This window comes from Leucoraja erinacea, chromosome 24 (assembly GCF_028641065.1).
Source record: "Leucoraja erinacea ecotype New England chromosome 24, Leri_hhj_1, whole genome shotgun sequence".
Lineage (NCBI taxonomy): Eukaryota > Metazoa > Chordata > Chondrichthyes > Rajiformes > Rajidae > Leucoraja > Leucoraja erinaceus.
This window is the reverse complement of record NC_073400.1, coordinates 20094599-20157792: the sequence shown is the minus strand read 5'-3', so window position 1 is coordinate 20157792 and position 63194 is coordinate 20094599. Positions and strand designations below refer to the sequence as shown.

The following is a 63194-nucleotide window of genomic DNA, read 5'->3' as shown; positions in this document are numbered from 1 at the left end:
CCACCACTGACCTATAATTACTTGGATTCTTTCTACTTTCTTTCTTAAATAAAGGAACGACATTAGTTACTTTCTCGCCCACCCGCCTTGGACAGACTGGAGAAAATGTAAATATTTCATCAAGGTTCTTGCAATCTCTTCTGCCTATTTCAATAAAACGTGATAGATTCCGTTAGGTCCTGGGTAACGAACCATCCTATTGCTGTTCAAGAGACGCAGAACTACCTTCATCTTAATCTCAAACTGCCCTTTCATATTATTATTCTCCACAATAATATAGCAGTCTGCCATGTACTTCTTCCTGGTGAATACAGATACCTCCATCTTTTGACTCTACGCACAAATTCCAAAAATGGTCCTCGAGTGGCCCGCTCGTCTCCGTTATTAAGCTCTTGTTTTTTTATGTTGGTATAAAAGGATTTTCTTGAATCCGGGTTCCACAACCTTGACATCCTTAACCGCCTGTTTCAAGCTACTTTGAGCACACGAACTCATTCACGCATGTTTATGCATACCCTTATAAAGTTTCCAAGTGAACGACTCAGGAAATATATTAAATTCAGGCAGAAGTCAATGTTGCATTCTGTATGCAGGCAAGTTAAGGAACGTTATTTATACAATTAATTTGGGAGAAGACTAATGTAGAGAGGAATAGGAAGTACGTTAAGGTGGAAGAGATACTGGAACTGTTTGTCTTTATGTCAGCCGTTCCTCGAGATCCCTGGTATGTGGCCATGTCACTACAGGTACAAGTAACGCTATAGGTAATATAATGGATGTGTTGTTGTTGAGTCTGCCCGCAGGGGCGGAAATCGCTGTCAAAACATCGGAGGGACACAATTTTCGGTTGCCATACGCACACACATACACACACGGTAGGCTTCTGAGGCTTCGGCGGTGGGACCTGTGGAAGGTAACATCGGGAGCTGACCTCGGTTGGTGACCGACTACCAACTCCAGCAACAGCAATAGGGGCTTGAATCGGCCTGTTCGCGGGGCCTTTCATCGCCAGGCGCGGCTTAAAATCGGGTGGTGAGGGCTTCAACATCGGGAGCCTCGACCGCCTCGAGTCAGCAGATTCATTTTAAGCCGCGCCGGGCGATGAATCGCGAACGGGCCGATTCAGCCCTTAGCAATCTTTCAAAAGTTACAATGTATCACAATGTGATAAATAACACTTAAACAAATAAAACTACAGCAAATAAAGGCAAACAGAAGAACCAACCTTGGAGAGAGAGAGAGATGGGAAAAACATACTAAATAACGTGAGTGGTCGTGAATGAGGGACTTACCTGCCAGTCTGGAAACCCGTTCGACAGGAGCCCTTAAGGACCTGACCATTTAAATCCGATACCCATTTATATCTTCGCCATCCACCAATACATTCAATTAGTTCAAATGGTAATTATCCCCGCATCAGACAGCTTTAAGAAATTCTCCGTGAATACCTTCAGTCATACTTGAAGGTCAAAACACAATTGGTGACACATCGTGTTAATACGATATTAATTGAGACATTTAACAAGCGCTTAACGGTGACACCTCCACTGTCTCGCGGAAAGCGGCGTTTTTTTTAATACTTTTTTTTCACCGAATGTCAAAATCCAGATTGCAAGACATGTTGGGGGGGGGGGGGGGGGGGAGGGGTTGCTTGGGAAGGGCGCGACCCCCCCGTCCCCTCCCCCCCCGTCCCCTCCAGGATTTCCCCAGGCCCAGACCCAGGTGAGTTTCCCCGCATAAGGACCTCGCAAGCGGGTATCTCACGCTCACCGTTTAAACAGCTAATACATTCTAACCTTGCACCCACCACAGGATGTTGTGTTGATGGTTGGCCGTCAACATATTCTGATAGTTCATGCTGTACTGTTTTATTCATAACATTTTGTCATTTAAAAAAATACAACAAACTATTTTGTAAAATAATGTAATACTGTGTTGATCTGTGCTCCTTGGCTGATTTCTCCACCCAAACGATTTCATGCCAAACTTAAATAACAGATGGAATAAAATGTTGCGAGAGGGAAAGGGTTGTGGTGCGGCTGAGTGTTGTTCCGTCACATTTGCTGACTATTCCCTGTCCCTATTATTTCATTGTTAAGTTATAAAATGGTTGACTGAACTTGTTTGTTCATTGGGTGTAATTAACGCCAGTCTCCATAGACTATGATTTTGTCACCAGATTTCCATGTGCTCTAAATAAAGGGCTCATATGAACGTGTTATCCCAGTGTCAGTGAGAGCGGCGCCTCGTTGAGCTCCGCGGTTCTATAGAGGGGGAGCAGAGGGAGAAATCTGAAAGGGGTACCGTGTAATTCTGCAGGAATGGAGCGGAATTCGCAAACAGTAGAGTATAATGTTACAGACATAGACCGGGATCTGGTGTCCGAGGGATGGTTTGTTACCGGTACAATTAGCAATTTTGGAACGGGAAAGTGGAATGTGACAAGAATGGTCAGAAACGTCTTCTGGATGTCCCAACATATATTTGCAGATTACGATGGTCTGACATTAAACCTACGCATCGCTTATGCACTAGCGACCATGAAACTGATTTACTACCCTCTACTCGCTATTGTTGCTGTTCCGGGTATGTTTATGTCCAACTACTAATTCTGTGTGTCGTGTTCCATTCACCTATTAATTTCTTTGAATGATATTCACCATCTTCAGCCGACAGTGCACCTGCTAGCCAAACTCATTATTGTGTATCTCTCTGTACAGGAACATGTTTTTAAACTTGATGTCTTCCCGCGGTTAATCTGCCTATTTTCTTCCAAATCTCGTGTATGTAATTTATCCGTTTCTTTCACTTCCTGACAGTGAATATAGTGACGATTATGATCCTGTCCCGGGGAAAGTGTGGTCTTTCCAAAGGTGTCACTCGCTACCTGGTGGGCATGGCAGCGTCAGATCTACTGGTGCTTCTCTTCGATCTGATACTGAGGCAGATTCCGATTGCATATCGGGATTATTTCACATTCCTGCGCGCCATCCGCATCTGTAATCTCCACGCCATCGTTCTTCACACAGCTACCGATTGCTCAGTCTGGTTCACTGTCACGTTTACCTTTGATCGATTTGTGGCCATTTGTTGCCAGAAGCTGAAAACTAAATATTGTACCGAGAGAACGGCGGCTGTGGTTCTAGGGACAGTGAGTGTTTTGAGCTCTTTAAAGAACATTACATGGTATTTCATGCTCACCGCTGAATATTCACTCGCCTATGCCCGCTGGTTTTGTATGCCAAGAGTCCAACTTGTGGAATCACAGGTTTGGGGAGCGATCGAACTCCTTCATTACATCCTTACCCCTGTGGTCCCATTTATATTGGTTCTGTTACTTAATGCTTTAACCATCAGGCACGTTTTAGTGGCCAGCAGAGCCCGCAAGAGACTACGGGACACCAGCAATCGGGAGAATCCCAGGGACCCAGAGATGGAGAGTCGCAGGAAATCCCTCATATTACTGCTTGTCATTTCAGGCAATTTCATCCTGTTATGGGCTCTGTTTACAGTGTTCTATCTGTGGAACCGACTGCGGGTTTTGAATTCTGTGCCTACGTTTCCTCCTAGGTCGATGCAAGAACTTTGTTTCATGCTGCAGCTCCTGAGTTGCTGCACAAACACTGCCCTTTACGCTGTGACCCAGACTCCGTTTAGGGAACAACTGAAGGAAGTGATCAGATATCCTTTTACCATGCTTAGAAAATGCACCATGTGATCAGAGGAACTGCAAACTCCCAGTTACTAACCCACCCGATCGACTTCCCTTTCATCAATTCCATGAATAGTGTGGTTCTGCCTCTCTGTGATCCATTCCGTGCGAATCAGCCAGGTTTACAGACTCAGTTCACTCTCTCTAGCCAATTCAGTTTCCTTACGTCCTCGCCACCATTTTACGACATCATCCCCACCGGGTAATCTGATTGTATCACTAATTTTCCTTTTGGATTAGGATGCTTACCGCTGCTTGGTCATTTCAGTTTTAGCGTGGAAACTCCTCACGTATTTAAGAATATCTCAACCAATATCAATACGAATTTTAATAATCGCCAAAGTAGCGTTAACGTTCCTACATAATCAACATGTAGATTAGTTTTCCGACATTCCACTGTGTTAGTGTTTCTGCGAGCCTGTGATATTTTGACTCAAAATAAAGCACTTTTGTAAATCTGGCCGACTGCACAGTTTCTTTAGTCTTCACTTCGTTGTTTTTATTCCCTGGCGTTTTTTCCCGTTGTAATTCTGTGATTCTGTGTAATTCTGTGTCATGTAGCGGTTGCACATCCTGCAACACTGATTTTATGCTTACGTGCAAATCTTGATTAACCTGCAGCATGTTCCCCAAGGTACCAGTCCCCGATCCGAAACCTCTTGTTTCGACACTGGTCGTTACCCCATCACATTATTTGGAACATATGCCAATCTATAGCGTACGAAAGCGTGGTTAGAACATTGTAAAACCTGCCGTTCTTGTTGAGCAGCATTCCTGGTCCGGTTGGCAGGTACGTGTATCGGAATATACTGCATTGTAATCCCCTCTTGCTGTTGCACATGCAATCCACATTCTGTCGGCCTATCTCCGTGTTATACAGGAGGAACAATCAGAATGTATATCATAGTTTTGACAACAATCATTTAAAGATGCTGACTCTCCATAGGTGACATTCATTGCAATCACTCTGATAATATAAATTCACTGCTAAACATGTGGCGGACGTCTTTACTTTCAATGAAACACCATTATGCTGTGCAGACATCCTCCACCCGGCATTATGGTTCTGCCTGAAATCGCCATGTTTTATCCTAACACCAATTCTATTGATATATGTTGCATAGTCACTAATAACGGGCCAATAGTTTTCTAAGTTGCCTAAATTGTAACCAAAAGCCGCGTTTCACGCGCTCAAATGCGTGGGTTGGAGATTTTCCTTATTTTTTGTCTCGTGGCTCAATACCACAATGAAGGGTGTCACTTAATTGAATTATTGATAGTAGTTAGTCAGTCTCCAGAACTCGTTGCGTTTCTGGAAAAGATATAATGAGAGGGCGCCAAAAGTATTCCATCCCCTACTCCCAATACCTCCGTTTACGTCGCATCTGCTCCCAGGATGAGCTGTTCCACACCAGGGCATCGGAAATGTGCTAATTCTTCAGGGACCCCTACTATAGATGAGGCTCTCACCAGGGTCTCTTCAATACCCCGCAACACTGCTCTTTCTCCCCATGCCGTCGATTTTTGGTGGCAGTTGAGGACAAGGGGGGGGGGGGGGGGGGGCGACTCGTTAGACTGTCCTTGTTAGAGTGGGGGGGATGGAGAGTGAGAACGGAGCTACGGGATATAGAAGAGACCCTGGTGAGAGCATAATTTATAGTCGAAGAGTATAAGAACCTCCGTTCCATAAAGAATGAAGACATCTTCAATGCCCTGGTTTGGAACACCTCATATTGGGTGCAGATGCGGCGTAGACGGAGGAATTGGTAGTAGTGAATGCTTACAGGAAGCAGGGTGGGAAGACGTGTAGTCCAGATAGCCATGGGAGTCAGTGGGTTTGTAGTAGATGTTGGTCAGTAGTTACCTGCGATGGAGATAGTGGGGTCAAGAAACGGTAGGGAGTTGTCGGAAATGGTCCAGGTGCATTTGAGTGCTGGATGGAATGTAGTTGTGAAATGGATGAAGTCAATGAGTTCTGCGTGGGTGCAAGAGGTAGCACCAATGCAGTCGTCAATGTAGCGGAGGTAGAGTCCGGGGACAGGACCACGGTACGTCTCGAACAAAGATTTTTCGACGTACCCTACAAAGAGCCAGGCATAGCTGGGCCCCATGCTCGTGCCATAGTAACGCTTGGATTTGGAGGAAATGGGTGGAGTCAAAGGAAAAGTTGTTGAGGGTAAGGACCAGCTCCGCTAGGCGGAGGAGAGTATCGGTAGACGGGGATTGGTTGGTTCTGCGGTCGGAGAAGCATATATTGCCAATCATCTTGACTTTTTTCTGAAAATGATGTCCTTAAGAATATCACCCTCTTGTTCCAACCACTAAACAAGTGTACATTATAGTATGGCCTCCTGTTCCAAGAACAATTAATGCCGAACCACGGGGACCACAGGACTTAAGAAGATGATGATAAAGCCAGCGTTGACTCGGTTGTGTCGCGCTATCTACTTGACCTTGTAAAATAGTACATGCAAATGGTATCAACAAGTAGAATAATCTGTATAATATTAGAAGTCAGGAGGGTGATTTCAGATATAGAGAAAAGGCACTGACTGCACTCCTCAGCTTCTGTCCACGCGGGCGACCTGTCCTGCTTTACTGCTTTGTTAGGTGCAAGTATCTGCTTCTTGTTTGGGAGGGAGACCCACCGCTCCGATTAATGATTATTGTCAGCTAAATCCATTCCGAAAAAGGAAATAATACAGCAAGAAAATGAGTCTTTGAATGACAATGCGGTATAATCTCCCTACAGTAAACGAACGTAGATGCTTATAATAGATAGGCATTAAAGTGTTGATTTAGGCTTAGGCAACATCACGCATTATTCTTACATTTTCCTCCAATTCCTTAATACACGAAGTTATCGCTAACCTGGGGCGCTATTTCTCCAACTTGACATACACTAATGGAAATACCCGCCTATGCCGACCATCGGCCATCCACACAATTCTGGAGGATTCACTCCCACTGCTAGAGTCAGTCTCTCTTGAAGAATTCGCCAATCTATTCAATAACTTATTTAACATATATATTTCCCGGGAAATTGGACTGATTTACTCGGCGCAACACGATACATGGTTACTTCAGGGTCATCAATATATTCTATTTTTAAAGAAACATCACTGATAATGAGCAGATCTTAGTTATTCGCACTTTGAGTTGCGGAGACAGCTTCCAGTTTCCCATCTTCAGTGCTAACAATGACGGGGCCAGGGCCTGTATACTCATTTAGAAAGCTCTTTTTCAGCCATTTGTCTCCTTGCACAACAGTCCGCCTTGTGCTGCTCTGTACGATGATGTCGAGTCCATGGCGTGTAAACCATTATCGCCATTCAATGGTCTCAGACAATTCCAGCTCATCAACATTAAATATCGTAGCATAAATGCAAACACATATTTATAAATTAGTCGCCATCTGCGCTTGTCTCCATTGAACCATCTTTCAGATGGTCGTCAGGTTTGTAGAAATCTCAAAATAATACAACAGATTTAAGCTGGGCATCGCCTGAGACGATAGAAAACCTCTGGCCCACAACATTTTTTTTTCAAAATGCAAGGCTATTAATACTCATACATGTAAATATTACTCCACAATCAATCTACAGAGGACCACGAAATAACTCAAAAATATCATGATGATAAAAGAGCCCCAAACTGTGACCAACGTCTACGGCGGAGGTAGATATAATTACCATACCAGGCATGATGGACCGAAGGGCCTGTGGTCGCGGATAGACATGATGGACCGAAGGGTATATGCTGACCTTTTCTATGTTTTGCTTTCGAATATCTGACTCGTGGATTTTGTTCAAATAATCTGCGTTTCACAATAATGACTCTTTTAAATCATTAAAAACACAGTTTCAAGCCAGAAAAATAATAGCATCAATTCCCGCTAACCACGCAACAGATAATATATCCCGACAAAGCGACAAAGTTCCCTAAATTAATGCACGACCTCAGGCTCAATCGTTGTGGCAAATATCAGGACCTCAAATCTTTTAATCAACCAAGTCTAAGTACGGATCATAGAAACATAGAAACATAGAAAATAGGAGTAGGCCATTCGGCACTTCGAGCCTGCACCGCCATTCAATATGATCATGGCTGATCATCCAACTTAGAATCCCGTACCTGCCTTCTCTCCACACCCCCTGATCCCCTTCGCCACAAGGGCAACATCTAACCCCTTCTTAAATATAGCCAAAGTACTGGCCTCAACTACCTTCTGTGGCACAGAATTCCAGAGATTCGCCGCTCTCTGTGTAAAAAAATGTTTTTCTCATCTCGGTCCTAAAAGACTTTCTCCTTATCCTTAAACGGTGACCCCTTGTTCTGGACTTCCCCCAACATCGGAAACAATCTTCCTGCATCTAGCCTGTCCAACCCCTAAGAATTTTGTAAGTTTCTATAAGACCCCCCCCCCCCCCCCCCCCCCCCATCAATCTTCTACTTTCAAGCGAGTACAAGCCGTGTCTATCCAGTCTTTCTTCATATGAAAGTCCTGCCATCCCAGGAATCAGTCTGGTGAACATTCTATGGCAAGAATATCTTTCCCCAGATTAGGAGAACAAAACTGTACGCAATACCCCTGGTGTGGTCTCACCCAGACACTGTACAACTGCAGTAGAACCTCCTTGCTCCTATACCTTCACCGGTGATAGAAGCTCGGATATATACTTGACAGAAGTAAGTGAGAGGACCTGCCAAGATGTGAAGGAATTAGAAAGGCAAAGACGGGAATTGGGTTTTCTGAAATTGGAGATTTTAATGTTCGTGCTGTAAGCGACCCCGGCAAAATGTATTCGTGATTTGCATTTTGAAAACCTTAATAACCCTAGCAGGAATAGAACAATATTTTTTGAAAAATATACGTTTCACTAATGTGATAATGCGTTAACCATCGAACACTTTGGTTGTTTTGTCAAGACTTGGACCGTAAGTTACTACACCTCGGTAATTCAATGCTGATATTTACATCGATTACCCATACCGGCAGCGATTCGGACTACCCTGTGGCTGAACATATTCAATTTCAGGTCCGCTTTGAGCCACTTACCCCTTACGATAAACCTATGCCTTCCCGCGTTAGATAACTCTGCTTTGTGGAAATATTTGTTAATTTGGAGGTAGTGGGAAGTGGGAAATCTGGAGTTCCACGCTACCGGCTGGAAGTCGATGAATATATGTGAATAGAAGGTATTATAAATTAGGCGCACACACGTTATTCCCTCCACACATGGAATACAGTGGGAAGAACAATGTCAGGTGTTGGCATTAACTTTTTGCTTTATATTCCTTCCTGTATTTCTCTCCATTTTTTAAATTCTGTCCATGATGGGTCAAGATATCGATTTTGTTCTGAAGAAGGGTTTCGGCCCGAAACGTTGCCTATTTCCTGGGACAGTGAGCTCGCACCATATCTCTACTGATTTCCGTGAGTGTTTTCTACACTCTGTTGAGCAAATGTCTGGGATAAACCTGCATACTTGCATCGTTATCTTCGGATATTCAAAACTGTATGTATGCGAGGTCTGAGAAACTGTACATGCAGGAATCTTAAACGAAAGCAAAATACTGCAGGAACTCGGTGGGTCAGGCAGCATTTATGAAGGGAAATAGACAAACATTGTCTCGGGTCGGGATATTTCCTAATACTGATTGGGACATGGCGGAGGGGGGGGGGGGGGGGGGGGGGGGGGTAGGTGGGTAATGACAAAGCCGGACAACGTCATAGATTGATGCAGATGACGGAGGGAGGTGATTTGCAGATGGGTGGAGTAAATGGCAAAGACTTGTGGAGACGAGGAGAGAAAAGATGTTAGATGGGGAAAGAAAAGGAAGAGTGAAATGTATGCATTTACGAGGAGGGACTGCATTGGTTGGGTTTATTTTCGTTGCAGCGAAAGACGTCGAGGTTGATACCTAATTTAATACACACAATTCTAGCATTGGTAGTATGAGTGGTATAATAATATTTTCCACAGCAGAGGTATCTAAATCTAAAGGCAATAGGTTAACGGTAAATATTTAGTGTGTATCCGAGGGGGAACAATTTGACGCATGTGGCTATTGAATTTTGGAAAACATAGCCTGAGCGGGTAGGGGAGGCAGAAACTAGCAACAAACTGACCAGATATGTAAAATAATATTTGAATCGCCAAAGCATGGAAGGCTATCAACCAAGTGTTGATAAATTGATGGTAGTAATATAGAAATTTGTCTGCTGGACGGCATGTGGTTGATGGGCCGAATGGGTCTGTTTCTATGTTGTATGACACTATGACTATTGTTTGGAGACTGTGTGGGTTTATCTGAGATGGGATGTAAACAGCAGATACCTTGAATGCGGCAAACTGTGGGAATTCAGTAGGTGACGTCACATGCTGCGAGTACTTTAATAAATACATGCGTCCTCAGTAATGCGTAAAGAAGGTGTTAAGCTGGTGAACCGCGTGTTGGGGGCGAGCACTAGGAACGCGTAAAACATCAGTGGAACAGGTGAAGGAATGTGGACACCAATACTTCCAAATGCCACAGCGCAGAAAACGCTTAAGATAAGCGCAATTTATTAACATAAACAGCAAGGCGGGTCAAGTGGGACACCACCGCGTATTGTTCGTTTGATCTCAGGACTGAATGCATTTTAAAGTTAGAATCCGTGGAAATTTCATCGCATTCCTTAGTTGTTCCCTAAATTTAGCCTGAGTCACGACGTAAAGAGCTGTGTTCGTGCAGCAGCTCAAGAGCTGCAGCATGAAGCAGAGTTGTCGCATAGATGCTGGTGGAATTGCAACCACCACCCCCAAAAATCGCAGTCGGTTCCACACGTAATACACCGTGAATAGAGCCCATAACAGGATGAAATTTCCCGAGATAACCAGCAGTAAAATGAGGGATTTCCGACGGTTCTCCATCTCCGGGTCTCTCGCACTATCCCCATGATTGGGTGCCCGGAGTCTCTTGCGGGATCGGCTGGCCATTAAAACGTACCTGATAGTTAAAGCATTGAGAAGCAGAACCAGGATAAATGGGGTGATAGGGGTGAAGAGGTAGTGAGCGAGTTCGATTCCTGCCCAGACCGGTGAATTCACGAGACGGTCTCTTGGCATACAAAACCAGACGGCATACGCAAGAGAATATTCAGATGTGAGCATAAAATGCCAGGTGATGTTCTTTAAAAAGCTCAGCCCAGTCACTGTTCCTAGAACCATAGCCGCTGTTCTCCCCTGACAATAGTTATTTTTCAGTTTCTGGCAACAAATGGCCACAAATCGATCAAAGGTGAACGCGACGGTGAACCAAACCGAGCAGTCTGTGGCTGTGAAAAGCAGAACGGCGTGAATATCGCAAACCGGGATAGATCGCACGAAAGTGAAATAATCCCGATAAGCAATTGGAATCTGCCTCAAAATCACGTCGAAGACAACGACTAGTAGATCTGCTGCTGCCATGGCCACGAGGTAGCGAGTGACACACTTGGAGAGGCCGCTCTTTCCCCGGGATAGGATAACAATCGTCACCAAGTTAACTGCGTGTACGGGAAATAAACAGGAAAATTGCATATTAGGCGGAAACATAAACATGATACCGAATCTCATTTACCAAGCGGCCGTAGTTTCGGTCACACACTGACTTCCTTCCACGGCTTCCTTCACCGTTCCAACCAAATTCACGATAATTTCGAGGAACAATACCTCACATTTGAAACAGTATGTTACAACTTACAGAACTCAATAACAACACAGTTAGTTTTCTGTTTCAGCATATACTACTTAAAAAAACTGAACTTTTGGTTTCTGAAGTTCCATTGCCATCTGGGTTTGACTTCCATCATCGTTACTATATGGTTAAGTCAATTGGTCTCTACAGATCTTCGCTCTCTGCTCTCCTCTCTCACTGTCGCAGTGTCTTTTTTAGATGTCATATTTGATTCCGTTGGAGACCTATCAATCTCTACGAACAACCATCCCTCTGTCCTCGTAGTTACTGCCTAACCCTCCGACCAAATCAGTATTTCCAGATTTATTCCATATTTCCAGCTTCCCCCCCTTTTGGTCTAGGAGTTAACGAGTTAATTTTAAAGACACGGCATAGTCAGGAAACATCCATTATATTTACGAACGTGTGTCGAGTCTTAGCCAGAGAACTTTGTCAGTTTCGTAGTAGGAAACATTTGACAAATATAGAAGTTTACTTTAGTGATACTGCGCGGTAACAGGCCCTTCGGCCCAACGAGTCTGCACCGACCAGCGATCCACGCACTTTAGTTAATACTCACACTGTAAGGACAAATTATATTTATACCAAGCCAATTACAAACCTGTAACCTACAAACCTGTACGTCTTTGGAGTGTTGGAGGAAACCGAAGATCTGGGACAAAACCCACGCAGGTCACGGGGAGAACGTGTGAACTCCGTGCAGACAGCACCCGTAGTCTGGATGGGCGCTCAAAAGGCGGAGCAGAATGTGAACAATCGGGAAATGGATACAATATTTTATTCCGATCTGAGCGAAAGACACGCTTTTCATTAATTATTTGCTGGACTATATATATTTTCTTATTTCATGGGAGGTTCTGAATCATGAGATGGGATTTAAACAGCAGATACCCTGAACACGGCAAACTGTGGGAATTCAGTCGGTGACGTCACATGCTGCGAGTACTTTAATAAATACATGCGTCCTCAGTAAGGCGTAATGAAGATGTTAAACTGGTGAACCGTGTGTGTGTGTGTGTGTGTGTGTGTGTGTGTGTGTGTGTGTGTGTGTGTGTGTGAGAGAGAGAGAGAGTGTGTGTGAGTGGGAGAGAGGGGGGTAAAACAGCCAATGCTCAATCTGAGTCAACGATCGTTTCCAGAAGACGATGGAACTAGTAAAACGTCTGTGGATTGGTTTGTGGCTTCTCGCAATTCTACAATTGAGAAACGTCAACCCAGTAAACTGATCGTTCCGATTTCTGATAGATAGAATCTAAGAATTACTAGTACACACGGTAAAGTTTAGGAGCGTGTGACTTCCTAATAACTGAATACAATCAGCGCAGTTTCCGTAATTTATACCTGGATTAAGTGAAGCGCCGGGAGCAACAGGACAGCGGGGATGGGTGAGGGTTCTGGAAAGACATTCGTATTGAAATACAATGTACAATATATATATATATGATCTACACAATGTGATGTTGGAAAGAGACTTACCAGGAACAGCAATAAAAGCGAGAAGGGGATAATAAACGAATTTAATGGTAATGAGTGCATAAGCAATCCGCAGGTTCACAGTCAGACCTTCATAATTTCCAAAGATATATTGGGACATCCAGAATACATTCCTCTCCATTCCTCTTTTAGTCCATTCTCTTGTTCCCAGATTCGGGTCCATTGTTGAAACACCAGGCTCCATTGTTCCTCCACCCTCGTTCATCCTTCCTTCTGGTCTGAAGGCCTGATGTCAACGACACTGATTATTTATTGAAATGAATGTCTAAGAATAGAAAAGGGAGACTCTTCCGTGACTCAATTACAGTCCATGGAGAACGAAATTAATTGCAGCCAAGGAACAAACACATACGTGATTTGAAGATATTGTGTAACCAGGACAGGGAACACCAGATGGCGTTAGTTAAAGCCTATTCGGTAGCACAGCAAATAACTGTTTAGCCGTTTATGAAAACACCCAAACGGACACAGATAAAATAACTTAAATGCAAGCGCTAGAACGTCACGACATTAGATGTTCCACAAAACCATGGGTAATGTATAAAACAATATCACATTCACTAGGTGATGTACATTAAACATTGTTACTGGTGCACTACAACTCTCTCTCTCTGTCTCCCTCTTTGACCTGATTGTCGCACCATAGGCGCTAAATTATACGAACTTTGTTAGAAATGGTAATTACGGAACACAGTGCTGACCTACTGGATGGTTTAACTGCTTCGCTGTATATTCTTGAGAGAGTACGTATATATGAGGTGTTCTGTTGAAAATATTTATATATATTACCTATGTCACACCAGGTTTTACTACATACACGCTGCTACACTGATTTCAGTACAAGATGAAAACGTTGAGTTTACGGCTGTGGACGCAGTCAGGAGACCCGGATGGTAGTTTGCCTCCCTGGTGCCAGGGTCAGGGACGTGGCTGAACGTGTCCAAGATATCCTGAAATGGGAGGGAGAGGAGCCTGAGGTCGTGGTACACATGGGTACCAATGACATAGGTAGAAAAAGAGAAGAGGCCATGAAAGGATAATTTAGGGAGTTAGGAGGAGAGTTAAGGAGAAGGACCAAAAAAGTAACAATCTCATGATTACTGCCTGTGCCACGAGACAGTGTGAGTAGGAATGGAGTGAGGTAGAGGATAAACGCGTGGCTGAGTGACTGGTGCAGAGGGCAGGGATTCAAGTTTCTGGATCATTGGGACCTCTTTTGGGGAAGGTGTGACCTGTACAGAAAGGACGGGTTGCACTTGAACCCGATGGGGACCAATATCCTGGCGAGGGGATTTGCAAAGGCTATTGTGGAGACTTTAAACTAGAACGGTTGGGGGGAGGGACTCAAATAGAGAAAGCTAGTAGACAGCATGTAAGGCAGGAGGCAGAGAAGGGAAGCACTCCGACCCAACATGTAGGGGAGAAAGAAGAAAAAGATAATAAACAGAGAATAAGACGTGGTGAGTTTCTTAAATGTGTATATTTTAATGTTCGGAGCATTTTAAGAAAGGTGGATGAGCTTAGAGCCTGGATTGACACCTGGAAGTATGATGTTGTGGCGATTAGTGAAACGTGGTTGCAGGATGGCTGTGATTGGAAACTAAATATTCCAGGATTTCATTGCTTCAGGTGTCATAGAATTGGAGGGGCAAGTGGTGGAGGTGCTTGCTTGTCAGGGAAGATATTACTGCAGTGCTTTGGCAGGATAGATTAGAGGGCTCGTCTAGGGAGGCTATTTGGGTGGAACTGAGAAATGGGAAAGGTGTAGCAACACTTATAGGGGTGTATTATAGACCGCCTAATGGGGAGCGAGAATTGGAAGAGCAAATATGTAAGGAGATAGCAGATATTAGTAGTAAGCACAAGGTAGTGATTGTGGGAGATTTCAATTTTCCACACATAGACTAGGAATCACATTCTGTAAAATGGCTGGATGGTTTGGAGTTTGTAAAATGTGTGCAGGATAGATTTTTGCAGCAATACATAGAGGTACCTACTAGAGAAGGGGCAGTGCTGGTCCTCCTGTTAGGAAATGAGACAGGTCAGGTGGCGGAGGTATGCGTTGGGGAGCACTTCGGGTCCAGTGATTACAATACCATTAGTTTAATATAATTATGGAGAAGGACAGAACTGGACCAAGGGTTGAGATTTGTGATTGGAGAAATGCTAACTTTGAGGAGATTCGAAAGGATTTAAAATGAGTGAAGTGGGACATTTTGTTTGATGGGAAGGGTGAAGAAGAGAAATGGAGGACATTTTAAGAGTACAAAATCTTTACGTCCCTGTTCGGTTGAAAGGAAATAGTAATAATTGGAAAGAGCCATGGTTTTCATGGGAAATTGGCCACTTGGTTCGGAAAAAGAGAGAGATCTACAATAAATATAGGCAGCATGGAGTAAATGAGGTGCTTGAGGAGTATAAAGAATGTAAAAAGAATCTTAAGAAATAAATTAAAAAAGCTAAAATAAGATATGAGGTTGCTTTGGCAAGTAAGGTGAAAGTAAATGCAAAGGGTTTCTACAGCTATATTAATAGCAAAAGGATAACAGGGATAAAATGTGCCCATTAGAGAGTCAGAGTGGACAGCTTTCTGCAGAGCCAAAAGAGATGGGGAGATATTGAACAATTTATTTTCTTCGGTATTCACCAAGGAGAAGGATATTGAATTATGTGAGATAACGGAAACAAGTAGAGTAGCTACGGAAACTATGAGATTCAAAGAAGAGGAAGTACGGGCACTTTAGAAAAATATAAAAGTGGATAAGTCTCCAGGTCCTGACAGGATATTCCCTAGAACATTGAGGGAAGTTAGTGTAGCAATAGCAGGGACTATGACAGAAATATTTCAAATGTCATTAGAAACGGGAATGGTGCCAGAGGATTGGGTACTGCGCATGTTGTTCCATGGTTTAAAAAGGGTTCTAAGAGTAAACCTAGCAATTTAGACCTGTTAGTTTGACGTCAGTGGTAGGGAAACTAATGGAAAGGATACCTAGAGATTATATATATAAGCATCTGGATAAACATGATCTGATTAGGAACAGTCAACATGGATTTGTGCCTGGAAGATCATGTTTGACTAATCTAAGATGAATGGTGGAATCCGCGACGCTTCCTCGCCTCGCCTAGACCGCATCGCTTGCCGCAATTCATTAATAAAATGGATACATGCTTTACTGCTGTGGCTCTGAATGTTCTGATTGCTCCCTAGTCCACCAGTGCAGTTCCCTTTACACGATCGCATTGCGACATTTTGCAGTCCTTGCGATTCCGAGTTAAGCTCGTGGAGCTGTTCTCACTTCAGGTAGGTCAGCGCCTGAATGTAGTTCCTTGCCTTAAACTCAACGTTTTCATCTTGTACTGAAATCAGTGTAGCAGCGTGGATGTAGGAAAACCTGGTGTAACATGGGTAATATCTATATTACTAAAATTCTGTTCTTGGCCGGTTTTGGCAATCTGTGCTGCAATTTCCGAGAGAACGCCGCCACCTACGGCCGTCATTTTTGGCCACCTCGCTCAGAGCCCCCTCCGCCGTATGTGTGCTGAGGATTTTTCCCGTCGATTAAATATGACAGAGATATTAACGATTTTACAAAATTCCCCATTCTCTCTGCTGCCCCCGCTGGCAGCAGGGGGAGGGACTATAAAACCAGGATGTGGTGTGCCTCATTCAGTCTCTTCAAGATGGAGGAAGGCAGAGGGTCACGTCTCTCTGAGTTGTGAATAACACTGAACACATGTTCACACTACTGTGAGTAAGTACCCTTAATGTGGTTTGAAAATGAAAATATGGTTAAAGTAAAAAAGCACTGCCTGCAAATGGTTGTTTGGGTTGAAATAAAAAGGCACTCGCTCTCTCCCCTTCTCTACTCTCCCCCCCCCTCTCCCTCCCCCCCCCCTCTCCTCTCCACCCTTCTCTCCCCCCCCTCATCTCCTCCCCCTCTCCTCTCCCCCCTCTCCCCTCTCCTGCCCCCCCCTCTACTCCCCCCCCCTCTCTCCTCTCTCCACCCCCTCTCCTCTCTCCCCCCTTTCCTCTCTCCCCCTCTCCTATGGGGTAAAATGAGCAAATTAATAATATTAATATTATATCAAGGGCGGTAATTAGTGTGAGTGCGGGGGGGATAGTTAGTGTGTGACGCTGCATGCCGCCTCCCCCCCCCCCCCACCCCCCCCCCCCCCCCCCCCCCCCCCCCCCCCCCCCCCCACAACCGCACTTTGGGGGAACAGACCCACAGTCTGCACTTGGTCTAGTAAATAAATATCTTCAACAGAACACCTCATATGTACGTACTCTCTCAAGAATATACAGATAAGTAGTTAAACTATCCAGTAGGTCAGCACTGTGTGCCGTAATTACCATTTCTAACAAAGTTCGTATAATTTAGCGCCTATGGTGCAACAATCAGATCAAAGAGAGAGAGAGAGAGAGAGAGAGAGAGAGAGAGAGAGAGAGAGCTGTAGTGCACAGGTAACAATGTTTAATGCACATCACCTAGTGAATGTGATATTGTTTTATACATTACCCATGGTTTTGTGGAACATCTAATGTCGTAACGTTCTAGCGCTTGCATTTAAGTTATTTTATCTGTGTCCGTTTGTGTGTTTTCATAAACGGCTAAACAGTTATTTGCTGTGCTACCGAATAGGCCTTAACTAACGCCATCTGGGGTTCCCTGTCCTGGTTACACAATATCTTCAAATCACGTATGTGTTTGTTCCTTGGCTGCAATTAATTTCGTTCTCCATGGACTGTAATTGAGTCACGGAAGAGTCTCCCTTTTCTATTCTTAGACATTCATTTCAATAAATAATCAGTGTCGTTGACATCAGGCCCTCTAACACCAGAAGGAAGGATGAACGAGGGTGGAGGAACAATGGAGCCTGGTGTTTCAACAATGGACCCGAATCTGGGAACAAGAGAATGGACTAAAAGAGGAATGGAGAGGAATATCTTCTGGATGTCCCAATATATCTTTGGAAATTATGACGGTCTGACGTTGAACATGCGGATTGCTTATGCACTCATTACCATTAAATTCGTTTATTATCCCCTTCTCGCTTTTATTGCTGTTCCTGGTAAGTCTCTTTCCAACATCACATTGTGTAGATCATATATATATATATTGTACATTGTATTTCAATACGAATGTCTTTCCAGAACCCTCACCCATCCCCGCTGTCCTGTTGCTTCCGGAATTTATTACTTATCTGCGCTTTTGGAGAAAATGGTCACATCATCTGGATTCATCCATGCTATTTTTCCGAAATATTTTGCTCTGCAAATGATGCCATGCTAAATACGCATTTGGAAATAGCTCATGATTCAGAACTTCCCATGAAATAAGAAAACATATATAATCCAGCAAATAATTAATGAAAAGCATGTCTTTCGCTCAGATCAGAATACAATATTTTATCCATTTCCCGATTGTTCACATTCTGCTCCGCAAATGCTCCGCCTTTTGAGCGTTCATCCAGACTACGGGTGCTGTCTGTACGGAGTACACACGTTCTCCCCGTGACCTGCGTGGGGTTTCTCTTAGATCTTCGGTTTCCTCCAACAATCCAAAGACGTACAGGTTTGTAGGTTAATCGGCTTGGTATAAATGTAATTTGTACATTGTGAGTATTAACTAAAGTGCGGGGATCGCTGGTCGGTGCGGACTCGTTGGGCCGAAGGGCAGTATCACCAAAAGTATCACCGCGCAGTATCACCAAACTAAACTTTTATATTTGCCAAATGTTTCCTACTACGAAACTGACAAAGTTTTCTGGCTAAGACTCGACACACGTTCGTAAATATAATGGATGTTTCCTGAATATGCCGCTGTCTTTAAAATTAACTCGTTAACTCCTAGACCAAAAGGGGGGAAGCTGGAAATATGGAAGAAATCTGGAAATGCTAATTTGGTCGGCGGGTTAGGCAGCAACTACGAGGACAGAGGGATGGTTATTCGGAGAGATTGATAGGTCTCCATCGGAATTAAATATGACATCTAAAAAAGACACTGCGGCAGTGAGAGAGGAGAGCAGAGAGCGAAGGTCTGTAAAGACCAATTGACTTAACCATATAGTAACGATGATGGAGGCCAAACCCAGATGGCAATGGAACTTCAGAAACCAAAAGTTTAGTTTTTTTAGTAGTATATGTTGAAACACAAAATTAACTGTGTTGTTATTTAGTTCTGTAAGTTGTAACATACTGTTTCAAATGTGAGGTATTGTTCCTCGAAATTATGGTGAATTTGGTTGGAACGGTGAAGGAAGCCGTGGAAGGAAGTCAGTGTGTGACCGAAACTATGGCCGCTTGATGAGATTCGGTATCATGTTTATGTTCATAATATAGGTGTTCATAAAACTATCACCAAACCTTCGCTTTTCCTCACTATTTAAACGGAGATGTAATATCACGTAATGGATATTCAGCTTTAATTTGTAAATAACAGCTGATGTCAATATTCCTTCTCAAATATCTTGTTGGCCAGCGATGATCCATTTTAGTACCACGCTACCCGGCACCTTTCCATCACCACCTAGGAGACTGTTGTCCTGCGCCCTATTTAAGAACGTATGAGTTCGTTTAATTTTGCTCTGCGCTTACTGCGTCCATTCTGTTTGCACATTGCATTAAACTGCACCTTCCTGAGATTGTCATTTCACCGATTCAGTCCTGATTTCACGGTGTATGTTGCTCTCCATGTCTGCTCCGTCAGCGTTTTTGAGCATTTCTGCTTACTGTCTCTCTATTCATCGTGTCATATGATGTCCTGCACACCAGGGTTGCTGTCCGTAACTGGATTACTGAATATACTATGTATCAGGGTATCTGTGCTCTAGCGACACCTCTGGAAAAATCCACTTTGTTCAATGAACCGACGCACGTTTATTTTGCTGTCTGGCTTTTAACCAGTCTCCAAATGATTTACATTTTAATTGAACGCACGTCCACCCTATTATTAAAATACGTTTATCGGATATATGAGGACATTGTTGCATTTAGGAACGAGATATTTATTAGAGGCAGCCATAACCGTGCTTTAAAATTGTTGTAAAGCAGATTCTTATTATTTACAATATTCAAATTGCAGTCAGGAAACACCAGAATGTGAGGACTATTAAAGGTATGTGATGATATACAATTCTTAATGAACTTCAGTCAAGAGATCTGAACCATTGCTGTTATTGTGTGGTGGACATAATGCATTATAGGGAGTCAGCCCAGGTTTTCGCTCCAATCTTTATCCAGTAACTATTGGTCAATATAAGGGAATCAGGAAAATTTTCAGCTCATATTAATGATCTCTAACGGTGGATCTGGGTTTGCTGAATGGGACCAGGGACTACACCAGCTTGCAACAAATATGCAGCTGAGACAATGATCTTCATTGGCGTCAGCATCGACAACATTAACAATCTTCATCTCCACACAACCATATCATACCACAATGTTTAATGGAACGGAATCGAGTAAAGTTTCGCTCTGACTTGCAACGAGCTGGACCTGACCGAGAGTTTACAGAAAAGAGCAGATTCTTTTGATATATGATAAAGGTGGAATTTGAGATCAATTACGCAACGAAAGGGGTAAAGTTTAAAATTTGCCGATGCTGCAAACCGTGCTGGTGCAGAGGGGGATGTTTGCGACTTAAAAGTGTGTGATAAGATAACGTTAAGAATGATTGCCTAAACATTTCCCAGGTAGGAAACAGCTCAATAAACCACTAACAGAAACATGTCTTTGTTACAGCGCGTGGCTTATAGATGGAAGGGGAGAGGTAAACTGAGAGATTTAAAAACTAACCAGATAAAACTTGTTAGCGACCAAGAGGCAAGAGTGTTTTATTGTCTTATTCCAGATAGAACAATGACATTCTGACTTGCAGCACAACAGAATATGTAAACATAGTACACTGCAAACAATATAATAAACGAGGGAGAGAAATGTTTTTAATTCTTTACCTATTTGGACACAATACCAGGAAATTTGAACTTTTGGCGAGAGTACCGATTTAATTTATTGCAATGGGCCAAGTCATCGGGAGATATTAAGACGAACTGACGAACTCAGTTCGGTTCAGGTTAGTTTATTGTCACGTATACCGAGGCACAAGGATGGTTCCCCTTGTAGTAAAGAACTAGAAGGAGTAACTCGGGTCTCCATAGATGGTGCCTTCCCGTGAATTAACCCAACATTTTGTTTTTTTAAGCATGTGGAAAGTGCTTGGTGAAATGAGGGTTTAAACAAATCTATACGATCATCTAAAAGGGATGAAATAAACAGGATGTGGGGAAATATTTTCGTGCAATGGGCCATGTAATGGGTTCAAACTGAAGGGGACGAATAGCCTCTTCTACTGCATCATTCTATCGTCATTGCCTTTCTATATAACCCCAAAGATCCTCGGGAAACGCGTGATTCTGAAAAATACATTTTTTCTCTTTGGTGTCTACTTGGAATTGCGAACTTTCCTCTCCGCCTAATATGCAATTTTCCTGTTTATTTCCCGTAAACGCAGTTAACTTGGTGACGATTGTTATCCTATCCCGGGGAAAGAGCGGCCTCTCCAAGTGTGTCACTCGCTACCTCGTGGCCATGGCAGCAGCAGATATACTGGTCGTTGTCTTCGACGTGATTTTGAGGAAGATTCCAATTACTTATCGGGATTATTTCACTTTCGTGCGAACTATCCCGGTTTGCGATATTCACGCCGTTCTGCTTTTCACAGCCACAGACTGCTCGGTTTGGTTCACCGTCGCGTTCACCTTTGATCGATTTGTGGCCATTTGTTGCCAGAAACTGAAAACACAATATTGTCAGGGGAGAACAGCGGCTATGGTTGTAGGAACAGTGACTGGGCTGAGCTTTTTAAAGAACATCACCTGGCTTTTTATGCTCACATCTGAATATTCTCTTGCGTATGCCGCCTGGTTTTGTATGCCAAGACTCCGTCTCGTGAAATCACCGGTCTGGGCAGGAATCGAACTGGTTCACTACCTCGTCACCCCTATCATCCCATTTGTCCTGGTTGTGCTTCTCAATGCTTTAACTATCAGGTACGTTTTAATGGCCAGCCGATCCCGCAAGAGACTCCGGGCACCCAATCATGGGGATAGTGCGAGAGACCCGGAGATGGAGAACCGTCGGAAATCCCTAATTTTACTGCTGGTTATCTCGGGAAATTTCATCCTGTTATGGGCTCCATTCACGGTGTATTACGTGTGGAACCGACTGCGATTTTTGGGGGTGGTGGTTGCAATTCCACCATCATCTATGCGACAACTCTGCTTCATGCTGCAGCTCTTGAGCTGCTGCACGAACACAGCTCTTTACGTCGTGACTCAGGCTAAATTTAGGGAACAATTAAGGAATGCGATGAAATTTCCACGGATTCTAACTTTAAAATGCATTCAGTCCTGAGATCAAACGAACAATACGCGGTGGTGTCCCACTTGATCCGCCTTGCTTTTTATGTTAATAAATTGCGCTTATCCTAAGCGTTTTCTGCGCTGTGGCATTTGGAAGTATTGGTGTCCACATTCCTTCACCTGTTCCACTGATGTTTTACGCATTCCTAGTGCTCACCCCCAACACACACACAAACACACACACACACATGTAATGGGTTCAAACTGAAGGGGACGAATAGCCTCTTCTACTGCATCATTCTATCGTCATTGCCTTTCTATATAACCCCAAACACACCCCACACACACACACACCCACGCACACACACACACACACACACACACACACACACACACACACACACACACACACACACACACACACACACACACACACACACACACACACACACACACAAACCCCCCCCCCCCCCACACACACACACACACACACATACACACACACACACACACACACTCACACACACACACACACACACACACACACACACACACACACACACACACACACACACACACACACACACACGGTTCACCAGCTTAACATCTTCATTACGCCTTACTGAAGACGCATATATTTATTGAAGTACTCGCAGCATGTGACGTCACCGACTGAATTCCCACTGCTTGCTGCATTCAGGGCATCTGCTGTTTAAATCACATCTCAGATAAACCTACACAGTCTGCAAATATTAGTCAGAGTGTTATGCAACATAGAAACAGACCCATTCGGCCCATCAACCACATGCCGTCCAGCAGACACATTTCAATGTTTCACCTCCAGTTTAAATTCCATTGGAATATTTTGGAGGACCAAGAAACTAAGAACCAATAATTTATGTTACTACCATCATTTTATCAACATTTGGTTGTATGCACGCCTTCCACTCTTTGGTGATTCAAATATTATTCTACATATCTGGTCAGTTTGTTGCTAGTTTCTGCCTCCCCTACCCGCTCAGGCTATGTTTTCCAAAATTCAATAGCCACATGCGTCAAATTGTTCTCCCTCGGATACACAATAAATATTTTACTGTTTACCCTTCAACTATTGCCTTTAGCTTTAGATACCTCTGCTGTGGAAAATACTATTATACCACTCATACTATCAATGCTAGAATTGTGTGTATTAAATTAGGTATCAACCTCGACATCGTTCGCTGCAACGAGTATAAACCCAACCAATGCAGTCCCTCCTCGTAAATGCATACATTTCACTCTTCCTTTTCTTTCCCCATCTAACATATTTTCTCTCCTCGTCTCCTCAAGTCTCAAATTTACTCCACCCATCTGCAAATCACTCCCCTCCATCATCTGCATCAATCTATGACGTTGTCCGGCTTTGTCATTACCCACCTCCCCCCCCCCCCCCGCTTTCTCCGCCATATTCCAATCAGTATTAGGAAATATCCCGACCCGAGACAATGTTTGTCTATTTCCCTTCATAAATGCTGCCTGACCCACCGAGTTCCTGCAGTATTTTGCTTTCGTTCAAGATTCCTGCATCTACAGTTTCTCAGACCTCGCATATATACAGTTTTGAATATCTGAAGATAATGATGCAAGTATGCAGGTTTATCCCAAACATTTGCCCAAGCAGAGCGTAGAAAACACTCACGGAAATCAGTAGAGATATGGTGCGAGCTCACTGTCCCAACTCGCTGAGAAAAATACAGAACACAGCATACAAAATCGATATCTTGACCACGGACAGATGTGGAACCGCACGCAGTGTCCCTCCACTCAAGCACTGAACGTACAAAAATAGCCACAAACACATTCAGACAAGGCGCTCGCGTACGGATATAGCTACAAAATACGCGCACACACATGCAAAAAAAAATGCCATGACACAAATTAGTCACCAATCTACGTGGGTGCAATTCAATGCAAGCATAAACCGGTAAGCGTCCGGTTTCCATGGTGGCACATACGTGGCGGACACACAAACTTACATAATGACGATAAGGTTATAAACAGAAGTGGGTGCAGTACAAACACTTAGATACTCACGTCAGACACATACATATCCATACAGATAAGCAGATACACATATGTATGCACGCACACATGCATTTAGATTGGATAACACAAGATCAGACAACGAAACAAATACGCGTGCGGACCTTAGTAAGAACAAATCCACACGTCGTATCCGCATCCAAGTGCGCACAAAAGCACATACAGGCAGGCACAGAGACAGGCACCATGTGCGCACACACACAAATGAAGGTGGACACAATATAACAAAGTTTTCATACACGCACATGAAGTGGTGAACCCCCCCCCTCTCTCTCTCTCTCTCTCTCTCACTCTCTCTCTCTCTCTCTCTCTCTCTCTCTCTCTCTCTCTCTCACACACACACACAAACACTCGCGCACGTACACTCACGTACCGACAGACATCGAACAAACAAATGCTGACACCACGTACAGAAGCACTCAAATACATCCACAGCACAGACCTGTCTCTTGGTGTTCTCGCCACCATCCTTCGTTATCCACATATCTAAACATGTTGCATTTCGAAAGTTTCAGGTTTTAATCCTCAAATCCGAAAGTCACTAAGGAAGACATAAATAATTTGCCGGAAATAGCAGGGGACCGCGGGTCAAAGGAGTTGGAGGAATTGAGTGAAATCCAGGTTAGCCGGGAAGTGGCGTTGGGTAAATTGAATGGATTAAAGGCCGAGAAATCCCCAGGGCCAGATAGGCTGCATCCCAGAGTACTTAAAGAAGTAGCTCCAGAAATAGTGGATGCATTAGTAATAATCTTTCAAAACTCTTTAGATTCTGGAGTAGTTCCTGAGGATTGGCGGGTAGCAAACGTAACCCCACTTTTTAAGAGGGAGGGAGAGAGAAAACGGGGAATTACAGACCAGTTAGTCTAACATCGGTAGTGGGGAAACTGCTAGAGTCAGTTATTAAAGATGGGATAGCAGCAAATTTGGAAAGTGGTGAAATCATTGGACAAAGTCAGCATGGATTTACGAAAGGTAAATCATGTCTGACGAATCTTATAGAATTTTTCGAGGATGTAACTAGTAGCATGGATAGGGGAGAACCAGTGGATGTGGTGTATCTGGACTTCCAGAAGGCTTTCGACAAGGTCCCACATAAGAGATTAGTATACGAACTTAAAGTACACGGCATTGGGGGTTCAGAATTGATGTGGATAGAGAACTGGCTGGCAAACAGGAAGCAAAGAGTAGGAGTAAACGGGTCCTTTTCACAATGGCAGGCAGTGACTAGTGGGGTACCGCAAGGCTCAGTGCTGGGACCCCAGCTATTTACAATATATATTAATGATCTGGATGAGGGAATTGAAGGCAATATCTCCAAGTTTGCGGATGAAACTAAGCTGGGGGGCAGTGTTAGTTGTGAGGAGGATGCTAGGAGACTGCAAGGTGACTTGGATAGGCTGGGTGAGTGGGCAAATGTTTGGCAGATGCAGTATAGTGTGGATAAATGTGAGGTTATCCATTTTGGTGACAAAAACAGGAAAGCAGACTATTATCTAAATGATGGCCGACTAGGAAAAGGGGAGATGCAGCGAGACCTGGGTGTCATGGTGCACCAGTCATTGAAAGTAGGCATGCAGGTGCAGCAGACAGTGAAGAAAGCGAATGGTATGTTAGCTTTCATAGCAAAAGGATTTGAGTATAGGAGCAGGGAGGTTCTACTGCAGTTGTACAGGGTCTTGGTGAGACCACACCTGGAGTATTGGGTACAGTTTTGGTCTCCAAATCTGAGGAAGGACATTATTGCCGTAGAGGGAGTGCAGAGAAGGTTCACCAGACTGATTCATGGGATGTCAGGACTGTCTTATGAAGAAAGACTGGATAGACTTGGTTTATACTCTCTAGAATTTAGGAGATTGAGAGGGGATCTTATAGAAACTTACAAAATACTTAAGGGGTTGGACAGGCTAGATGCAGGAAGATTGCTCCCGATGTTGGGGAAGTCCAGGACAAGGGGTCACAGCTTAAGGATAAGGGGGAAATCCTTTAAAACCGAGATGAGAATAACTTTTTTCACACAGAGAGTGGTGAATCTCTGGAACTCTCTGCCGCAGAGGGTAGTCGAGGCCAGTTAATTGGCTATATTAAAGAGGGAGTTAGATGTGGCCCTTGTGGCTAAGGGGATCAGAGGGTATGGAGAGAAGGCAGGTACGGGATACTGAGTTGGATGATCAGCCATGATCATATTGAATGGCGGTGCAGGCTCGAAGGGCCGAATGGCCTACTCCTGCACCTAATTTCTATGTTTCTATGTTTCTATGAAAAGCTAACTCCGTTTTACTCTATATCAATGTCCCTCGTCCTGCTTAATATGTCCAGCATTTTCAGTTTGGATCATGCAAAAACTGTTCTGCGTATCACTGCTCGCGTGCCCGCACACACGCACACACTGGCGCACACTCAGCCTGCATACTCACGCATACACTCACACACGAGCGGACGTGCGTAAGTGAACGCGCCACTATGGCCAGAAGTACTATCAGCTTCACCGATTCTATTCTCACGACATCCACTGACCTGTACAGGTGGAGGCGTATTCTCGCAGACATGGATATGCAAACGCTGATACCCGAGGGAAGCCATATGAGCGAGAACTTTAAATTTGAAAAGAGAACGAGTGGGGAGAGGTGAGCTGGAAATAAAATGAGTGAGGCAGAAAATTAAACAGCATCGGGAATGGAGACAATGCCAAAAGAATCTATAAATACATCAGTGGAAAAGGGTAACTAGAGAGAGAGTGGAACGTCTCAGGAATCAAAGCGGTCACCTCTGTGTGGAGCCACGGAAGATGGGCAAGGTCCTCAATGAGTATTTCTCCTCTGTATTTACCGAGGAGAAGGATAGTAGGACGGAGGAACTTGGGGCAGTCAATGGAAGTGGCTTGAGAGCAGTCAGTGTTACCTTCGAAGAGGTACTGAAGGACATTGCAGGAAACTAGTGAGGAATTTCTGGGAGCCCTGGTTGAAATTTACGAGTCGTTCTTAAATACAGGGGAGGTGCTGGAAGAGTGGAGGGTAGCAAATGTTGTGCCTCTTTGCTGCAGGGGAAATGCTGGGAGCAATAGGCCGGTGAACTTAACATCTGTAGTTGGAAAGTTACGATAGATTATTCCGAACAGGCATTTGGATGGGTAAGGGCAGATTAGGGATAGTCATGTCTCACAAATCTGATTGATTTATTTGAAGTGATTAAAAAGATCGATGAAGGCAGAGCTTCCTACATGGATATCAGTAAGGCGTTCGACAAGGTTCCACATGGTAGGCTGCTGTGGAAGGTTAGATCGCATGCGATCCAAGCGGAGATAGCTGAATGTATAAGGCTTCATGGAAGGAAGCAAAGGGTGATGGTGGAAGAGCGGACTGGAGGCCTGTGACGAGGTGTGCCTCATAGTTCGGTGCTGGGCCGGTTACTGTTTGTCATCTACATCAATGATTTGGATGAGAACATACTGGGCAATTTTGCTGATGATATAAAAGTTAGTGGTTTTGCAGATAGTGAAGATGGTTGTGAAAGATTGCAGCAGGATCTGGATCGATTGGCCAGATGGGCGGAGGAATGGTTGTTGGAATTTAATACAGAGAAGTGCGTGGTGTTGCATTTTGGGGCGTCGAACAAGGGCAGGACCTAAGCAGTAAATGGTAGGCCTCTGGGTAGTGTTGTAGAGCAGAGAGGTCTAGGAGTACATGTGCATTGTTCCTTGAAGCTCGAGTCACAGGTAGATATGGTGGTCAAAAGGGCTTTTGGAACTTTGGCCTTCATCAGTCGCAGTATTCAGTATTGGCAGGTCATGTTGCAGTTGTATAAGACGTTGGTGAGACCGCATTTAGAATATTGTGTTCAGTTATGGGCACCATGTCAAAGGAAATATATTGTCAAGCTTGAAAAGTATTCAGAAAAGATTAATAAGGATGTTGCCAGGACAAGAGTTTGTCTGTTTTGTAGTGTCTGTTTTGGGTGGCTGTGGTTCGGAATATGAGTGTCCTGATATTCCCACTGATGTCAATATATCACGAAAGGTAATGAGGCAATGGACGGATTTTGTATTGATGGACCGATACATATTTAGCTCGGAGATTGAAACTTAAAGTGAACGTTGTATCCATTATGGACGATTAAACTGTTCAGAGATGTATTAGCTAAATTGCAGACAAGGGACTGCAGATGTTACAACTGAACTTCATTCAATGAAGAAAGTGAGACGTTAGCCAAGGAGCACGTGTTCCAATATCGGGTTGACGTGGCGTCGAGAGAAAGGGGCAAACAAATTAGTGAATAAGAGGGAGATTAAAGAGCAACAGAGAGATCGGTGTAAAGAGATGGAAAGGGAGATAAGAAGAGACAGTTTGGAAGAAATAAGGGAAAGCATTCAAAATGCGAGGAAGGTCGATGGTGAGGAAAATATAGAGTACGACAGATGAAGCGAAATGAAGAGCGGCTGCAAGGCAGGCACGCGACAGAAAACAGAGAAAGTGGAAAGAAAGGAGAGAACAATAAAGTAAGCGATGTGAGTATCGAGGGAGACACTGAAACTGGAAGGCTTGAAGGGGCGGGAGCGGAGGCGTAAATGGGAAAAGGCTGGAGTAAAGGAGAGAGTAAATATGTATGTAAAAACGGGAAGCAAGGGGGGGTCCGGGGGGGGGGGGGGGGGGGGGGGGGGGGGGGACGTCAGGTCATCGGGTCAAAAGGCGTGACGCACGGAACAGCTCAATTCTGCTGGAGGACATGGCAGCTTCCGGCACACACACGAAACGCGTATTTTCTTTCCTGTTAAAAACCGTGGAAATTGTCAATTTTTGCGCTGTAAATAATTGTGGAGGGTGACTGGACGCTCTGAACCAAATGCTCTAGTATCTTTGCTCTGAACCGTCACACCACAGCACGAGACTATTTTTTATCCGGAGAAAAAATGAGTCAGGCCCAGGAATAGTTGTTGATTAACCATAGCTGACAATATAAGAGTCTGTTGGTTAATGCATAAATTAACATGTCATTATCCGGCCACTGCTGAAGTGCTGCCAGTGACCGGGATCACAGAGGAAATGAATGACGGTAGAGGATAGGAGGCCGTTGAGATTCACCAGGATGCTGCCTGCGTTAAGGTATTGCTGTTATGAGGAGAGACTGGAAAGGCTAGTATTATATTTATTGCAACGACTGAGCTAAGGGGGAATAGTTGATATGTGTACATTAAATTATGAAGAATATAGGTACGGTAAATATTGAGAAATATTTCCACAAAGCAGAGTTATGTAACGCGGGAAGGCATAGGTTTATCATAAGGGGTAAGAGGTTCAAGGGCGGCGTGAAATAGAATATGTTCAGCCACAGGGTAGTCCGAATCGCTGCCCGTATGGGTGATCGATGTAAATATCAGCACTTGAATTGCCGAGGTATAGTAACTTACGGGCCAAGTCTTGACAAAATAAACAAATAAAGTGTTCGATGGTTAACGCATTATCACAATAGTGAAACGTATATTTTTCAAAAAATATTGTTATATTCCTGCTAGGGTTATTAAGGTTTTCAAAATGCAAATCCCGAATAGATTTTGCCGGGGTCGCTTACAGCATGAACATTAAAATCTCCAATTTCAGAAAACCCAATTCCCGTCTTTGTCCTTCTAACTCCTTCACATCTTGGCAGGTCCTCTCACTTACAAGTATGTTGGCAGGTCCTCCCACTTACTTCTTTCAAGTATACCTCCGAGCTTCTATCACCCATTTACCCTTTCCTTCACCGCGTGCCTCACCCGCCTAACACCCACGCACTATTTCCATTAGGTTTCTTAATCCATCCCCCACTGTTCCTACCTGCCCAACATCCCTCCCGTGTCCACTCTTCCTTTAGCATCAGATGCCATAATAAGCAATTTGTTGTCTCGAGTTATCATTCCCCGGCCACTGCCGCTATCTCCACCCTTCTCTCCATCATCCGACTTCATCTGTCATGTAACGCCTCCCTCCCTTGGATCCACAAATCACTTTCCAGCTAACCCTGCCCCGTCCTTCATCGGTTCATACTGGCTATCTCCCCGATATTTTTTAGTTCAGGTCCCGAAAGATCGTCTGCCCATTTCACACTACAGGTGCTGCCTGTCTGGCTGAGATACGTCAACAGTTTGATCCGTACTTAGACTTGGTTGATTAAAAATATTTGAGGTCCTGATATTTGCCACAACGATTGAGCCTGAGGTTCTGCATTAATTTAAGGAACTTTGTCGTTTTGTCGGGATATTTTATTGTTTCATTGTTAGCGGGAATTGATGCGCTATTATTTTTTTGGGTTGAAACTGTGTTTTAATGAGTTAGTAGCGTCATAATTGTGAAACGCAGAATATTTGAAGCAAATCCACGAGTCAGATATACGAAAGCAAAACATAGAAAAGGTCAGCATATACCCATCGGTCCATCATGTCTATCCGCGACCACAGGCCCTTCGGTCCATCATGCCTGGTATGGTAATTATATCTCCTACCTCCACCGTAGACGTTGGTCACAGTTTGGGGCTCTTTTATCATCATGATATTTTGAGTTATTTCCAGGTCCTCTGTAGATTGATTGTGGAGTAATATTTACATGTATGAGTATTAATAGTCTTGCATTTTGAAAAAAAAAATATTGTGGGCCAGAGGTTTTCTATCATCTCAGGCGATGCCCAGCTTAAATCTGTTGTATTATTTTGAGATTTCTACAAACCTGACGACCATCTGAAAGATGGTTCAATGGAGCCATGCGCAGTGACCGTCTCTAATTTATAAATATGTGTTTGGATTTATGATCCGATATTTAATGTTGATGCTGGAATTGTCTGAGACCCTTCAATGGCGATAACGGTTTACACGCCATGGACTCGACATCATCGTGCAGAGCAGTACAAGGCGGACTGTTGTGCAAGGAGACAAATGGCTGAAAAAAGAGCTTTCAAAACGAGGATACAGGCCCCGGCCCCGTCATTGTTAGCACTGAAGATGGGAAACTGGAAGCTGTCTCCGCAACTCAAAGTGCGAATAACTAAGATCTGCTCATTATCAGTCATGTTTCTTTAAAAATAGAATATATTGGTGACCCTGAAGTAACCATGTATCGTGTTGTGCCGAGTAAATCAGTCCAATTTCCCGGGAAATATATATTTTAAATAAGTTATTGAATAGATTGGCGAATTCTTCAAGAGAGACTGACTCTAGCAGTGGGAGTGAATCCTCCAGAATTGTGTGGATGGCCGGTACACAAAAATGCTGGAGAAACTAATTTTGGATGGATGGCCGATGGTCGGCATAGGCGAGTATTTCCATTAGTGTATGTAAAGTTGGAGAAATAGCGCCCCAGGTTAGCGATAACTTCGCGTATTAAAGAATTGGAGAATCATGTAAGAATAATGTGTGATGTTGCCTAAGCCTAAATCAACACTTTAATGCCTATCTATTATAAGCATCTACGTTCGCTTACTGTAGGGAGATTATACCGTATGTCATTCAAAGACTAATTTTCTTGCTGTATTATTTCCTTTTTCGGAATGGATTTAGTTGACAATAATCATTAATCGGAGCGGTGGGTCTCCCACCCAAACGAGAAGCAGATACTTGCACCTAACAAACCAGGACAGGTCGCCCGCGTGGAAAGAGGCTGGGGAGTGCATTCAGTGCCGTTTCTCTATATCTGAAATCACCCTCCTGACTTCTAATATTATACAGATTTTTCTACTTGTTGATACCATTTGCATGTGTTATTTTACAAGATCAAGTAGATAGCGCGACACAACGCTGGTTTTATCGTCATCTTCTTAAGGCTCCTTAAGGCCCCGTGGTTTGGGATTAATTGTTCTTGGAACAGGAGGCCATACTATTATGTACACTTGTTTAGTGGTTGGAACAAGAGGGTGATATTCTTAAGGACATCATTTTCAAAAAAAGTCAAGATGATTGGCAATATATGCTTCTCAGACCGCAGAACCAACCAATCCCCGTCTACCAATACTCTCCTCCACCTAGCGGAGCTGGTCCTTACCCTCAACAACTTTTCCTTTGACTCCACCCATTTTCTCCAAATCCAAGGCGTAGCTATGGGCACGAGCATGGGCCCAGCTATGCCTGACTCTTTGTAGGGTACGTCAAAAAATCTTTGCTCGTGACGTACCGTGGCCCTATCCCCGAACTCTACCTCCGCCACATTAACGACTGCATTGGTGCTACCTCTTGCACCCATGCAGAACTCACTGACTTCATCCATTTCACAACTAACTTCCATCCGGCACTCAAATTCACCTGGACCATTTCCGACAACTCCCTATCGTTTCTTGACCTCACTAGCTCCATCGCAAGTAACTGCTGACCGATATCTACTACAAACCCACCGACTCCCATGGCTATCTGGACTACACTTCGTTCCGCCCTGCTTCGGGTCCAGTGATCACAATACCGTTAGTTTCAATATAATTACGGAGAGGGTCAGAACTGGACCAAGGGTTGAGATTTTTGATTGGAGAAAGGCTAACTTTGAGGAGATTTAAGGATTTAAAATTAGTGAATTGGGACATTTTGTTTTATGGGAAGGATGTAGAAGAGATCTAAAGGGGAAATTTTAAGAGTATAGAATCTTTATGTCCCTGTTCGGTTGAAAGGAAGTAATAATAATTGGAAAGAGCCATGGTTTTCAAGGGAAATTGGACACTTGGTTCGAAAAAAGAGAGAGATCTACAATAATTATAGACAGCATGGAGTAAATGAGGTGCTTGAGGAGTATAAAGAATGTAAAAAGAATCGTAAAAAATAAATTAGAAAAGCTAAAAGAAGATATGAGGTTGCTTTGGCAAGTAAGGTGATAGTAAATCCAAAGGGTTTCAACAGCTATATTAATAGCAAAGGGATAACGAGGGATACAATTGGTCCATTATAGTGTCAGAGTGGACAGCTATCTGCAGAGCCAAAAGAGATGGGGAGATGTTGAATAATTTGTTTTCTTCCGGATTCAACTAGGAGAAGGATATTTAATTATGTGAGGTAAGGGAAACAAGTAGAGTAGCGATGGAAACTATGATATTCAAAGAAGAGGAAGTACGGACACTTTTGAAAAATATAAAAGTGGATAAGTCTCCAGGTCCTGACAGGATATTCCCGAGGACATTGCGGGAAGTTAGTGTAGAAATAGCAGGGGCTACGACAGAAATATTTCAAATGTCATTAGAAACGGGAATGGTGCCAGAAGATCGGCGTACTGCGCATGTTGTTCCATTGTTTAATAAGGGTTCTAAGAGTAAACCTATCAATTATAGACCTGTTAGTTTGAGGTCAGTGGTGGGCAAATTAATGGAAAAGATACTTAGAGATAATATATACAAGCATCTGGATAAACAGGGTCTGATTAGGAACAGTCAACATGGATTTGTGCCTGGAAGGTCATGTTTGACTAATCTTCTTAATTTTTTGAAGAGGTTACTAGGGAAATTGATGAGGGTAAACCGGTGGATGTTGTATATATGGACTTCAGTAACGTCTTTGACAAGGTTCCAGGTGGAAGGTTGGTTAAGAAGGTTCAATTGTTGGGTATTAATGGTGGAATAGCAAGATGGATTCAACAGTGGCTGAATGGGAGATGCCAGAGAGTAATGGTGGATGGCTGTTTTTCAGGTTGGAGGCCGGTGACGGGTGGGCTGCCTCAGGGATCTGTGTTGGGTCCACTGTTGCTTGTCATATGCACCAATGATCTGGATGATGGTGTGGTAAGTTGGATTTGTAAACATGCAGATGATACTGAGATAGGTGGTGTTGTGGATAATGAAGTGGATTTTCAAAGTCTACAGAGAGATTTAGGCCATTTGGAAGAGTGAGCTGAAAGATGGCAGATGGAGTTTACTGCTAATAAGTGTGAGGTGCTACATCTTGGTAGGACAAATCTAAATAGGACGTACATGGTAAATGGTAGCGAATTGCGGAATGCAGTTGAACAGAGGGATCTAGGAATAACTGTACATAGTTCCCCGAAGGTGGAATCTCATGTAGATAGGGTGGTAAAGAAAGCTTTTGGTGTGCTGGCCTTTATAAATTAGAGCATTGATTATATGCTGGGATGTAATGGTAAAATTTTCCAATGCATTGGTGAGGCCAATTCTGGAGGATGGTGCACAATTGTGGTCGCCAAATTATAGGAAAGATGTCAACAAAATAGAGTGAGTACAGAGGAGATTTACTAGAATGTTGCCTGGGTTTCAGCAACTAAGTTACAGAGAAAGGTTGAACACGTTAGGTCTTTATTCTTTGGAGCGCAGAAGGTTAAGTCGGGACTTGATAGAGGTCTTTAAAATGATGAGAGGGATAGACAGAGTTGACGTGGATAATCTTTTTCCATTGAGAGTAGAGAAGATTCAATCAAGAGGACATGATTTGAGAATTAAGGGCAGAAGTTTAGTGGTAACATGAGGGGGCACTTCTTTACTCAGAGAGTGGTAGCTGTGTGGAATGAGCTTCCAGTGGAAGTTGTGGAGCAGGTTCGATTTTATCATTTAAAAATAAATTGGATAGGTATATGGACGGGAAAGGAATGGAGGATTATGGGCTGAGTGCAGGTGGATGGGGCTAAGGGAGAATACGTGTTCAGCACGGACTAGAAGGGCCGAGATGGCCTGTTTCCGTGCTGTACTTGTTATATTGTCTATATGGTTATAAGACAAGGAACTACATTCAGGGGCTGACCTATCTGAAGTGAAAATAACTCCATGAGCCTATCTCGGAATCACAAGGACGGCAAAATGTCGCAATGCGATAATGTGATAATGTGATAATGTGAGATAATGTGAGGGTGGACTAGGGATCAACGAGAACATTCGGAGCCACAGCAGTAAAGCATGCATCCATTTCATTAATGAATTGCGGCAAGCGATGCGGTGTTGGCGAGGTAGCGTCGCGGATTCCACCACTCACGTCAGGAACGGGTGCCTTTTCCAATCAGAGTGATCGGCGATTTCACTCTGTCCTTCACCAGATCCCTAAATCCCTAAATTTAGCTTGGATTTGTGCGTAAAGAAACATATTTGTGCAGCAACTCAGGAGCTGCAGCATCAAGCCCAGTTTGTACATGGAGTAAGGTGGAGAATCAAACACAGAATCCAAATAATACAAACAGAAGGGCGGGTTCTATAGTTTGTTAATTGTGGTATTTGGTCGGTTTTAAATCTTTTTTGAATAAATTGTACATCATTGACCATATTAATAGCTTCGTATCCATGTTGTCCCATTCTTCTGCACATGCACGACTTACATCTATTTGTTCGTTGATTTCAATTAATGTCAGCCCCCCATGGAGCCTGATTATGTCATCAAATGAGCGGCCACTGTTAAAGGTACCTGCCCATGATTTATTGCAGTCAGAAAGAGCAGTCCTTGATACGGACGGATCAGTGGCTCCACGGAGGAGAGAGTGAGAGAGAGAGAGAGAGACAGAAAGACAGAGAGAGAGAGAGCGAGAGTGAGAGAGAGAGATATTGGAATTTTAGAACAATAGAGGGGGTTGTTGCAGCAATGGATCGGGATCTTGTAAAAGGAGGATACCCTGCCACAGCAATTGAAGACAAGCTGAGAATAGAAGAATGGAAGAATGTTACCGGAGTTGATCGGGATTTGCGACCATTGGAGTTGGATGATACGGGGTGGGGGAGGAATAGCTTCGAGTGGTCCAACTATATTCTTGGAAATGATGACTGGTTGACGATAGATCTTCGGATCTATTACGCACTCCTGACCATCGAGCTATTTTACTATCCCATCCTCGCTGTTGTTGCAGTGCCTGGTAAGTTGTATCTTTGTTTAAATTGTAATCACGTCATTCGTGGGCATCCATGTGTCGTAAATTGTTCACTCCGTATCCTTGATCTTGGTATTCGTGATCTGGCACTAACCAGATTTACTCGGTAAATCTTTGTTAGCGATGCTGCAGTTCTAATAATTCATTCCATAACCATGTTAGGGGTGCTTCATGAAAATCTCTGTATATTTTTTATAAAAAGTGGAAACTATATTTTTGTTTTGCCCTTTCACTTGTTCGTTTATTATTGGCCAATTTGTAGATGTTCAATTCTTAACCTCTCTTTCCAGCCTATCAGTCCACCCTCCCACGCGGCTCATACCTATCGTCGCCTCCTTGCTGTTTTCTTACAAGGCACTGAATCTGCTGCTCCATTAACTTTGGATGTGGTGCAGGAGACCAGCTCCCATTGTTGATAGAACGTTTATCAATGCACTCGCTGCCTCTGAACAACAACGTTACTCGAGCGCTTCCTTGAAGAAATTGCTCGTTTCACCTCCTCTTAACAATTGCAATTGGCATTGGTTAATTATTGTCACGTAACAACATACGTGAAAACCTTTGTTTTTTTTGCTACCCAGGAAAATCTTACAATACATATGAACAGCGGTGTAGTGAAAAATATAAATTAAATGTTACCGCTGAAAAGAAACGGCATATTAAAAGTGCAACGGGCCCAACAGTCTGTCTGTCCTTTCTTATTTTGTGTTTTAATATGTGTCCTGATATAGTAGTGGCCAGGGGATCTGAGGTGACGGAGGAATTGAAGGAAATCCACATTAGGCAGGACGTGATGTTGGATAGACTGATGGGACAGAAGGCTGATAAATACCCAGGGCCTGGTGGTCTGCATCCCAGGGTACTTAAGGGAGTGGCTAGAAATTGTGGGAGGGAGAAAACAGGGAATTATAGACCAGTTATCCTGACATCGGTGGCGGGTAAGATGCTGGAGTCAATTATAAAAGATGAGACAGCCGAACATTTGGATAGCAGTAACAGGATCGGTCCGAGTCACCATGGATTTACGAAAGGGAAATCATGCGTCATTAATTTTCTGGAATATTTTGAAGATGTAACTGGGGAAATGGACAAAGGAGAGCCAGTGGATGTAGCGTACCTGGACCTTCAGAAAGCATTTGATAAGGTCCCACATAGGAGATTAGTGGGCAACATCAGTGCACATGGTATTCGGGGTAGATTGCTGACATGGATAGAGAAGTGGTTGGCAGACAGGAAACACAAAGTTTAATGCAGATAAATGTGAGGTTATCCACTTTTTCTAATCTCTTACCTCGACGAAGATGCGATTTATTTCGTATCGTATACCCGTCCGAACTGCGGCCTAACATCGAGGAGTTGGAGACCAATTTTGAGAGCTCCATCGCGGGCGCCAGCACATCACCTTTACTAGGGATCAATCTCAGTGCTCAAATCGTGGGTGCTTGCGGACTTAACATCATGGAGCCCGCGGTCTCTGGAACTCCAGGCCGCAGGAGCTTCGACCGCCCCGACCTGGGAGCTTCGACCGCGCCGATCTGGGAGCTTCGATCGCCCCGACGCGGGAGTTTCGATCGACCGACGCGGGAGCTTCGATCGCCCCAACGGATGATTCGACTGTCCCGACCGCGGGAGAATAAAGAGGAAGAGGGTTGGTCTATTTTGCCTTCCATCACAGTAAGGAATGTAGGGAATCCGCTGTGGTGGATGTTTTAGTTTACCTTTATGTAGTTGTCGCTTTCTCCCCGTATGGTTGTATGGTAATTCGCAATATCACTGTAGCTTAATTGGTACATATGACAATAAAAGACCTTTGGCACATTTGAAACCTGAAGACGCGTTTATTGAATCAGGTTGTTTGATCTTTCAGGCGATTGTATTTTCTGTCCGACGGCAGAGGGGAGCGACAGGGGTGTAAATGGCCCTTGAGTAAATCGGGGGGTGGGGGGGGGGTGGGGGGGGGGGGGGTGGGGGGGGGGGGGGGGGGGGGGGTAGGTAGGTTATTTAATTATATTTGGTACTTTCCAGATGCAGCGTGAAGTAGAGATGGAGTCATCGAGTGGAAGTCTGGCTTGTGTGATGGGCTGAGCTGCGTTTACATCGCTCTGCAATTCCATACCAAGCTGTAATGCGCGTGGTAAAAATCTTTTCAATAGTCCATCTGTAGAAATGGGTAAGGATCAGTGATGAGAATTTCCCCAAGCTTTCTGACGAAGTAGAGATACCCGCATGTTTTCTTGAAGGTATCGTCAAATGTTGTTGGACTCATTTTTATGACATTTACAAATAATAACTTGAAATTCTCGACTTTAACCACGAGAGCACTATTGTTGAATGCTGGATTGTGCACTGCATTCTGTTTTCAGAGGTCGTGCCCAGGCCTCTTTTTTTGCAATATAGCGGGACTTTGTTGTCTTGACACAATACTATTCATCTCTCACTCTCTCCTTGTACTCCATCTCACCCCTGTTTGGAATCCAGCATGTTGCTGCGATGCCATCGGCAAACTAGTGATAAAGCCAGAGCACAATTTGGCCGCACAGGCGTGAGTGCATTGGAAGGATCGGAAGGGACAGGGAACGCAGCCTTGCGGGGGTACAGTGTTGAGAATTATCGGGATTGATGTTTTATGGCCCATCCTTACAGATTTTGGTCCAAGTCATGGATCCCGTTTTCGGAAGTCCACCGAGATTCTAATACCAGATGCGAAACTCGTTGACCTGTCAAGCCTGCGCTCCCTGATCTATAGGTATAGGGTCAATATAGGATCCATACTGACCCTATACTGGAAATGTTGGCATTGCCCAAACTGAGGAAGGCTGACACGTGTTCAGCAGGATTTACGCCAGCCACGGAAATTGATGTGGAAAGCGGCCCAGATGAAGTTTAATCCGGGATAATGTGAGGTGTTGCACTTTGGGAGATCGAATGTAAGTTAATGACAAGTGCCCCAAACACAATATGATTTGCAGAGGGATTTGGACGTCTACGTCCATAGCTCCCTAAAAGTGGCAACACCAGTCGATAGAATGGTAAAGGATACTTTCTATGGAATGCTTGCTATTAATGTTCGAGGCATTGAGCGTGTGGCAGGTTCTGTTATTGCAACTTTAAACAACTTTCATTATGCACCATTTGTTGTGTGCAGTTCTGTGCATTACAGTGGAGGCTTTTGGACGGAGTACAGAATGCCTTTACTAGAATGCTGCCTGGATTACATGGCATTATGAGGAGAGGTTGGCACACCTGGATTGCTTTCCCAGGAGAATTCGATTGTGAGTGGGAGACATGAAAGAAGTGTGCAAAATTACATGACGTATAGATAGGGTAGGCAGAATCTCACTTACTTCTGAGTGTCTGTGAGGGCTTTGTTTCCATTTTGACATGTTATTTCATCTTCATACAGTAAACGTTATAACGATTATCATCCTGTCCCGCGCCAAGTGTGGTCTCTCCAGAGGTGTCACTCGCTACCTGGTGGCCATGGCGGTGGCGGATCTACTGGGCGTCTTCCTCGATCTGATATTCAGACAGATTCCGATCATTTATTGGGAACAATTTACTTTCCTCATGGCCATCCCTGTGTGTAATATACATGCCGTCCTGCTTTACGCGGCCACTGACTGTTCTGTTTGGTTCACCGTTACCTTTACCTTTGATCGATTTGTCGCAATTTCTTGCCAGAAGCTGAAAGCGAAATATTGCACAGAGAGAACAGGAACTGTGGTTCTGGGAACGGTGACTGTGCTCAGCTGCTCAAAAAACATTATTTGGTATTTTATGCTCACAGGTGACTACATCCTCCTTAATAACCCCTGGTTTTGTTGGGAACGATATGGTACTCGGTTTTCCCCAGAGTGGGCAGTAATCGAACTCCTTCATTACCTGTTCACTCCTGTGGTCCCATTTGTCCTTATTCTGTTACTCAACGCTTTGACCATCAGATACATTTTAGTCGCCAGCAGAGCCCGCAGAAGACTCCGGGGTCACTGCAACGGGGAAACTAGGGACCCAGAAATGAAAAACCGCCGAAAATCGCTCATTTTACTGCTGGTCATCTCGGGCAATTTCATCTCCTTATGGACATTCTTCACAGTGAATTATGTGTGGGCCCGACTTTGGTTTTTCCTGTCTTTGCCGCGGTCAATGCTTCCACCGTGGTCTGTTCAAGAATTAGGCTTCATGCTCCAGCTCTTGAGCTGCTGCACTAACACTGCTCTCTACGCCGTTACCCAGACTAAGTTCAGGGAGCAGGTGAAGGATATGGTGAAATCTCCCTTCAGGACATTAATAAAATGCATACCAAAGCGACAGAATATAAGGACTCCGTAGCACTCCTTATCCTAAGCCGTTCCCCTTTTCCCCACTCCCCAAGCTCTGTGCACACCCACTGTTCTACTGAGCATATATCCTTCCCAGTTTATCAAGGGCTCTGTCCCCAATATCAGATGTGTAAGAAGGAACTGCGGATGCTGGTTTAAACGGAAGGTGGACACAAAAAGCTGGAGTAACTCAGCGGGACCGCCAGCATCTCCAGAGTGGAGGAATGGCCCAAAATACCAGATGACGGTTTCATGGAGCACCTGCGGTCACCTTCAGCAGCCACTTTCCCCTTTCCGGTTGCATGTTTTATTTTTTAACTCGTCTTCCCACTCCCACGCTGACGTGTATGCCCTCGGCCTTCTCCATTGCTCCATTAATTCCCGTTGATTAATGTATTTATGTCACGCGTGCCGAGGTACAGTGAACAACTTGTTTGCGTGTTATCCAGTCACGAACATATTACACCAAGTTTAGTCTTTTTATGAGTGGATAGCGCGCAAACAAAAGATTTTCGCTCTACCTTAGTACACGTGACAACAAACTGAATTAAACCCGGTGTTCTTCAGCCACAAGCACTCACCTGTTCCCCAAATATTCTTCCATCTTCGTTCGATTTTCCTATCCCCTTTCCATCAAGTGTTTCCACGTGTTCATCGACCCCTCCCATCGGTTCCCACCCATCACCTCCTCCCGACTACTCCACACCAGGTCGCGTCTGCACAACCTCCCCTTCCCATCGTGTTTAAACTGTCACTTACTAGCCTCTTGTACCGACAATCCTTCTTCACACTCAGTACTCTAGACACGAAACATCAGCTGACACAATTAGGCTGCACAGATGCTGCTTTGCCTGGTGAATCCCTCCATCGTTCTATTTTTTTGTTGCATACTCAACTTCATCACGTTGAACCATTGATGTCCTGTGTTTGTGTACTGTCTCCCGTACACCGCTCAGGTCCCTCTCTCTGGCTTAAGGACGCCCCGCGTTTACTTAGACTCGCGATGTCCTAATTAAGCCACATAGATGCACAAAACAACTCAAAAGTATAGTTCCTCCTATCCACATTTAAATTGTTCTTGTAAGGCATAATTAGCAAATAAAGCACTTTGAAACACTGGAACGTCTCAGAATAATAAGATATTTAATCATTGCGAAAGTCGACGTTGAATGTAACTTAAACAAATATGCCCACCAGAGCCATGTATTAATCGCATCTTACAGCCATTAATGCAGATTCACAGGTCCCTACAGCGGGTCGCAGCAATACAGCAACACGGACACAGGGAATCTCAAAATAATCGAGAATTTCAAATGTATAAAACATTTGACGTGCGGAAGCAATCCTACAGTCAACTTAACGGTACCACAATCCTTCTCTAGATTTCGGTAATCAAAAACAGCAATGCACTACTGGGGGAAACACAGAATCGATGCCTAATCAATAACTATTCATCATAATTGCAACTGTGTAAAAATAAACGCGCGGAGAGGGTGAGATGGCAAGTGTTGTTATAGAATACGGACTAATGTCATAATCAGAAATACTTGAAAAAATGCAACTGCTGGACATGGCAGAGTAAAATAAAGCAATTGTAAAAGAAGAAAAAATATACGGTCACGTATCTGTAGATAACATACTGTTAAATCACTGTTAAATAAGGGAGGTGACAGTTAGTTTTGTGGTAGTGATATAAGTGCAATGGCTGGAGAATTGAAGCTGGATGTCGCTCGAGGTGATCTGCAAAGCGGTCTGTAAATAATGATGTTTTTCAAAACCACGAAATCCCTCAAAATTAAAAAAAAACACATGACCGTTTGCACCCCACAAACCTTGTAAACTACTCTCCACAAAATAATGCCGCACCTGAGACCAAAACCCCATCTCACTGAAACACTACACACAGAGAGCGCCTCGGCATAATGTGGCCACTCACACGTAAAACATCTCAAAGTATCTGAAAATCGAATTCATACAAAAAGCCTTACACCAATTTGGTTTCACAAGAGGACAGACAAACGGCTCAGAATTGAATTAATATGTACCTCGCCAGCGCCATGGAGCCATTTGAGGAAATCAACAGCAAACAGGAAGTTCTCTTCTCATAAATCCTCACCCCCTGCGACCACCCCCACCCCCCCCCCCCCCCCCCCCCCCCCCCCCCCCCCCACAGCAACCACAACCCTCCAGCCTCTTCCAATCCTCCAATCGCAATGAATTGAAATATATTATTTCGATGACAATCTAGAACTTGCCTTTACTTTCACGCTGGGTATTCCTGGTGTTTCTGGAGTTTCCTTCTCTTTCTAGATCTCTATTTTTTTTAGGGTGTAGGATACCCCAAAGGCTTTAACTACTGGTACAGAGTCTACCACGTCTACCTTGATTATAGTCCCTCCTCTTTGGCTCTTATATAGATGTTATTCGATGCCTCAGTCCTTTCGATAACCATATAACCATATAACCATATAACAATTACAGCACGGAAACAGGCCATCTCGGCCCTACAAGTCCATGCCGAACAATTTTTTTTCCCCTTAGTCCCACCTACCTGCACTCGTACCATAACCCTCCATTCCCTTCTCATCCATATGCCTATCCAATTTATTTTTAAATGATACCAATGAACCTGCCTCCACCACTTCCACTGGGAGCTCATTCCACACCGCCACCACTCTCTGCGTAAAGAAGTTCCCCCTCATATTACCCCTAAACTTCTGTCCCTTAATTCTGAAGTCATGTCCTCTTGTTTGAGTCTTCCCTATTCTCAAAGGGAAAAGCTTGTCCACATCAACTCTGTCTATCCCTCTCATCATTTTAAAGACCTCTATCAGGTCCCCCCTTAACCTTCTGCGCTCCAGAGAATAAAGACCTAACTTATTCAACCTATCTCTGTAACTTAGTTGTTGAAACCCAGGCAACACTCTAGTAAATCTCCTCTGTACTCTCTCTATTTTGTTGACATCCTTCCTATAATTTGGCGACCAAAATTGTACACCATACTCCAGATTTGGTCTCACCAATGCCTTGTACAATTTTAACATTACATCCCAGCTTCTATACTCAATGCTCTGATTTATAAAGGCTAGCATACCAAAAGCTTTCTTTACCACCCTATCTATATGAGATTCCACCTTCAAGGAACTATGCACGGTTATACCCAGATCCCTCTGTTCAACTGTATTCTTCAATTCCCTACCATTTACCATGTACGTCCTATTTTGATTTGTCCTGCCAAGGTGTAGCACCTCACATTTATCAGCATTAAACGTTGTATCTGCCCCGATGGCGAGACATCACAGGTGGCTTTGATTCTTCTAGTGTTGTAGCTTCCACACCGGCAAGGTTGCAAACCGTATCTCAAGCAATGTCTGCAAAAACTCACTCTACACACCCTCTTCTAATAGCCTCTATTCCAGGCATTATTCCCCATAAACCCTCTTCTGCAATGGTTCCATGTCGCTCCCGCAATGGGTCGATCAGAACTCTACACACTAATCCAAACTTGACCTAACCAAAGCCCCGTTGCAACATGACTTACTTACTTCCATGCCTGTCCACTGTTATACTTAGTGCCCTAACCGGTAAGCACGCATTCCATAAACCTTCTTTAACACTATCTACTTGTGCTGCCAGCCCCAGGGAGCTATCGATGGAGACCCCCAAGATCGCACTGCAGATTAATGCTCAGAGTTACAGCACCAAAAAAAGTCCATCGAGTTCTCGCCGATTATCGATGCAGTCTGTTCACAGCTACTCCATGTTATATCATTTTCGCATTCACTCCCTACACACGTGGGACAATTGATAGAGGCACAGAGTTTACAGAATTAACTTAGAAACACGCACGTCTTCGGGATACGGGATGAAACCGCATGAAAGCAACACATTCACAAGCCGAACGTGCAAACTGCACATGGACAGCATCCGAGGTCAGGATGGAACAGGCGTCTCTGGTGCAGTGGGACAGCGGTTCTATCAGCTGCTCCACTGTGCCGTCCAACGTGGCTAAGGGTTGCCATTAACTATGTAGCTTCCCCTAGCATTCCACCCCCCCCCCCCCCCCCCCAGTTCAACACCCAGGTTTGTTTGGATCAAACATCGTGTGCCATTTCTCAGCCTATTTCTGTGGCTGATCTATATGCCTTGCATACTTTGGCAACCTTCCCCAGTCCGGAATTCTACCAAGGTTGGTCTAATCTGCAGAACTACTAAGCAAACGATCTAGTTTACGTCCACATCGTTTATGAATATGCGTCACCAATCACAGAAGTCGCTGCACAGGTTCCCGCGGAAGAATATTAGTCACAGACCTTCAGCCAGAATAACACCCTTCCACCACAACCTTCTAGGCCGGTTCTGAAGCCAAATGGCCAAATTAACTCACCCCCCACCCACTCTCCTTCCCTGCACGACGGCAAAATTCGCACCAATTTCTCCCCTACACTTCCATCGGTGGCGCCAGCAGTCTGCCTATCCCTTCCTTTTTTGTTGATTAGTAGTATGCGTTAAATGTATGTTTTAGTGTTCTTCAACTTGTTTTATGTGGGGGATGGGGGGTGGAGAGGGGGAAACATGTTTTAATCTCTTACCTCGACGGATACGTGCTTTTTTCCCGTATCGTATCTCGGTCCGCACTGCGGCCTAACATCGTGGAGCTGGAGGCCTCTGCTGGAGACCGACTTCGGGAACTCCAACCGCGGGAGCCTGTGGACTTACCATCGTGGAGCTCCAGAAACCGACCTCGGGAGATCGAAGCCGCAGGAGCTTCGATTGCCCCGTCGCGGGAGTTTTGATCGCCGTCTGTGCGAGCTTCGACCGCCCCGACGGATGGTTCGACTGCCCTGAACGCGGGAGAATAAAGAGGGAAGAAGATTAGACTTCATTGCCTTATATCATAGTGATGAATGTGGGGAATCCGCTGTGGTGGATGTTTATGTTAACTTGTATGTAGTTGTGTGTCTTGTAGCTTTTTTTTGTATGCCTGTATGGTAATTCGCAATATGACTGTACCTTTATTGGTACATGTGACAATAAAAGACCTTTGAATCCTTTGAAACCTTTCAAACCCTTCCCCTCCACTTGCATCCTTCCACCGGCTACACAAATTGTAACATTTCTAACCCCGAGCTCCACAATTAGTAACTCGTTATCCTTTTGAGCTCACGTCATTTCATCTCTCGCCTTTGTTTAATAATCTGCTTGGCCAGCCAATTTACTCCAGTATTTCGTGTCTTTGTTTGGTAAACGCTCCAGAGAGGGTGGAAATGCGAATTTAGGGTGAAACCTTTGCACAGGGTTTAGAGGTTTCAGTTTGTGGTGAGTTCTGTCAACTGAACACCGTCCAACATGTCAGCTACATTATGAGCCGAAGGGCCTGGTCCTGAACTGCACTTCATATCTTTTATGATTGCACGATGTTACAATTATTTGCACATCAGTCGAATATTTGAATTTATATTGTGTTATATACAGCCTGAAGTCGTTTCTCGAAGTCGATGTGTCTGTCGAGAAAGGGAAGGATGGAGGAGAAATGGGACTGGATAAGAATGCCGTCTTCCCTTAGCCACGTTGCCTGTTCAATGTCATGCTTCTGGATACCTATGAGTTAACCGAAGTTTTTTTTCCGATAAGCACAATTAGGCTGTTTCCATGGAGTCGGATTGTGCAACCGGTGGAACTCCCCATTCTATTAATAAGGCGGACTTTCAACGATTTTCCATAGAGTTGCAAAGAACGGTCCCTTCGGTATTAACAGAGATGAACGGCTCCGTTGAGAGAGAGAGGGTTCGCAATTTAAGAACGTTAGCGGAGAATGTTACAGCATTAGATTGGAATTTGCTAACAGCAGAGTGGGCTGTTACAGCAATAGTGGAATCCATCAGAACAGGAGAGTTGAATGTGACAAGAACGGATCGGGATTTGAAACAAGTAGAGTGGGATGTTACAAGAATGGGGAGGGACGTCTTCGCATGGGCTTACTATATTTTTGCTAATTACAGCTGGTTAACATTAGACCTTCGGATCTATCATGCACTCCGGACAATTGAACTCATTTATTATCCCATCCTCGCTATTGTTGCAGCTCCCGGTAAGTACCACTAACCATTAAAAAAATATATATATATCAATTGTTTGACTACATTTAATTATTAATGGTTACTATCTACTTGTTATCATACTCTTCTTCGTGGCTTGTCCCGGATTCCAGGTATTAATTAGGAAAAAACACCAAAGCCGCGAAGGAACTCAGAGAATCAGGCAGTCTCTGCGGACGTTTCCTTTCTTCAGACTCGGCCCCGAACATCGCCTGCCCATTCCCTCCACCCATGCTCCCTGACCCGCTAAGCTCCTCCACCACTTTGTGTTTTACTCGAGATTCCGACATCTGCGGTTTCTTCTGCCTCTAATAATTGGAACTGCTAACTACAAACAGTTCCGTTCGTTCAGTCGGTACACGGGACATCGACAACATGGCGGTGACCGACTGAACCAACGGAGCTGTTTGTAGTTACTCTAAACACGGTAAACTGTATTATTTTTGCATTGCTCTGATTGGTAATTTCGTGGATCATGCTTAATCCATGCGATTTGCTTCCTGCTCTTGGATTCCATCCTTCTATCTATCTATCTATCTATCTATCTATCTATCTATCTATCTATCTATCTATCTATCTATCTATCTATCTATCTATCTATCTATCTATCTATCTATCTATCTATCTATCTATCTATCTATCTATCTAACTATCTATCTATCTATCTATCTATCTATCTATCTATCTATCTATCTATCTATCTATCTATCTATCTATCATTATGTAAAACTCTGTGGCTGCCGACTGCCGTCCGTCCGGCCGGCTGCCTTTCTGCCTTTTGATTCGTTGACGCCTGCTCCTTCCTATCAGCTTCCAACACACTTCAAGACAAAGTTGCAAGACAGGAACACTCTGAACTTTTCACCTCAATGGGATATCACACCAAGTGCTTCAACAGGAGGGGGAGGGCCAATTGGTATTGCAATTGGAACTGCTGCAGCAGCCAGGGATGCAATTGGAATTTATTTTCAATCCACTGCTGAGGGAGGCAGGGGAGTGCTGGAATCTTACATTTGGGAACGGCTTCAGTTCCGTTGGAGGAGACGGGTGCATGGTGGAATATTGGGTTGGGGGTCTGCACTTGGTCTAGTATGTACTAGATCTCTGGCTGAAACTTTTGGATTCATGTCAAATGTTATTCTTCTATTTAGTTACCGATTATTAATTCACGTTCTCTCAATTACCAATCATTCTAGCGGCTGCAGAAAACGCCACATTCTTTACCACGCTAACAGCCTAACTTCTCCTGAAATATGCATCCGTAGCTTTGACTCCTCCACAGAGTTGATTTCGACGTCCCTCTGGGCATTCTCATCGTAACCGTGTTCCTTAGCATGTAAATACTCGTGGATTCTGTTGCCGGATTGCACTCGATCCTCTGTCATCCATGTGATCCCGGATCTACATTGACACTCGCTTGGGATACGAACCCACACATCCCCCGCTACGTATGCCCACTCACTTAGACTCTGTGAAAGATTTCACCCTCGTGTGCTTCTCAATTTATTTGCTCTCTTCCCCTCTCGTTTTAATTCTCTTTTGCTCCCAGACAGCCTCGTACAATGCACACACAAGACAATTTAACCCATTCCTTTTAGTTGAAACAGTCACAACGTTGGGAGCATTGCCGCTTTGTCATAATCGACAGCCTCAGCAATCATTCGAAACGAATTGTCCCGTATGAATAGATCAAGACCTTTTATGATTTGCTACTGTGCATTCATTTCCATTAAAAAGGGATAGCAAGAAGTGTTCATTCCTTAGAGATGAGCCATAACAATACATGACCGCGCAGCGTAACAGCCGATCACACTCTCTAAATCTATCTCTGTAACTTGTTTATGTCTATGCCCTTAGTGTGATGAGATAGGTTCATGCTTGTATTTGGATTTAATACAGCAAATGGGACAAACAATCATTCAAGCACGCTAATTAACTCGCCCTGGCTGTTCGTCCCCCATGCCACTGTCGGAACAGGATGAGTAGAGGGTGTTAACTGACAAAAAGATGCGGGGAAACCTGGAGGATGGAGAAAGGAAGATTGCAGAATGCAATGCAGAATGGTTTAGATTATGAGATATAATATTGTCTAAAACCAAGGGCAGATGAGAGCGTGGATATAATTTTGATCCTCCTCACACATCCCCATTGCATTATTTTGGTTGATTTTTTCTCTGCAATTGTTTCACATTAGTCAATATCATTCCACATGTTGCGTTAAGCTGCATCAAACTACACCTGTCCGCTGCATCAAACAGCCGGTGATTCCATGTAACGCGGGTCCTCCTTACTCAAATGGTCTTCTCTGCGTCTGAATACATTGCATCGATATTAGTTACACTTATTGCAGCCCCTTTCCAACCCCGGGTAATCACATTACCTCACAATAGTTTTGGAAACAGTTCTTCAGCAGCACTACCTGCTGTCGATCGCTTCACAATTGTAAAATGTATCTTCAATAGCACATTTATTGTAGCAGTATGCTGCGAAGGAGTACAAATTCTGTTAACTTCTCCACATAACGCCAGTGCAGAAAGTTCACCTCTCGTTCCCTAAAACTGAATCTAAATGTGGCCTCACCAATATTTTATATAACTGTAACATGACCTCCTAACTTCTATACTCAATACTCGATGTCCTTATTATTTAGTACATTTAGTCCTCGATATCCGCGATGTCCTCATTATTTAGTACATTTTTTTAGCCCTCACTGTGCAGCCTACCGGCCTGCGTATTAAACACATCATTCTGCTACATTTCTGTCAACGCCAAAGTGATCCCCGTATTAGTCACATCTTCCCATCACTCCTTACCGCTTTCCGCATAGACTGCTTCCTCCGCAACCCCTTGGTTAAACTACCTCTTCCCCAGGTACATTCCCCTGCAACCGCAGGAGATATAACACCTGTCTTTATACTTCCTCCCTCGACTCCATCCAGGGACCCAGTCGTACTATGTCCAGGAATACAGAGAATGATATGCACCACCTCTTACCTCGTATATTGCATCTAGTGTTCACGATGAGGGCTTCTGTGGATCGATGACAGCAAGCGTGGACTCGGTGGCGGGTTTGCCACACACTGGCAATCGGTTCGCCAAGACCTGCTGGATCTCTCGATTACTAACTCGCTTTCCCATTCCCATACTCACCTGTCTGTGATTTGTCGGCGCATTTTTGCCACGTTATTGTTAAATCCGCACTGACCTATGGGGGTCGTTTAAAGGCCAGTTGATCGCAACAGGCAAGCTCCGGGAAGGAGGAGGGACAAAGTAAATGATACTTGGATGACCAAAGAGGTTGTACATTTTGCGAAAAGGAAAACATAGCTTAAAATGTTCCCTGTGATGCTCATCAGTGTAGGGGTTACTAATATGCAAGGGCAGCGAGATCAGGAATTACGTGGTGTTGAGTCCCTTGAAGGGCATTAAAAGGTGGACAAATCCCGAGGGCCAGACGGATCTATCCCAATTTAGTCAGAGAAGGAAGAGAGAAAATCGCACGGGCCTCCATGAACGTATTTTCAACTTCTCTAGCACAGAAGTTGCAAATAGATTCATCAAGGCCCCTGCAGTGATAATGTTCAGGAACTATTTGGATTTATTCAATCAAATTCAGCAAGGCTCGATCGGCAATTAGCAGAATACATCGGTCTCTCGGCAAAGTTTAGGAGCAGAAACGTGCACCAATGACTAATTACAACGATTAACCAGGGTTACTAAGTAACGAGCAGTACTATGATCGTTACAGGGTCTCTTCTATCCATCCAGGGATTACGGCGTAATAATGAAAAGTGGGACTGTGGGCTACTGTCCGAAACTAACCAAGGATTAGTCGGCATCAATAAGGAACAGAGACCTTCCACAATCCTATTTAAGGTGAAACAGCAGGGGCGATATATGGCCTTTAATATAACTTCTGGTCATTGGGTATCCATTAGGAAAAGTAACTTGAGGAGAAGCTAAAATACCTATCTTGAGCCATTTGAAATGATCAGCGGCAAGAAACTGATTTTGCCACGTGTGCCCTGAGTTCACAACCTTTCGCGGATAAAAAAAATCCAGCTAGAACCTAGCTGAATGAAAATAAAGGAATATTGGTTGATTATACCACGTCAACTGTGACCCGATCGATAATGATCAGTTACATGAATCTGGTTCAATTGCTCCAAATATCTAAAAAGCATCAGAGACTGACGAAGCAACTCCAACCTTGAATCATTAACAATGGTGAAGTTTGGCTGAATTCGCCACACTGACCTATGATTAAAGTGATCCATGTCATGAACCAAATCTCAGTTACGTCTGGCCCATTTTAAGCGTTGAAATGTCGGATCATTTGACCCTGATGTAGTGTTTGTGATGCACTAATGTCTTGAATGTCAATTGGGCATGCTTTCAGCGAATCCCTCTGCTTCAGACGTTCCTTCCATTTGTGGATACGAGAAAAAAAAATCTCACATTTCTCAGTGAATCTGCAATTCATGTTCCCGGCAAAAAAGCTAAAATATGCTATTTTCCTCCCTACAGTAAACATAGTGACGATCGTCATCCTCTCTCGCGGTAAATGTGGTCTCTCTGGAGGTGTCACTCGCTACTTGGTGGCCATGGCTGCAGCTGATCTACTGGGCGTTTTCCTCGATCTGATATGTAGGCAGATTCCGATTGCTTATGGGGAAAAGTTTCTTTTTGTACTGTCTCTCCCCGTGTGTAACATCCACGCCGCACTGCTGTACGCAGCGACCGACTGTTCTGTCTGGTTCACTGTCACGTTCACCTTCGATCGATTTGTCGCAATTTCTTGCCAGGAGATGAAAATTCGATATTGTACCGGAAGAACGGCGGCCGTGGTCCTGGCGACCGTGACTGTGGTGAGCTGTTTGAAGAATATTTTTTGGTACTTTATGCTCTCAGGTGGCTACGTACTGATCAATAACCCTTGGTTTTGTTGGGAAATATACGGCGTTCGTTACTCGTTGGAGTGGGCCGTAATCGAACTTCTTCATTACATTGTCACTCCTCTGATCCCATTTATCCTGATTCTGCTGTTCAATGCTTTAACAATTAAACACGTTTTAGTGGCCAACCGAGCACGTAGACGACTCCTGGGACCCAACAATGAGAATAGTTCCAAGGACGCGGAAATGGTAAACCGCAGGAAGTCGCTGATTTTATTGTTGGCAATCTCGGGCAATTTCATCGTGTTATGGGTGATGTTCACGATCAACTTTGTGTGGGCACGTCTGATTTTTCTGCCTATTTTCGTTCGGGTTGTATATCCTCCTTGGTCTGTCCAAGAACTGGGCTTCATGTTGCAGCTCCTGAGCTGTTGCACTAACACTGCGCTTTACGCCGTGACTCAGACCAAGTTCAGGGAGCAGCTAAAGAATATGCTGAAACCTGTCCTCCTGCTAATAAAATGCAATCGGAGCTGAGAGAAATGTACGGTAAAATTATTTTCTGGTTCACTCTTCACACTGAAGTTGTATTTTTCCCGCATTAATTAAACCAGTTGGACGCACAAACTAACTTAAACAGTGCAGCTCTTCCATTACCCACTGATCAGTGTGACAATGTGGCCACCAGGTGGCGCCAGCAATGGCCACCTCGCCAACAGTAGTTTCGCCGAACACCTCCGCTCGGCCCACAATAACCAACCTGACCTCCCGGTGGCTCAGCACTTCAACTGCCCCTCCCATTCCCCATCCGACCTCTCCGTCCTGGGTCTCCTCCATGGCCAGAGCGAGCAACACCGGAAATTGGAGGGACAGCACCTCATATTTCGCTGGGGGAGTCTGCATCCTGCGGGCATGAACATTGAATTCTCCCAATTTTGTTAGCCCTTGCTGTCTCCTCCCCTTCCTCAGCCCTCGGGCTGTCTCCTCCAATCCCCCAGCCTTCGGGCTCCTCCTCCTCCTTTTTCCTTTCTTCTCCCCGCCAACCCCCATCAGTCTGAAGAAGGGGTTCGGCCCGAAACGTTGCCTATTTCCATCGCTCCATAGATGCTGCTGCACCCGCTGAGTTTCTCCAGCATTTTTGCGTACCTTCGTCTGTCCCTTCCTTCTTTTCTCATTTGTTTTGTTTTTGTTAAATGTCGGATTTTAGTGTTCTTGGGCTTGTTTTTATGTGGGGGGGGGGGGGGGGGGGGCTTTTCACCTACGCGCACATGGTAATAAATGTTGGAACAGACCGACACCGTCAAACAATTAAGGTCACAGCACAGGTCGAGACCTGAATATGTCTGATTTTTTTCTAAAGCGTATCTTGTGCCTCCTTACAAAAATAAAGAGAGGTCAGAAGCAGATGGGATGCTGTGTAAGTGGCTGCGAAATTTAAATGGCAGCCAACAGGAAACTCAGATTTCCCGCGTAAATGTTAGGAGCTCCCACCACCAGCATAGTAAAGTCTGAAGGATCTAAACCCGAAACGTCACCTTTTCTCCAGAGATGTTCTGACCCGCTGTGTTCATCCATTTTTGGTGCCTATCTTCATAATAAAGATATCTCTTTCTCTCTCACTCTCTCTGTGTCTCTCCTACTGTATTTTTCTTTCTCTTTCTTACTCTCTCTCTCCCCCCCCTCTACCTTTCCCTCTCCCTATCTCTCTCTCTCTCACACTTTCTCCCTCTCACCCTCTCTCTCTCTCTCTCTCTCTCTCTCTCTCTCTCTCTCTCTCTCGCGCGCGCGCTCTCTCTCCCTCTCCCTCGTTCACTCACTCGCCGTGTGCACCACACGGTCGCTCTTTCTTTTTAAATGTATGAATTTACAGTCTGTCACATACTGACCTTTCTGTCCAGGGCCTCCTCCATTGTCAGACTGAGGCCAAGCGCAAATTGGAAGAACGCACCTCATATTTTGCTTGGGCAGCTCACGACCCAGCGGTATGAATATTGATTTCTCCAACTTCAAGTAACCCTTGCATCCCCTTTCTGGAGGGGACGTTTCCATTGGTGGGAGAGTCTAGGACTAGAGGTCATAGTCTCAGAATTAAAGGACGGCCCTTTAGGAAGGAGGTGAGGAGGAATTTCGTTAGTCAGAGGGTGGTGAATATGTGGAATTCTTTGCCACTGAAGGCTGTGGTCGGCAATTGATTTTTTTAAGGCACTGACTATTGTTTAGTGCGTGTGCCAGGGGTTATGGGGAGAATGTATGGGAATTGGGTTAGGAGGAAGAGATACGCCAGCCATGATTGAATGGCGGAGTAGACTTGACGGGCCGAATGGCTTAAATCTTCCCCATTCATTTGCGACCTTAAGGGCCTGTCCCACCAGCATGCGTTTGCATGCGTCTAGCGCGAACAAACGTGGTGGCTTGAGGCGTACGGCCTCTCGGGGCCGGTCCCACGCCAGGCGCTAGGCGTACGCCGTCAAGACGGTGCGTACGGCATCAATGCGGCTGCGGGCCGACAGGCCGTTGTCGCGCGGGATTTTCGGACAGTGCAAGATTTTTGGAGCCCCGCGCGATGTCGGGACCAGCCCCGCACAACTTGATACGCCTCCGCCGATCGAAGTGGGAGCGGCCCCGCGTGGCCGCACGCCTCAAGCGACCACCTTTGGTCGCGCTAGACGCATGCTGTCGCATGTTGGTGGGACAGGCCCTTTATGACCAGAAGAGCTTTCTCTCCGTCCCTCCCCCACCCAAGTCGTCGTATCCTGTTGAGTTTCATTGTTTGTATAACTCGTTATCACCTTATCAGCAGCGAACAATCATAAAACCATTGTGGGCTCCACCTTTCCTCGATCGGCGCTACTTTGTTGCATATCTTTTCATTTCGCGGTCCATTCCATGGGCTGCAGCCCATCCACTTTTTTTTGGCGGGACATGCTTCATAACCCGAAATTATCTGGCCCGCAGGCGTATTTTTCCCTTCTTTTGAGGACCTTCGACATCCAGAATCTCAGAACAAGCGCACAGTGAGCGCGGCAAAACCACGACCAGCCGTGGCGGAAAACCGACTGCCCCCCAAAACCCTCCCTCCCCTCCGCTCAACGGCCAATCAGAGCGCGGTTCACAGTCGATATATGGGGCAGTGAACGAAACGCTGTGATTAGCCGCCGAGCGGAAGGGAGGGGGAGAGGGGGAGAGGGGGAGAAGGGAAGAGGGGGAGAGGGGGAGAGGGAGAGAAAGGGTCGGTCCCATTCGGGACCTCCACCACGGTATGTTTCGCCACTTGTCAGCCGGACATTTAGCCCAAACGAGTTGGTGAATGTCTCGGGGGTGCAGGTCGTGTATTTCCCACATCTTCTTCAACACCCTCCAGAACTCGGTATTTTTACCATGGGGCGCCGGTGCCAAGGTCCTTTAGGATAGCATGTTTCCCAAGGGCCCCTCAGGAAGCTTTATATCTAGGGTTGACCCGCCGGGTACCGGGGGCACATTGTGCTAGTGTCGCGTCGTCCTCCGGTTGCGCAGCCGGAGCAGATGAGTACGGTAGATGGGCGTCAAAGGGTGGACTCCCCTACGATCTAATTTTCCCATTCGTCAATCCGATTGGTTTGTTGATGTAATTGTTTATCCTTTCCCTCCAATTCCGAAATGAAAAGATATGCAACAAAGTAGTGACGATCAAGGAAAGGTGGAGCCCACATGGTTTTATGATTGTTCGCTGTTGATTAGGTGATAACGAGTTATACAAACAATGAAACTCCAAGTATTTCGTGATGTCGCTGGTCACATAAAGTACGGGAATTGGGGGAGTCCAGAACCAGGGGCCATAGTTTAAGAATAAGTGATAAGCCATTTAGAACGGAGATGAGGAAAAACATTTTCACACAGGGAGTTGTGAGTGTGGAATTCTATGCATGGGCGGTGAAGGGTGGTGGAAGCTGGTTCTCTGGATACTTCCAAGAAAGAGTTAGATAGGGCTCTTAGGGATAGCGGAGTAATGGATATCGCGGGAATGCAGGAACGGGGTACTGACTGTGGATGATCAGTCATGATCATATTGAATGGCGGTACTGGCGAGAAGGGCCGACTGGCCTACTCCTACACCTACTGTCTATTGTCTAATATCCTCGTCTAACATTTGCTGCATTTGGTTTGCTACGTAAATCAACCGTCTGATTCTCCTCCTCTCAATCAACACGGGTTACAAGCATGCACCGGTGCAGGTAGGTAGTGTATATTTACAGTAAGATAAGAATTCTAAGATCGCTATCACCTTCTGAGAACACATTGCTCCTTTCCCCACGCATCCTCGCACCAGTTATATTAAATTAATCCCTTCTTCATGTTGTCATCCTACTAAGGGAAAGGAGACATTCTTATGTATTCTGCCCCCTCCCCTCACAATCTCATACACTTCAGATAATGTCACATTGTCAGTCTAAATCGTTCTTCTTTATTGCCAACGGTTTGACTAGATGTATCGTTTACAAACGTCTTCGTCCTGCATTTACGTCAAACCCATCAAGAAGGCTGCGAAGCACAAGCCCACGACAGGGTAAGTGGTCCAACCACGAAATCACAGGAAATATTTAAAATAGTACTAAATGCATTGGAAAATTCAACAATACTGCTGGAAAAGGCCAAACGATTTAGAGGATTACACAATTCATCCAACTATGACCGAAACATAGAAAAAGAAATAGAAAAATTGAGTATGATTACAAAATTCTTAAGGGGCTGGACAGGCTAGATGCAGGAAGATTGTCCCCGATGTTGGGGAAGTCCAGAACAAGGGGTCACAGTTTAAGGATAAGGGGGAAATCTTTTAGGACCGAGAAGAGAAAAACATTTTTCACACAGAGAGTGGCGAATCTCTGGAATTCTCTGCCACAGAAGGTAGTTGAGGCAAGTTCATTGGCTATATTTAAGATGGAGTTAGATGTGGCCATTGTGGCTAAAGGCATCAGGGGGTATGGAGAGAAGGCAGGCACAGGATACTGAGTTGGATGATCAGCCATGATCATATCGAATGGCGTGCAGGCTCGAAGGGCCGAATGGCCTACTCCTGCACCTATTTTCTATGTTTCTAGGTTTCTATGATGGTGAACTTGCAGAGGACATTTTAAAAACAAATTATACGAGCTTCTATATCCATGAAAAAAGAGAAAGACTGAAGGGGCCAAATGAGGTCCACTATTCCGTGGTCTCTATTCATTTGCGAGTCTCTTATTAAATTGACGGTCTTTATTTAGAGGTCTCGTTTGTTTGGTGATCTCTAATACTTCGGTGTCTCTACCATTTTCAAGATCTCTATTGGTTTATGCTATAATATTTGAAATCTCAATTACATTTGGGCGATTTTAGCATTTGTGGATTCTATTAGTTGCAGGGTCCCTTTTGCTTCAGATTCTCCTTCAGATTTAGAGCCCGCTAGTTTCAGGAATCTATTAAGTTGTGTTTCCTGATAGTTGGAAGTATCTATTAGTTTGAGGGTCACCATTGGTGTGGCATCATTAATACGTTAAGTGTCCAATGGTTCCAACCAGTTCCAATGGTTTATCGTCACTAATAGTGTTCTGTGCCTATTTGGCTCGGTGTCTCTTTAGTTTGGATGAAGCTATCCGTAAGATTACTCCATTAGTTTGACCATGTCCTTTAGTTTGAGAGTTCCATTAGTATTACCTCACTATTAATTTGAGCATCTTCGCGTCACTATTAGTTTGGGGACTCATTTAGATTGAGTTGCCTCTTTTAGTTTAAGGGAGCTATATTTATTTGAGTGCTCCTATCAGCCCGGGTTTCCATTTGGCAGGGTTACTATTAGTTTTCGTATGTACATTTGTTGGAGCATCTCCACTCGTTTGTCATCGCTATTTATTGCAGATCTGAGTTTGAGACGGTCTTAGTTTTGGAGGTTTGAGTTTTGAGAGTCTGTCTCAATTCAGGGTCTCTGCTCAGCTTTAGATCTCCAATAGCTTGTGGGTCTCTATTGCTGCGAGGGCTTCTACGAGTCTCTTCTAGGTTGTCATCTATACTTGGGTTATTCTATTAGTTTGTTGGCTTCACAAGTCTCAGGGCATCCATTAGTTTAATGATCACTATTACATTGGGTTATTAATTTTTCGAGGGCTTATTTGATGGACTCCACCAGTTGGCAGGTTTCCATTCGTTTGAAGGTCTATTAATTTTGGGTCATAATTTGTGGCCTTAATTTGAGGCTCGCAAATAGATTGATGGTCTGTATAGTATTGGTGGTTTTATTAATTTGGGCGCCTCTGTTAGTAGCGGGACCTGTTCGTTAATTCAGAGTCACTTATTAGATTGAAGATTTCATCGGTTTGAGGATTTTTATCAGCTCGAGTGTCTCTGTTAGATTGGGATTCCTATTTGTTTGAAGCTCCCCAATAGTTTTGTCTCTAGCAGTTTGGCGGCTCTTAGTCTGAGAGTCTGTGGTCTCTGCTGATTTAGTGGCTCCGTCTATTTTGAATCTTTTAGTTTGAGGTCTCTTCGTCTGACGGTTCTGTTAGATGGATATCACATTGGCCTGCAGGTCCCTATCCGTCTGAGGTTTTTACCAATTTCCACCTGCACCAACTTTCCACCGTCCTTCCTCCTTGGCAATTCTTACACGTCCAATGCTATTAATGTCCAATTTAAGTCTTGATATAACAAGCGTCAAGCTCAAAAGGGTTAAACAAATTTGTTTGTTCGACGATTGTAATGAGCCCGCTCTCCGGGGACTATTTATGTCTTGGGAGAGTTTGCTGCTTCTCCCAATAAAGGGTGCTTCACCCTCCCTCCCAGATATTCAAATTGCCAGCGAACGCATAGTGAGCGGCGCCTGCATATGAGGGATAGGCGGGACCACTATATGGGAACACCGATGTGGAATGTTACATCAATGGGTCGCGATCTAGGAACTGTAATCGGGAATGCTACTTGGACGGGTCGGAATCTAGGCATGGTCGACCGGAATGCAACTTCAATCGGTCGGGATGCGGGACCGCTAGACGCCAATAATCCAACATTGGGAACGAATCCCTTCTGGGCATTTGAGTATCTTTTTACCAATTATGATGTGCTCGCCTTGGAAGAACGGATCATTTTGGCTCTCAGGGGTATTCAACCCATTTATTTCCCCCTCCTTGCCATTTTTACTGTGCCTGGTAAGTAAATCTGTCCCATTTCTCTTCAGACCTCATTAAATTGCATTTACACATCACTAATCTCGGCTACGGGTTGTTTTTAGCCAATACACTTTCCATTTGCCTAGACCGTGTCAGTATGGGCTAATTGTTGGAAACAATAAATTAAACTATTCATTGGGAAGACTCGGATGAAACAAGAGGTCGGTGGCTAATGAACGATTTTTGTTTTCAGGAGGACGGTGTGGATGGTGAGTTTGATGGCGTTATATGTTCTATGTCGGTGAGGCAGTAAGACAAGGTCCCACGGGGCAGGCTGGTGAAGAAAGTAAAAAGCCCATGGGACCAGAGGCAGAGCAGCAAATTGGATCCAAATTGAAAGGAAATAGAAGGGAACGATAAAGGGGTGTTTTTGTTACTGGAATTGTTACCAATGGGGCTCCGCGCGGTCAGTCTCCCGCTATCTACTGTTGATAGCAGCGAATTACAGCTAATTGGGAGGGGGGAGGTGAGGAGTGGGGTGATAAATAAATTTGTAACCGGTACAGAAATTTCCCGAGTGGTTACAAGGGGGGGCTGAGGGGACTTGGAGACGGAGACGTGAGCGGTAAAGTAGCAAATTGAGTTTAATCCAGCGATGCGTAAATTAACGATTGGTGCAACAAGCTAGTGAATAGACAATGCATTAGAAGGTGTCCCGTAGGAATGAACTGCAGATGCGGGTTTAAAGGTGGACACAAAATGCTGGAGTAACTCAGTGGGATAGGCAGCATCTCTAGAGAGAAGGAATGGGTGACGTTTCTGGTCGAGAGCTTTCTTCAGTCTGAAGAAGGGTCTCGTCCCGAAACGTCACCCAATCCTTTTCCAGAGATGCTGCCTGTCCCGCTACATTAGAAGGCGTTGGGTGGCGTGTGAGACTAAATCATCATGGAGTGTAAGTCTGTAGGTCCTTAAAGGTCATGTCTATGTTGGGGTTAAAAGGGCAGACGGGACACTTTTCCTTTATCTGAAATAGAGTATACGAGCAGGACTGTAACGCTGGGCCGTGTTAGACCAGAGTTTGACTACTGGTTGCCGTTCCGGTCCCGCTCCCAGGAAGGATGTTACTACAGTGCAGACTTGTGGGGTGTGCTAAGTTGAGAAATCTGTACTTGCGAGAAGGTGTCCATAGGCTGGGACGCAGAATAAAACTGCAGGCAGTGGAAATTTGAATTTAAATCGCGGAACAGATATATCGGGGGCAAGGATAGGGAACACAGTCCCTCATTAAGATGTAATGTTGATCTCCTCTGTACACTCCCATCCAGCGAAGTAGACGTTTGATCTCTCCAACTGCCCGAAATATATTTAAAGGCTCTCCCACCACTACTCTTTGCAGAAGAACGTTCGAAAGATTCGTATCTCTGAGAAATCGTTATTTTTCAGATGGTTTAAATCGGTGGTCCACTAGTTTTAAACGGTGAACAATAAATATAATTTGGGACATGCGAGCTAATACCTTCTTCAAGCGTCCCTCCCACGAACTATTTGAATATTGAACGTTTCCATCCCTTTCTTTCCTCCAGGTTATAGTGGATACAATCCGATCCTAGCCAGTGTTTCCTGGCAATGCACCATTCCAGAAAATCAGTCTGGTCAACCTTCTCTGAACTATTTACAATGCGTTTAACGTCCTTTCTTACAGAAGGAAAACAATATGTTGTACAATACTCCAGATGTAGTCCCACCAATGCCCCCCCCCCCCCCCCCCCCCCCCCCCCACACACACACCCCCGTAACTGGAGCAGAACCTCCCGAACACTGTATCTTAATGACTTGCTTTCCTGCAGACCATGAATCAGCACTAGGACTCCCAATCCCCTCTGCATCTCAGGCTTCTCGAGTCTCCCTGTACCAAGATATTTTGCGTCTTTCGTTGGTTCTGTTCTTCCTTGCCATATGACAAATTTCCCCAAATGTATTCAACTTTCCAGATCTTTGTCCACTCAATTAATCCACTCGCTTTCATATTTTTCCAATGGCATCTAGTCTGTCCAACTTTGCGCCATCGGCAAATTTATTAAACGTCATACGATCAGGAATTTCCCGTATGAGTAAACGTTTAGGCCCATGCACCCATCCATTTGTACATCTAGTTAGCGCGAAGCCTTTTGCTGTCTTGGACCCGGCATGGTGGCGCCGCTGGTAGAGTTGCTCTCTCAATCTAGCGATCCTGGTTCAATCTTGACCTCCGGTGCTCTCTCTGTGCGGCCTCTCTGTGTGCTTGTGTGTTTCCCACACACACCTTTGCTTCCTTCCCTCATCTGAACATATGCGCTCTGGTGCCCGAGTGCCGGGCTGAGTGGTAGAAACTCCGCAGAGTTAATGGGACTGTGTGATAATAACATTAGATTAATGTATAAGGGCGTTTGATAGTTGGCGTGCACTCGACGGGTCGAAGGCCTGTTTCTCTGCTTTTGCCCCTTCCATTCACATTGTTTCCCTTTCTACCGTTGCTAACTGACCGGTTGGGAATTCCCAGTACATCAATTGAGATTCCCAGCATCTGAAGCTATTTCATATCCCACTCCATCCCACTCGCACCAACCCCCCCCCCCCCCCCCCCCATCCCCCCTCCCACCCCCACCCGACCCCTAAATCGTGTTGCTACATCTTCAAACAATGGAAGATATTGGTAAATAATATACATATAGAAGTTGTAGAACTTATTCAATTATGGGTAAAACTGCTAACTCATCTCCCAGACCGCTGTTTAACATCCTGTTTATTCCCCCATCCCCTTCACAGTGAACTCAGTGGCAATTGTCATCCTCTCCCGGGGCAAGTGTGGTCTCTCCGAGTGTGTCACTCGCTACCTGGTGGCCATGGCGGCCGCAGATCTGGTCGTCGTTGTCCTCGACCTGATATGGAGGCACATCCCGATGACATATCGGGACCAGTTCAGTTTCCTGTGGAGCATCCCCGTGTGTAATTTCCACGCCGTCCTGCTTTACGCAGACGCGGACTGTTCCGTTTGGTTCACCGTCGCGTTCACCTTCGACCGCACATTGGCAATTTGCTGCCAGAAGCTGAAATTGAAATATTGCACAAAGAGAATCGCGGCCGTTGTTCTGTGGACAGTGGCCCTAGTGAGCTGTTTAAAGAACATCTTCTGGTACTTCATGCTGACCGGCGAGTATAATTTCCACAATGACCCCTTTATTTGCAGGGAGAGGCCCGGTATCTTGGAATCACAAATCTGGGCAGCGGTTGAGTTGATTCACTATATCATCACCCCGGTGGCTCCATTTTTTCTGGTTATGCTGTTCAATGTCTTCACCGTTCGGCACATCGTTATGGCCAACAGAGCCCGTCGGAGGCTCCGGGCTCCCAGCAATGGAGAGACCCCCAAAGATCCAGGGATGGAAAGTCGCAGAAAATCCATCATCCTATTGCTTGCTGTCTCGGGCAATTTCGTCTTGCTGTGGTTCGTCTTCATGGTGCATTCAATTTGGAACAGGATGTACTGGTTAGGCTACCGGGTCAAGGTCCCACCTGAGATCGTGCAGAGGACGGGCTACGTCCTGCAACACCTCAGCTGCTGTACAAATACCGGCGTTTACGCCTTGACCCAGAGCAAGTTCAGACAGCAGCTTGGGATGGCGCTGATCTACCCTCTCACTCGCCTCGCACGCGTCTTCAAATAGCGATGCGCAACGAATCAGCGGCGTTCTCTCCCCTGACCTACCCCCCCCCCCCCCCCTACCCCCCCCCCCCCCCCCCCCCCACACACACACACACAATCCCCCTTCCTAAGACGTGATCAATATTATATTGAAAGACCAATAAAAATGTTCATATATTAAACAATTATAGTGCAAATCAGAGTTTGGTTGGTATTGATTTTGATTGACACCTCGGTTGATATGCAGTGTGAGCATGATGCAGGCAGATCTGACTGTCATCGCGGTCATCTCTCCCCCTCTGTTCAATCATGTGGGGGGAGGGACAGGGATTATCATAGAAGCAGAGTTGCATCATAGAAAACGGGCCCTGCCCCCCCCCCCCCCCCCCCCCCCCCCCACTCCTCGTGCCTGTGTTGACCCTCCTGTCCCGTCTATACTAATCCTACTGGGATGACTTCTATATCCCACTGTGGCCAGCACATTCGGAGAAACCCCACGCGTTTCACCGGGGAGAACTTGCAAACTCCGCACAGATAGCACCCGTAATCAGGATCGAACCCGGGTCTCTGGTAGTTGTTCAGATGCCTCTTAAATGTTTTTTTTACCTAATGTAGGGCGGCACCATTTTCCTGCACCTATTTTCTATATTTCTATGTTTTCCATACCTCTCAGATCCGCTTTTAACCTTCTACCTCTCTGCCTAAACCTAGATTTTGAATAACCCTAGAATGGGAAACATACATTTGGCTATCTACTTTTTCAACGCCTGTCACAATTTTATATACATCTATTATGTTATCTCTCAGCCTCCTTCACTTCAAGAAGATTACGCCCAGCCTATTGAATCTCTCTTTAGGATTCAAACCCTCTGACCCAGGTTGCATGCTTGTGAATCTTGTCTGCACCCTCGCTGCTTAAT

General features: G+C 44.7%; 3 protein-coding genes across 3 annotated transcripts; 2 read left to right on the top strand and 1 right to left on the bottom strand.

Moving 5' to 3' along the window:
- The first annotated feature begins 2836 nt into the window (after positions 1 to 2836).
- Positions 2837 to 3718, top strand: LOC129708556 (probable G-protein coupled receptor 139). Its single transcript, XM_055654361.1, has one exon. It carries the CDS (start codon positions 2837 to 2839, stop codon positions 3716 to 3718), a length of 882 nt encoding a protein of 293 aa, XP_055510336.1.
- A 6623-nt stretch (positions 3719 to 10341) lies between these two features.
- Positions 10342 to 13112, bottom strand: LOC129708555 (probable G-protein coupled receptor 139). Its single transcript, XM_055654359.1, has 2 exons — positions 12911 to 13112; positions 10342 to 11243 (listed from the first exon to the last, which is right to left on the bottom strand). Exons 1-2 carry the CDS (start codon positions 13110 to 13112, stop codon positions 10342 to 10344), a joined length of 1104 nt encoding a protein of 367 aa, XP_055510334.1.
- Positions 13113 to 58426: 45314 nt separating this feature from the next.
- LOC129708548 (type-2 angiotensin II receptor-like) lies at positions 58427 to 62296 on the top strand. The gene is made up of 2 exons (XM_055654353.1): positions 58427 to 58631; positions 61398 to 62296. The coding sequence occupies exons 1-2, from the start codon at positions 58427 to 58429 to the stop codon at positions 62294 to 62296; spliced, it is 1104 nt and encodes a 367-aa protein (XP_055510328.1).
- The last annotated feature ends 898 nt before the right edge of the window (positions 62297 to 63194 follow it).

Excerpts from the sequence above, each read along its gene's own strand:
- LOC129708555 (XM_055654359.1), bottom strand. The coding sequence starts at position 13,112 with ATGGAGCCTGGTGTTTCAACAATGGACCCGAATCTGGGAACAAGAGAA. Across the intron at positions 11,244-12,910 it reads CGCTTTTATTGCTGTTCCTG|TTAACTTGGTGACGATTGTT; the intron begins GTAAGTCTCTTT and ends CCGTACACGCAG.
- LOC129708556 (XM_055654361.1), top strand. The coding sequence starts at position 2,837 with ATGATCCTGTCCCGGGGAAAGTGTGGTCTTTCCAAAGGTGTCACTCGC.
- LOC129708548 (XM_055654353.1), top strand. The coding sequence starts at position 58,427 with ATGGTCGACCGGAATGCAACTTCAATCGGTCGGGATGCGGGACCGCTA. Across the intron at positions 58,632-61,397 it reads TGCCATTTTTACTGTGCCTG|TGAACTCAGTGGCAATTGTC; the intron begins GTAAGTAAATCT and ends TCCCCTTCACAG.